This window comes from Myotis yumanensis, unplaced genomic scaffold (genome assembly GCF_028538775.1).
Source record: "Myotis yumanensis isolate MYYU_CA2020_CCGP unplaced genomic scaffold, mMyoYum1.0.hap1 SCAF_7, whole genome shotgun sequence".
NCBI lineage: Eukaryota > Metazoa > Chordata > Mammalia > Chiroptera > Vespertilionidae > Myotis > Myotis yumanensis.
In genome coordinates, this window is record NW_027223758.1 from 31,994,771 (window position 1) to 32,065,834 (window position 71,064).

Consider the following 71,064-nt stretch of genomic DNA (forward strand, 5'->3'; position numbering starts at 1 on the left):
CAGTAGGACCTCCCCTGAGGGCTCCCAGATTAGAGAGGGTACAGGTCAAACTGAAGCCCACCCCCCCACCCCCATGCACAAATTTCATGCACCAGGCCTCTAGTGGAACAAATTAAATATATGGCATATTACATGAGACACAGAAATGTAAAAAGCATAGAACTGCTGTGAGAGAATCTGAGAAGTGTCATCAGATCAGGGAGAAAAATCAATGTAATGTAATGTAATAAAAGATGCTTCACATAATAAATCTATAAGGTTTGTTAGTAAATCAGCAAATGTTTCTAAATAACCAATTTTAATCCATTATTTCCCTTTTCTTCTGAAGATATGAATACATACATTCACAAACTTCCTCATTACTCCTAAATACATTTTTGTTACTATATTTACATACTGCATTTAGTGCAAAACAAAATGTGTACAGCTGTTATAAAAACTCAGAAAAAGGCCATGCTATTCATATATGTATAAACATATACATGTATATGTATACATTATATATATAAAATGTTGTGATGATGCAGAAATCCAAAAATCAGGCTTCTCAACATATTCTTTTCGATATTTGTTAAATTAGCATTTGTTAAGGAAACCCCCCTGGTACTGGATGGTGTCCAGCAGTTTCCCAAAAGACCACAGATAAACTGGAAATAAAAGTTTATAACTTACGGAGGAAGTACACAGCACGCCTGCAGGGACTAACACAGGGCAAGACAGGATGCAGGAAGAGAGTGGCAGTACACACAGTGTTGGTCTGTATTAGGATCACTATGTGGAGTGCCTTGGGGTTCTCGAGCTAGGTCCAGATTGTTCAACTCAAAGCATAATCAGCAAGGTTTGGCTAGCTCTTCAGAAACCTTACATAAGGAGCATACAAATCGAAGGCCCTGAGGTGCACAAAAGACTATTGTTCACAAGGACTGCTCGAGAAGTCATATCAAAAACTTACATTCACTTATGACACTGTAAGCTGGTGTCTGTGTGCATTAGGGATTCAAGGGAGTTCAGTTCAAAATGTTTTAGCTACACAAAATAAATGACAACGCTGAAACACCACACACTTTTATTTTTAAAATATATTTTATTGATCTCTTACAGAGAGGAAAGGAGAGAGATAAGAGAGCTAGAAACATCAATGAGAGAGAAACATCGAGCAGCTGCCTCCTGCACATCTCCCACTGGGGATGTGTCCGCAACCCAGGCACATGCCCCCAACCGGAATCGAACCTGGGACCCCTCAGTCCGCAGGCTGACACTCTATCCACTGTGCCAAACCGGCCTCGGCCACCTCACACTTTTATATAAACCCTTAAAAACAATCCCATTAGATATTTTTTGTAAGAGGAACAAATGTAATCTGAACAATAAAAATTTAATTAAAAAAAAAAAAGATATTTTTTGTAACCATCATAAGGTCCCAGCAGGTACAATGAATAAAAAGATAAATTATGGCTAAACTCTTTACACATTAAGGTTTAAGGCCTGTGAGTAAATGATGTCACTCCACTGCATTACAAATTGTTACCCACAATGGTGAATAAGGTGAGAAACATTAACACTGATGGCATGTCAACACCTCATTCATTACACATCACTGTTAACATATTTCAATTACTTCATCTTTATGAATGAACATATTAAGTCCACACATAATCTAAACAAAGCATTGCAAACACACTGTATTGCCTTGGGTTGAAATACACATTACAACCACTCAAAGAATCATGAAATGAATTAATCATATTAATACTTTTTTTAAAAAAAAAATCACAAATTCTGTTATACTAAAAAAGGATACAATGGAGGTAAATTACGGTTGTCCTAACATTCATCCCCTTGATATTGTGATTTATACTAAAAAATCATGTAACTATCCTTAGTAGATTGTCTAAAATAAGTATTCTGATTTAAAGTCATATTTGAAAAGTGTTATTGACTTACTAGTTTCTAACGTGAATTCTCCGATATTTTACATTAATTTGCATTATCTACTTTCACACATTTTCTACTTCTTTAAGTCATATTCACGTACAAATTTTGCAGACTTTTCTATAATGTGTATTTGGGGGAAAGATTTTCATCACTTATTTCAAAGGCAATCTCTGATATTCAGGAAGACTCTGGGTCGAGGTAAAGGGTTTGCCACATTCTTTAAAGTTTCTCTCCAGTATGAATTCTCACGCATCAATTAAGATGTAAATCCTGAATATAGACTATGCAGAACTTTTTTATTTGTATGGCTTCTTTTTAGTATGAATTCATTAAAGTTCAGTGAGCCTTGATAAATGGTTAAAGGTTTTGACATTCTTTATGTTTCTATTGTTTCAGTCCAGCAAAAATTATATGATATTGACTAAAGTTTCAACACAGGATAAAGGCATTACCACATTCTATGCACTTGTGAGGATTCTCTCTGGTATGAATTGTCTGATATTTAATGAGGTTTGGGCAATGGTTGATATTTTTTCCATATTGTTTAGATTGCTTCTATTTATCATGTATTCTCCAATATTGAACAGAGCTAGAGCAAGGTTAAAGGCTTTGTCACACTTCTCACATCTCTAAAGCTTCTCATGTATTTGGTAAGAATTGTGCAGTGTAAAGGCTTTGCCATATTCTCAACCTTCATAAGGCTTCTCTCTGATGAATCCTTCGATGTCTAGAAAGGTGTGAAGACCACGTAAAGGCTTTGCCACATTCTACACATATATAAGGCTTCTGTCCTGAATGAATTCTCTGATGATGGGTAAGGGTTGAAGACCGGCTAAATGCTTTGCCACATTGCATACATTTATAAGGCTTCTCTCCAGTATGAATTGTCTGGTGTTTCTTAAGGCTTCCACACTCATTAAAGGCTCTGCCACATTCTGTACATTTATAAGGCTTCTCTCCAGAATGAATTCTCTGATGTCGAATCAGATGTGAGCCCGACATAAATACTTTGCCACATTCACTACATTTATAAGGTTGCTCTCTAGAATGAATTACCCGATGTCGACGAAGATTTTCCCTCCAGTTAAAGGTTTTGCCACATTCTCTACATTCATAACGCTTTTCTCCAGAATGAACTCTCTGTTTCTTATGGCTTGCTCCCTCCTTAAAAGCATTGACACCTTCTGTACATTTATAAGGCTTCTTTCCAGAATGAGTTTTCTCATGTAGAGAAAGACTTAAGCTCCAGGTGAAGGCTTTGCCACATTGTTTACATATATAAGGCATCTCTCCAGTATGGATTCTCTGATGTCGAACCAGTTCTAAGCTCAAGAAAAAGGCTTTGCCACATTCTTTACATTCATAAGGCTTTACTCCAGAATGAATTATCTCATGTTCTTTAAGGGTTCCACACATGTTAAAGGTGTTGCCGACGTCTGTACGTTTATAATAGTTCTCTCCAGTATGAATTACCTGATGTTGAATGAGACTTGACCTGTGGATAAAGGCTTTGCCACATTCTTTACATTTATAAGGCTTCTCTCCAGTATGAATTCTCAGATGTTGAGTAATGCTTTTATAACCGTTGAAATCTTTGCCACATTCTCCACATATATAAGGCTTTTCCCCAGAATGAACTATCAGATGTTGCTTAAGTCTTCCACATTTGTTAAAGTAATCACTGCATTGATTACTTCTCTCTTCATTATGTGAACTCTGGTAAACATTGAAGAGATAAAATCTTTTAATGAGGGCTCTAATATCATTGCACATATAAAGTTGTTTCCAATTACCTATTCTGATACCTATGTACATCCTCCCACATTTACAAAAAGTGTACACTCTGAAACACAGGTGAATATTTCTCCATGAAAGAATAATGGAAACTTCTTTGAGGGATTTGCAAAACTAATAATTTTTACCTTAATTTTAGAAAGACCTACATTTTAGCAATATTTGACAATTTAACCAAATCCTACATTACATCATTTACAAAATTATTTGCACAATGGATTAGCTGACTTCTCTGATATTCCAAATTTTACACTAGGGAATAAGTATGTATGTATATATTTATTGATTTATCTATATATCTATTTATTCACTTCTTTATTCATTTTAATCGTAACCTGAAGACATGATTATTGATATTTATAGAGTGAAGTAGAGAGAGGAAAAGAGAAAGTGAAGAACATCGATCAATGGCCTCCTGCATGCAACCAGACCAGGAATCGAACCCACAACATTCATTATATAGGGCAAAACTCCAACCAACCGTGCCACACTAACCATGGCAGCAAATGTTTTTTAAATTTTATTGGTCTTTACGTTCAGAGACCATTGCTCTGCCAACATTGAAGAAAAGTAGATATTTTCAAGATTATTTTTCCCAAGATGTTTTATATACTTAATCTCCTTAGGCAACAAGGATTTTATTAAGGGTAATTGCCCCACTTTGATTATATCCATCAGAACATCCTTTTTTTTCTCTTCATATTCCTTCACCCATTACAAAACTTTCATTAAGTGTAAATTCTCAGTGCCACACGTGCTAGATCTTACCTGTTGCATTTTCTGGAATGAATCTTCTACGTCTGACTTTAAAAACAAACCCTGGGTGACTTGAGAAGACAGAGCTGAAATATAGCAAATTAAGTATGAAACACTACACTCAAGTAAATATTCTTTAAATTCTAACGTGAGATGGCAGAATAGGAAGCACAACTTTTGTCCTCCATGGAGATGTTAATTGACCCAATTACCTTCTAAATTGCTTCAGAAGCCAGTTCAAAGACCACAATACTCACCAGGAAGCACAAAATAAAAAATTCATTATCAAAGAGAAAAACAAGTTACCTACATTTGCCTACAATACCTACTCACCCATTGTGACATACTACAAAATAACTGTGGGATAACTCCCAAGTCTCAGTTTCTTCTCAGAATAGAAATCAATGAGTGTACTGTGTCTCCAGTAGTCTGGATTTTTTACAACTGCCTGAGGAACTTGTTTCTCTTTTGAATGACACAGATTTAAAGGAAATGTTAATATACTGTGAATGCATTATGGTGGCTAAGAAGGTAAGAGAGTAATTGTTCAAACACCAGAGAGACTGCAATGCTGAAGAAAGACATCAGAAATGGAAAGATGTGAAATCAAAATATGTTTTAAACTGGGAAGTTACAAAACACACACACACACACACACACATGCTTCTGGTTAAGATGCAGCAAACAAAAGCCCTGGTCCAGACGGATTCACAGGGAAGTTTACCAAATATTCAAAGAAGAACTGACACCTGTACTCAAACTATTCCAAAAATTTCAAGAGGTAGGATCACTTCCAAACTCTTTCTATGAGGCCACCATCACCCTAATTCCAAACCCAAATAACGACATGACAAAGAAAGAGAACTACAGGCCAATATCCCTGATGGACATAGATGCTAAAATCCTCAACAAAATTTTAGCAACCTGGATCCAGCAATACATTAAAAAGATCATTCATCATGACCAAGTGGGATTTATTCCAGGGATGCCAGGCTGGTACAATATTTGGAAATCAATAAATGTGATATAGCACATAAACTAATTGCAAGACAAAAATCACATGATCATATCAATCGATGCAGAAAAAGCATTGGACAAAATCCACCACCCTTTTCTGATAAAAACTCAGCAAAGTGGGAATAGAGGGAACATATCTCCAAATAATAAAGGCCATATATGACAAACCGACAGCGAATATCTTACTCAATAGGCAAAAAATAAAAGCACTTCCCTTAAGAAGACAGGGATGCCCTCTTTTACTACTCTTGTTCAACATAGTTCTGGAAGTCCTGGCCATAGTGATCAGACAAGAAGAAATAAAAGGCACCTAAACTGGAGAGGAGGAAGTAAAACTCTCATTATTCACAGTTGACATGATACTGTACATAGAAAACCCTAACGATTCCATCAAAAAACTACTAAATTTAATAACTTAATTCACAAACATAGCAGGATACAAATTCAACATGTAAAAATCTATTTCATTTTAATAATAGTGAACTCTCAGAAATAGAAACTAAAATAACAATCCCATTTACAATTGCAACAAAAAAATTAAGATACTTGGGAATAAACTTAACCAAGGAGGTAAAAGACCTGTACTTGAAAAACTACAGGACATTGAAAAAAGAGGTAGAGGAAGATATAAAAAAGTGGAAGAATAGATACCATGTTCATCGATTGGTAGAATCAACATCATTAAAATATCCATACTACCCAAACCATCTACAGATTCAATGCAATTCCTATTAGAATACCAAGGGCATATTCCACAGATCTAAAACCAACACTCCAAAAATTAAATGGAACCAAAAAGACCCTGAAGTGCTGCAGCAATCTTGAGAAAGAAGAAAAAAGTCGGAGGAATCACAATACCATATATCAAGTTATACTACAAAGCCATTGTACTCAAAACAGCCTGATACTGGCACAAGAGGACATACAGAAAGCCAAGAGACATGAAAAAATGCTCAAAGTCACTAATCATCCGAGAAATGCATGTCAAAACAACAATGGCATATCACCTCATACCAGTCAGAATGGCTATCATCAACAAATCAATCAATGACAAGTGTTGGTGAGGTTGTGGAGAAAAAGGAACCCTAGTACACTGCTGGTAGGAATGCAGACTGGTGCAGCCATTGTGGAAAACAGTATGCAGTTAGTTTCCTCAAAAAATTAAAAATGGAACTCCCATTTGACCCAGTCATTCCACTTCTAGGAATGTATCATATCCTAAGAAACCTGAAACACTCATCAGAAAGAACATATGCACTCTTATACTCATAGCAGTGCAATTTACAATAGCTAAGACTTAGAAACAGCCTAAGTGCCCATCAACAGATGAGTGGATAAAAAACTATGGTACATTTATACAATGGAATACCACGAGGTAATAAAAAAGAACTCTTACCATTTGCAACAGCATGGTTGAACCTGGAGACTATTATGCTGAGTGAAATAATCCAGTCACAGAAAGTTAAGTACCACATGATTTCACTCATATGTGGAATCTAATGAACCAAATAAACTGATGATCAAAAATAGACCCAGAGTCACAGAAGCATAAACAGACTTTTGAACCCCAGAGGGAAGGCAGGGGAGGGTGGGTAGGAAGAGATCAACCAATGAACTTGTATGCATATATGCATAACCTGTGGGCACAGACAATGGGGTGGTGAGGGCTTGTGGGGGAGGATGGGAGTGGGCTGGAAGAGGTTAATGGGGGAAAAAGGAGAACCTATGTAATACTTTCAAAAACAAAGATAAAAAGAAAAAAAAGATGGCAATGTAGGTAATTTCGGCACTGTCATCCTCCCACAACCACATAGAATATACAACTAAACCATAATTCAGAAATGCCAGAGACCTGACTGAATTAAGTTTTAAAACTAAGGATATAAAGAAGAACCTTCATTGAGACTGGGACCGGGGCAAAGTCACAGAATGGGTTGGTCCCATGTTGATAAAAATCATGAGATATATTTCTGCTGCAGAGGTCACGTTTGAGGAGTGAACGGTCCCAGGCCACCAGCCCAGGGTTCCAAAGCAGAGCAGAGATGTGACCATTACTATGGCTGTAAAAACTAGCAGTGATTGTGGCTGAGTGAGTCAGAGAGTGGATGGAAACCCAGGTGGTTCCTCTTAAAGGGCTCGTGCTCAGGCTTACTCAGACTCATACCTTCTGAGTGCTCTGGATGCAGCTCGGCATGAGAGACATACAGGAAGGAACTGAAATGTCTTGCATAAGGGAGAGAGCAGGAGGAGGAGCTTTCTCCCAGACATAAGCTCTGATAGAAGCCATTGTTCCTTTTCTGAAACTTTCCCCGCAAATGGCTATCAGATAGGGGCCATACCTGAGTCTCCATCGACCTGTCTCAGACTTTTCACCCTACCCTGAAGATTTCCTGACTACCCGCCCCATCAGCTTGTGGGGTGACCCAAGCTGTTTCCACTGGCTATTCCATACGAAAGGTCTGATTGGCTTGAGCTTCAGTCTTTACTACAATATGTCAAATAAGCATCAGCTGGCCCTAGTGTGCCCCTTACCACTTGCTAAGTAGCCCCAGGCCAAAAACTATATAATGTCTATTCATTGCAGTGTACACCTGAAACTAATATAATATTGTATTTGCAATTATAACTGAAAAATAGAAAATGAATGAAACACAAACACACACACACACACACACACACACACACTCCAATTACACTTTCTAGAATAGGTTTGACAGGCAATTAAAAATGTAGCACAGTGGGGGGGCAGAAAGGAGACATATGTAGTACTTTAAACAATAAAGAATTTAAATTAAAAAAGTAAAATATGGGATATACAGGCAAAAAAATCTATCACAGCTGACAGGCGGGCATGGCTCAGTGGTTGAGCTTTGACCTATGAACCAGGAGATCAGGTTTGATTCCCTGGGGCAGCATGTAGAAGGCAGCTCATCATGATTCTCTCTCATCATGATGTTTCTATCTCTCTCCCTCTCCCTTCCTCTCTGAAATAAATAAAAATGTATTTAAAATAGTAAACACAACCGAACAAAAACAATCTACCACAGCTAATTATTTGTGTTGTCTTGTACAAAGCAATTTCATAAAGAATGTGCTGCTTCTAATGACCTTAAATAGCAGCAAAAGATTACAAGACTTACGAAGAAAGAGAAAAAGTCCAGCCAGAGGAACAAAATAAATCTCCATATACTGGCCCTAAGTTAACTAACATCTGTTAATTACCTGACAAAGATCTCAAATATTCCGAAACCGGTTTGGCTCAGTGGATAGAGAGTCGGCCTGCGGACTGAAGGGTCCCAGGTTCGATTCCGGTCAAGGGCATGTACCTGGGTTGCGGGCACATCCTCAGTAGGAGATGTGCAGGAGGCAGCTGATAGATGTTTCTCTCTCATCAATGTTTCTAGCTCTCTATCTCTCTCCCTTCCTCTCTGCAAAAAATCAATAAAATATATTAAAAAAAAAAAAAGATCTCAAATAAACCAACATAAAGGGGAAATATTGCAAAATATAGAAAACATAAAAATCATTTCCATTGAAGCCAAGCTTCCCAAACCATAGTTTAAGATCTGGCTTCCTCTGTCAACCTTGGCCTCTCATCTGGGTCATCTGCTTCCTTCATTCCCACCTACCTGGGGGGATGGATCCTGTTCTTTTTCTCTTCAACTTCCAGGGCTCCTTCATGTGCTCCAAAAAGGTGACCAGGTCTGGCTTAGACACAGCAAGACCTGTTTATGAGAAAAAGAAACAGGAATTTTAAAGGAGATTCTCCAATTACAAATATATCCTGAGCTCAAGTGAGAAGACAGGACATTGTAGAATATCAGAATAGTCTAGAAAAAGTTTCCCCAAAATATTATTTTCTGATATCACCTTTACCATACTAGAGACTACATTTAAAGTTTTCAGATTCTGATTTCCACTTGCAAGTACACCAGCAAAACCCCAGTTGCTTTCCTTAATAACATGGATCTGAAACTCTATCATAAAAAGCAGAAGCTACAAGCAGACACTGTACTAATGAAGAAAACAACACCCTGCAGGTGGAGGAGAAATTCTGGAAGGAAGTGGTCCTCACCCAGGAATACCAGGTTCCTGTAGTTCTGCAACATCACGTCCCTGTACAGTTTCCGCTGAGCTGGGTCCAGGCACGCCCACTCCTCCTGAGAGAATTCTATGGCCACATCACTGAAGGTCAACTGACCCTGAAATTAAAAGAAAAAACAAACAAACATTACTCAAATGACCATGGGCAGAGGTCATAATGTCACCCAAAAAGAAAAAAGTTCGAGCCCTGACCTGTTTGGCTCAGTGCATGGAGCGTCGGCCTGCGGACTCAAGGGTCCCGGGTTCGATCCTGGTCAAGGGCATGTACCTTAGTTGCGTGCACCCCCAGTGGGGCGTGTTCAGGAGGCAGCTGATCGATGTTTCTCTCTCATCGATGTTTCTAACTCTCTATCCCTCTCTCTTCCTCTCTGTAAAAAATCAATAAAATATATTTTTTTAAAAAAGAAAACAGTTCGATTGAACTTTGTTTTTGGTTTTTGTTAATCCTCAACGGAGGATATTTTTCCATTGATTTTTAGAGAGAGTGGAAGGGAGAGGGAGAGACAAAGAGAGTGAAACACATGGATTGATTGTCTCCAGCATGTGGCTGGCCAAGGGCCTGGGATCAAGCCTACAACCAAGGTATATGCCCTTGACTGGAATCAAACCAGAAAGAAGACAGTCTACAGTCGAGAGCTCTATCCCCTGAGCCAAACCGGCCAGTGCTGAACTGATTTTGAGCCAGGGAAGTATCCTGAGTTATCCAATAACACCACTTTGACACTAATATTCTCTAATGTATTTTGAGAAAGAAGGATGGCATATGACCCACAAAACCACAGTTGAAGCTTTACTTTTCTAGAAGACAAATTTTAAAAATAGCCTGGCCATCATGGCTTAGTGGTGAGCATCAATCTATGAACCACAAGGTCATGGTTCCATTCCCGGTCAGGGCACATGCCCAGGTAGCAGGCTTGATTCCCAGGGTGGGGCATGCAGGAGGCAGCCAATCAATGATTCTTACTCATCATTGATGTCTCTATCTCTGTCTCCCTTTCCCTTCCTCTCTAAAATCCACAAAAATATGTTTTAAAAAATAACAATAATAAATAAAGGCATCAACACAGGCATATTCATTTTTGAGTGCTTTGTTTGAATCATAGAGGATCAAGTGTACCAGTATATACTTTACCTAACAGCCACAGTCCTTTAATACATTGTTCTAACAGTTTTATACATACTAATCAATCTCAAAAGTAGTCAAAGAAAAATAATATTATTCTTCCTTTTTCAAAAAATAAGTTTTTGTTGATTAGAGAGAGAGTGAAAGGTGGAGAGATAAAAACATCGATGAGAGAAACATTGATGAGCTGACTCATGCATGCATGCCCCCTACCAAGGATTGAACCGGCAACCCGGACATGTGCCCTGATTGGGAACTGAAGCAGTGACCTCTCAACCAACTGAGCCATGGCGAGTGTTTCTTTTTTATGAGAAAATTTTGTAAAACATCCAGCAATTGGTAGAGCCTTGGTGTTATTCCAAGCTTTACCTGGAATTTGTCAAAAAGAACAAAGACGAACACACAGACACAACCCTCATGAATGTACATAGCTGTTGTAATTGTAAAGAATAGAAACAAGAAGGTAAGAAAGAAGAGCTCAACATTAGCATTTTCTGCAAAAACCAAGACATACAAATGGAAATAATGTACACACTGAATGCAATACAAAATAAAATTTTCATGTCAACAAATTACCCTGAAGTTTATTAGCTGGTTAGGTTCAGTGGATAGAGCGTCGGCCTATGGACTGAAAGGTCCCAGGTTCAATGCCTGGGTTGCAGGCTCGATCCCCAGTAGAGGGGGTGCAAGAGGCAGCAGATCCATGATTCTCTCTCATCATTGATGTTTCTCTCTCTCCTTCTCCCTTCCTCTCTGAAATCAATAAACATATATTTTTTAAAAAATTTAACTCTGTAGTTCAGGAATTTGGCAGAGAACACCTGCACCAAGTGAAAATCAGATGCAAAGGAAATCACATCAGGGGACTGAAGCACAGGAAAGGACACAACATCACTAACATCAGCTTATACCAGAGGTTCTCAACCTTCCTAATGCCGCGACCTTTAATACAGTTTCTCATGTTGTGGTGACCCCCAATTTCATTGTTTCAAATTGAACATAATTAAAGCTTACTGATTAATCACAAAAAGAATATGTAATTATATATGTGTTTTCCAATGGTCTTAGGCGACCCCTGTGAAAGGGTCGTTCCACCCCAAAAGGGGTTGTGACCCACAGGTTGAGAACCGCTGGCTTAAACATATTTCAATCCACATATACCTCCCAGACTCTGTAAATTGAACGGTGCATTTAAAGCAGTGGTTCCAATGTGGGGCAATTTGACTTTGAGAGGGGAAATTCAAGAATGAGTTAACAATGAGATAGGTAAACACCGGAGTTTGCAGCCTCAAACAACCACTTAAAAATACAACTAAAAGACGGAAAGGACATCATCCAGAACCACAGGAAGGCTGGCTGAGTGGGAAATTCTACAACTAGAAAGAAAGAGAAAAGCATACCAAGACTCAGAGGAGGCGCAGTGAAGAAGTAAAATACTAAGGTGCGGAGTGCATGCGGAGCGGGCTGGCGGCTGAGGGCGTGGTTGTTGTTTTCAATCAGGAGGGAGTCTCAGGCTCTGAGCTCCAGTTCCAGGCGAGTCTCTGGGGACCCAGACTCATACGGGAGAAGCGGGACTGTCTGGCATCGGTCAGAACCTGAGGGCAGCTTTCTCTCCGAGGGGCTTGCAGCGATTACCGGGACACTGAGAAGCAGAGCCTCTGAGGGCAAGACAGAGCAGCCATAACTGCTAGCCCCGCCCTGTTGATCCCGTGGGACCTGCCCTGCCCAAGCCCTGCAGGGAGGCTTTTGCTGGATAGCCGCAGGCAAAGGCTAGATTAGCACATCCCTAGAGATCCAGGAGCCAGGAAGCCCAGAGGTCAGAGTGGGACCATCCAGTTTGCAGCTCCGTGGAACCATAAAAGACACACTCAGGGGGCAGACTCAGTGAGCACCAAAGCCCCATTGAAGCAAGTCTTGCCCCAGAGGGGTGTCTCCAGCACAGAAGTTCTCCCACTGCAGACACAGCTGATTCTCACAGCCAATTGGCCTGGAGGTCTATTCCTCCCAGTGATAACTACAACAATCAAGGCTTAATTACAACAAGACTGTGCACAAAGCCCACAAGGGGGTGCACCAAGAGTGTCTACCTCAGGTAATTGGGACAGTTAGCAGAGAAAGGCACTCTATTGACACAGCGAAGCATAAAAAATGTGGAGAAAAAGGACACAAATGACAGAAATGGAGGAAAGCAAACTGCTGGATATAGAGTTCAAAACCACACTTTTAAGGTCTTTAAAGAACTGTCTAGAAGCTGCCGATAAATTGAGTAAGGCCCTCGAAAAGACTGGTGAGACCGCCGATAAATGTAGTGAGATCTTCAAGAAATCTAGTGAGACCCTCGATGTTGTGATAAAGGACCAACAAGCATACACTGACTGAAATAAAGAATATTATACAGACTCCCAACAGCAGACCAGAGGAGCGCAAGAATCAAGTCAAAGATTTGAAATGCGAAGAAGCAAGAAACACCCAACCGGAAAAGCAAAATGAAAAAAGAATCCAAAAATACGAAGATAGTGTAAGGAGCCTCTGGGACAGCTTCAAGCGTACCAACATCCGAATTATAGGGGTGCCAGAAGAAGAGAGAGAGAGCAAGATATTGAAAACCTATTTGAAGAAATAATGACAGAAAACTTCCCCAACTTGGTGAAAGAAAGGAACTTATAACTCCAGGAAGCGCAGAGAACCCCAAACAAAAGGAATCCAAAGAGGACCACACCAAGACACATCATAATTAAAATGCCAAGAGCAAAAGACAAAGAGAGAATCCTAAAAGCAGCAAGAGAAAGAAAATCAGTTACCTACAAGGGAGTACTCATACGAATGTCACCTGATTTCTCAACAGAAACTTTGCAGGCCAGAAGGGAGTGGCAAGAAATACTCAAAGTGATGAATACGAAGAACCTACAACCAAGACTACTTTATCCAGCAAAGCTATCATTCAGAAGTGAAGGTCAGATAAAGAGCTTCCCAGATAAGAAAAAGCTAAAGGAGTTCATCACCACCAAACCAGTATTATATGAAATGCTGAAAGGTATCCTTTAAGAAGAGGAAGAAGAAAAAGTAAAGATACAAATTATGAACAACAAATACACATCTATCAAGTGAATCTAAAAATCAAGTGAATAAATAATCTGATGAACAATATGAACTGGTGATTGTAATATAATCAGGGACATAGAAAGGGAATGGAATGACTATTCTTGGGTGGTGGGGGGAGGGATGTGGGTGGTGCAGGAAGAGATTGGACAATAATTGTGCACCTATGGATGAGGACAGTGGATGGGGAGTGAGGGGGGAGGGTAGGGTGGGAACTGGGTGGAGGGGAGTTATGGTGGGAAAAAAGAGGAACCAATGTAATAATATGAACTGCCGGAAGCCAGTCCATCCTTGCTGCTTGACACAGTCGCTGCAGGAAAGAAACATCTGCACAGCATATGTTTCAAGGGACCTGGCATATATAGCATATTGTTCTTAATATGTTTGCTCTCCTTAGCGCCATGTGTTTTAACCAAGGTCACCTCTCCGAGAAAGGTTGTTTCCCCAGGTGGGGATTTTTCCCTGAGGTTAGGGAGGAGATATAACCCCTTAATTAAGTGCCAGGCGGGTAGTTAAGCTACATAATCTTTACTCCCTGGAATGGAGATAAAGAAACGCCCTAACCTTTGTAATAGAAATTGACAGGATTAAAATGGGCTGGTATAAATACGGATGTAACAAGACAATAAACATCAGATCCTCATCAGTTCCTAACCAGAACTCCGACCAGAACTTTGGCTGGAGATCCTGGCTATAGTTCCTGACTAGGCTGCTGATCAACTGAAGGCTGTCTTCGTGTCATTCCTTCTTCGCCGACTCCGTCCACACCTTTGGGGATCCCTGGACCCGCTGGGATTGGACCCCAGCAATGAACAATAAAGATTTAATTTAAAAAAATTTAAAAAAATATAAAGAATGAGTTAACAATGAATTTTTTGCATTTCTTATGGTTCTAGGGACTTCATATAGAGTATATAAATATATATTGTGACATATTTATACATTTCAGTTATCTATTATGTTTTGAAACTTTATTTGCTATTTTTTTCATATCACTTCATAGTATTAGTATTTTTAACAATTCCTTAGTGATTTCTTCCTCAGTATTTCGATTGTCCTTTCATTCTTTTACTTTTCTCTTTCATGGATGCCATGGTCTTTGGAAGCTTGTTTAGACCAAGTTAATGGACTTTTAGGCTTCCTCCACAATAGAAGTTCACTTTTTGAATAATAAGAATTATATGTCACAGGAGGGGTATCAGGATTTTAGATATGTTTAGGTGGGGCACGGCCAAAAAAATTTGGAAACCACTGATTTAAAGAGTATTTCTTTCTGTCCGGCCGGTGTGGCTTGGTGGTTGAGTGTTGACCTATGAACTATTAGGTCACAGTTCGATTCCTGGTTAGGAATCCCCAGTGTGGGGGGTGTGCAGGAGACAGCCTATCAATGATTCTCTCTCACCATTGTTTCTCTCTCTCTCCCTCTCCCTTCCTCTCTCAAATCAATAAAAATATATATATTTTAAAAAGTAATTCCTTCTTATCAATGTAGTGAGCAAGTCTCTTGCAACGATTTTTCTTTCAGAACCATCTGATCTAATCGGGGCCTGGTTAAATGTGCATTGTCTCAATCCTGCTCTACAGAGCAGATGTTGCAGCCATACGAAATCTAAAACCTACATCTTCCATCTACACTTCACATCTCATCTCTATAGGGATCTTGGATATCAATGCCTTCCCATGTTGGTCTGTCACACACACAAAAATGTTTCCAAAAGTTGAAGGTAGGGGTTCAAAACAAGGCACCCTAAGATGTGCTTCAACAGTAGGTAGATTATGTTGAGCTGAAGGCACCAAGACCCTATGGGCTCAAGAGAAGCTTCTGCTCTCCCCCTGAACTACCTAGAAGAATTTAAATTAGAAGCCTGGCCCATTATAAGTGTCAAAACCAATAATGACTTTTTACCTATCTAGGTGGTAGGCAAACTAATACCTCCTGAACATGTGATCTCCAGTCAAAGATCTTCTGAAGTTTCAAAGTGCATTACCTCATCCCAGGCTCAGACTGTCTCATATGCTAAATTTCCCATTCAGTCTCTGAGCCTCTCTTGCATGTGGGGTCTCTGACTTTGTCATGTGTGTGCAGCTCCCATACATATCCCCTCTTTCTGATTAGGCCAGCTGAGAGAACCTTGAAGGTAGAAGGAAGTATCTTCTTCCCACACAATGGTCATTAACTTTTGGTGAGATTCCTATGGGGGCCCTGGATGGACACAGCAGACAGAAAGCTGTGGACAAAAACGCAGAGGTAGCCGAAACCGGTTTGGCTCAGTGGATAGAGCGTCGGCCTGCGGACTGAAAGGTCCCAGGTTCGATTCCGGTCAGGGGCATGTACCTGGGTTGCGGGCACATCCCCGGTGGGGGGTGTGCAGGAGGCGGCTGATCGATGTTTCTCTCTCATTGATGTTTCTAACCCTCTCTCTCCCTTCCTCTCTGTAGAGGATCGATGGAATGTATTTAAAAAAAAAAAAAACAAAACAAAAAAAAAAAAAAACGCAGAGGTAGCTGACTTTATCTCCCTCCTAAAGGCCTGCTTCCTTGCAGATGTTGAAACTGCTAATGTACTTGAGCAGTTGATGAAGGCTTGACTGCTACCTGAACTTCCTGGGGTGGCTCTAGTGACTACACTGCCATCTTTCCCTCACAGCGCAGGCGCTACCAGGTAACCCTGTTGGAAAAGCAAGTAACCACCAGCAGGCCTTTTCCAACCACCCTCCTATGTGTCCTAAGCTTGTTATGGCCGCCAAGCAGAGCCAGCCCCTGAGTCAGCTCAGAGGACCTTCCTTTCTTCTGTGTCATCTCCCTTATCCTTTAGCAAAAGCCTAAGAAAATATGCCCAGAAATTTCTCTGGTAGCTCCTCTTGAATTCTATCTTGGAGAACCCAAAACGCCAAATGACAGTAACATTTTAAAGAGGGAACTTGGGCCCTGCCATTCTCCATGATTAGAGCATCTGCCCCAGACAGAAAGGATGCGGGTTAGAGTCCAGGTTGAGGGCACTTACCTCGGTGGCAGGTTTCCTGACACCAGTAGGGGTGCATGTGGGAGGCAACCAGTCCACATGTTTCTTTCAAGAAGATGTGCCCCTCTCTCTCTCTCTCTCTCTCTCTCTCTCTCTCTCTCTCTCTCTCCCTTCCTCCGTCCCTCCTTATTCCCTTCCACTCTCTAGAAATCAGTGTGTGTGTATGTGGGGGGGCGGGGGTGGTGGTGGTGGTGGAGAATATATCCTACGGTGACGATTTTTAAAAAAGAGGAAACTTGGACAGCTATAAGAAAAAAAAAGTTAGTAGTTGAAAACAAACTCCCTCTGGCAGGATCATCAGAAATAGAGAAGCAAAGGTCTGCACGTCTGCACCAGTTCACATCCGTGAACTTTAGAAGGAAAAGCAGACACAGAACTGAGCCAAGACAGAACGTTTACCTGAGAAGCAGCCATATTGTCCTCTTCCTCCTCCTACTCTGGGTTGTTTTCTCAGGCGACTTTATGTTGACCAATCACACCTGCATCTTGAGGATATGCTGTGCTTCCACCACACTCACAGGCAGAAGGACTTGAATGATGAAAAATTTCACACTCCCCTGCCCTTTGTCACAGAAGAGATTAAGAAACAATGAGCCCCAGCAGGTTTGGATCAGTGCATAGAGCGTTGGTCTGTGGACTGAAGGGTCCCAGATTCGTTTCTGGCCAAAGGCACATGCCTGGGTTGCAGGCTTGATCCCCAGTAGGGAGCGTGCAGGAGGCAGCGATCAATAATTCTCTCTCATCATTGATGTTTCTATCTCTCCCGCTCCCTTCCTCTCTGAAATCAATAAAAATATAAAGAAAAAGAAAAAAGAAACAATGAGATGTTACATGAAGACCAAACTGTTTTTCTCTCCTGTCTTCCCTTGCTCTCCGAGCCTACAGATGTGCACAATTTCCAACCTAGCAATGAGAATGTGGGCTGCACTTCTGTTCCTCCCAAACCCAAAAGAGAACCCTGTTACCTCCCCTGGGCCAAAGCCTGCTCTCAACTCTCATAAATGCACCGGGGCAGATAGCTCTTCTGATAAATACTAGCCTCGTTTTGAATCCAAATGACCCAACCCATCTGAAATCTGAGTAGTGTGAGGGGTTGGGACAGGAACGTCTAGAGCGCAGACTCCCAGGGTGGATTCCTAGAGGTAGGGTTGTCCTGGAGTGGGCATGGCCAGATCCTTGGATACTGTGCAGATGCACCAGGAGAGAAGAAACCCATGTGGTGGCAACAGAGTTGCCCTCAGTATCCTTCCCCAACTACCCTGTCCCCAGTTCTTCACCCAGTCCTCTCCCATGGGACACATGCATAACAGGACAACATACTCTGTGATGCCCTGTCCACAGGTGCATAGAGCCTCAAACCCTAAGGGACCAGGAGCAGAAAAGTGTTTCCATCACAGCTTTGTTTGAAAATGAACTGAAGGAGCATAGTCTAGAAGACTGTCACTATATGAGATTGCTCATACGCCATTCGTGTTCACTTTCTCCAACTGACCCCCAAATACAAAGCAGCTGGGCTTAGGTTCCCTCTTTTATCCTAAGGTCTTATTTCATTTTACTGTCCCCAGCTTTAATAAACATACTCTCAAAGCCACCTGGACTCAGGTTGTGAAAAGAACCCACACACTACTAGACCCTGACGGGTAACACTGGGACGCCCAGTGCTGTTCTAGCCCAAATCCCGTCTCACAGAAATGTGTGCCCTTCCTTGGCATCTGGCCTTTTAGATACTAAATGGAGAGTTGGGGGGAAGTCTCCGGAAAGGAGGGGGCTGTAGAATCCCAGGCCAGGGAGGAATCCAGGCCTTAACTGGCCTAGAGAGTCCGAGGCTGAAGGAGGGCGCAGAGGGTTTGAGTCTATCTCCCAGGACTTTAAATGGCCTGGGGTGGGAAGGCTCTCCAGTGGGGGGTTTTAAGTAAGAAAACCATCCGAGGCAGGCGCTGTGCAGTGGCCCCAAGAAGGAAAGAGCTGTTATGCCCAGATTTCAGGATCCCCAAGAGACCACCAGGGAGCCAGCCGAGTCCCATGCAAAAGCATAAGGCTCTTTATTCGAGCTAACTCAGGCTCCCCGCCAACACACAGGGGCAGGGGGCAGAGAGAGAGAGCTTTGTGGGTAGAGGGGTTTTATAGGGGGGTTGGAGTAAGGGGAGGAGAGAGGACTGTGGGCCCATGCAAGTCGGTGTCTTGTTACACAGGATGTGGTTGTGTCTATGGCACGCACTTCCCTTGATTATCATTGGTTAGTTTAAAGAAATCCTAGGTGTGGCTAGCAGAGGCTTGGGCTTCCGGGAAGAAGCTCCTTGCTGAGCACATGGCTATGGCTGCTGCCCAAAAATGGAGGATTCGGGGCAAGATGGAGGGCATAGCCCTCGTCCTTTCAGTGCACAGGCAGGGCGGATGCAGAAAGAATTTAACCAGAAACTAACGGGAAACCTCAACGCACAAGTAAAACAGGAATTTTGGAGGTGAAAAAAACAGGTTTTAGGAAATTTTAGAAATTAAGGGGACCATGGAGGAAGCACAGGGCTGCAGAGCAGCAGAAGGTATATTTCCATAGAATAGGGAAGCTGAAAAGCTGCAACAGGCATATTTCCATAGAATGAGGGAGCTGGGAACAGCAACACGTCTATATTTACAAAATGAGAGAAGGAAGCCCTTCATCCAGAAGGAGAAGAAGAAAGCCCAAAGGGAACAGAAAAACAATAAGGAAGGGGGCTGGGGGGGGGGGGGGGAGAACTTCACATGTCCCACATGAGGTTGGACCTTTGAGCCCAGTAGTTACTGTAGTAAGCTGTCTAAGGAAATAGTGACCAATCAGAGGGGATATCAAGGCACCAGGACCTGCAGCCTTTATAAGCCATACGGAAAAGAACTCAGTGGGACCCTTTCCCCCTCCCCATGTGGGAGTGTGTACTTGTTCTTCAATAAATCTCCATCTTTGCTCTACCACTTCCTGTCCGTGGATTCACTCTTCAATTCCCGCGGACAAAGATCGGGGTTCCAGTCCCGGGGAACACCACGTGTTCCAATCCAAAAATTCCGTTTCAAAAGCAAAGGGTTCCAACCTCTCACGGGGACGCGAGACTCACCGCCCTTGGAGACGCGGGTTTGGGGATTTCAAAGTCCGTGGCGGCCCCCAGGATTCACCTGTACAGAACCTTGGGTAGAGAGGCTCGGGTGTAAAGGAGAAAGACCAAAAAATCCGCAGTTACCTTCCCTCGGCCTTAGCCGCTCCCGGGTGTGCAAGACACTGGACGTGCGCGCCAGGCGGCACCGGGGCAGGGGAATGACCGGATCGCTGCAGGCTACCGACGGGGCTCCACGCGGCCAGGGCGGTGGAGACCGGAGAGGGTGGGGCGGGCCCGGATGGGACGTAAGCAGGGGCGGGTGGGGCGGAGCCGTCCTACCCGGAAAGGCGCACCCAGGAGAGGAGATGGCCCGGCTGCGCCTGGGGCGGGGCGTTGGGATGGGGGTCGATGAACTGGCTTGGCCTCAGCAAAAGCGGTTCCGCGGGTGGAAGAGTGTGACAGGGTCCGGAAAAGAATGTGGTGGAACTGGGCCCGGAGCCGCCTGATGGCCAGGGTCAGCTCCGCGCGGGGGGAGCGGGGCGGCGCATGGCTGGGCCCGGGCTCCAGTCTTGGGTCTGAGTTTGTATTTTCTGATTTCTCAACTTGCTCGATTTCTTTTGTGCCCTGTGAAGCAGGACTATTTCCTGCCCATTTTAAGTACATGTTTCAAACAGTGTAATGTAAAATTGAGAGTCCTGTGGGCCGCTTATGTTGAAAGTTAAATTGTCAAAAAAGAAAGAAAGAAAGTTAAATTGTCTTTGTTTTAACAGGCTGACAATGGATTTCCTCAAAACTGCTAGTGTGAAGTGGTGGACATGCCTGCGCATCTTGGCAGAGATGCGGCTGAACTCCAGCTCTGGGTTCTGGGAACTTGGACTTCCATAGCGAGTTGTGGTGAAACAATAATTGGATGGAGGAACCATCCAAATAAGCAATTTCATGAAGCAGGGAGTCTGTGCAGGAGATGCAAATTTAAATGTAAAACTCAAAATTCTACCTTTGTGAAACAAGCCTTCACAGACCGACATCTATCAGAACACCATTCCCACTCCTATTCCCCACTCACCCTTGAATTTTATAAGGACAAGACCTGGAGGGATGAAGCATGTGATAATTTAGGTCACCATCCATGGTGTTGTTGTTTTTTAAATACAGCAATAACTTTTACAAAATAGATATAAATTGTATTGTCCTTTACATATTCGGCACTTGAGGGGAATGATAAACTCAAATACCTTTGTTGAGGTAGACTTTTGTGATATCATAATTCATTTGTCATTGACTTTTCTGTATATAGTACTGAGAAGGAAAATAGGGGGGCAACTTTGGGGGCTTACAGCCTAATTCAGTATCTATTAAACAGTAATTTTACAAGCCCCATTCTAACTGACTTGGGCGGAGCTGCAAAGCCCACCCCAAGGGCCCCGCCACAAGAAGATATATATATATATACTGAGTGTCCAGATTATTATTTCCACCTGACGTTTGTAGGCAAATTAGTTATAATTTTGCGCTGAAGTCGCTAGAGGGCCAGACCATTATAAATAGGGAAGCCGGTTGTTTACCATGACAGTAGAAGTGATTTTTTTCTGAAGATATGGGTAAACAATGCGATTTAACAGCCTTTGAACGTGGGATATATATATATACACATATATATATATACACACACATATATACATACACATATATATACTGAGTGGCCAGATTATTATGACCACCCCATCAGTACTTTGTTGGGCCACCTTTTGCCTTCAATACTGCGGCAATTCTTCTTGGCACTGACTCCACAAGATGTTGAAAGGTGATTCGAGGAATCTGACACCATGACTGATGAATAACACTGTCCAGTTCTGTGAGATTTGATGGTTGTGGAACCAGCTGCCTGATGGCCCTTTTAACTTCGTCCCACAAATGCTCAATTGGATTGAGATCTGGTGATTGTGGGGGCCACCTAAGCAAGGTAAAGTCTCCCTCATGTTCTTGAAACCACTCCTGCACAATACGAGCACCGTGGCATGGCCCATTGTCTTATTGGAAGAAGCCATCTCCACGGGGATACGCCATCAACATGATAGGATGAACTTGATCAGCAACGATACTTAGGTATGTTGTGCTATTCAGACGTTGTTCCACACGAATTAAAAGGCCCAAATCATGCTAGGAAAACATGCCCCAAACCATAACACTGCCCCCACCAGCTTGAAGGGTTGTACTCATGCATGTGGGGTACATGCTTTCATGATGTTTCCACCAAATTCTCACTCTGCCATCTGCATGATGCAACTGGAAACGTGATTCATCGGACCACATGGCTTTTTTCCAACTGTCCAATCCTTGTGTTCCTGTGTGAACTGGAGACATTTTATTTTATCTTGGTAACTGCAGACAGCAAAGGTGTTGGAACAGGCCTTCGGCTTCCATATCCCATATGATGCAGTGTACACCTAATTTGCCTACAAACGTCAAGTGGGCATAATAATCTGGCCACTCAGTGTATATATCAAAACCTCCCCACATTGTCAGTTCAGGCTTTGGATCAAGGTCCCCTGAACTAGCAGCGCTGCGAAATAAAGGTTTTGCTTTCCTAATTCCTCTGGATAATAAAAATTTTATTTCCCAGATTCCTCTGGGTGCCGGCTATCGTTCTCTTGGGCCATTTGCAACAACATTCTTGCTTCCCTGACCCACGAAGCGTCAGCTGCGCTGGGTTTTAGGGCCAACGCTGATGCGAGCGGACTCCCGGGCACTGGGGCACTCGTTCAGGCTCTGAGACCCTGGGAAGGCGCCACTGGCACATTCGCCGGTTCCTGGAGAGACCGCTGCGACTCTGTGCTCTGGAGGACTCACTGAGGCAGGAAACAGCTTTCCGGACCCGCGGTTACATCTCTTCCCCGACCCCCCTCGTCCCCCGCCCCACTTGGCCGAGTTCAGGCCTGTCTTTCCGGACAGAAGAGGTTGGCTGACCACCCGCTAGGCAGTTATCTGCCTCTGTTTGCTGGACGGACTGACTGTGGAGCTCTTAGGTAGTTGATCTGCCTCTGTTTTGGGGCTTCCTGGGGAGGAAGTCAAACTCGGACTGACTGTGTGTGAATGAGAGCGTGAATGGTGATTCCCATATGGCTAAGAGAGGCGTCCTCACCTGGGGGACTGAGGCAACCCAGCCCCGCCCTGCGGTGGTGATCCGGTTCCAGGATTTATACGGATTCTCCAAAGCTAAGAGTTTGTCTCCACCGAGAGAGTGGCCAGGCAGACGGAGTATTTCTGTTGAAATTGTATGTCTTTTTGTTGTTTGTTTAATTTGTTTGAAGATGGGGCAAGTCCCACTTTGGGAAACCCAGTTAAGCTAGTGAGATTTCTGTCTGTATATCTGTAATGTAATCTTTTAGGGACTTTAGTTTACTCTTCCCTGGTTTATAAATCTAGGCCTATACGTAATTTTCCAAAGTCTTTGATAACTTAAAGGCTTTGGAGCATTGCTGGGTTAAATGATACTGAAACATTAATTGATCTGAGTTTACCTTCTCTGGAGAATCGAGGATGACGTTGAATCGTTAATAAGTAAGTCTTGTATTTTATTTGAAATCTCTCTTAAAATATAAATGTATTGCTAATCTAAGGAACGTTAATTACTTACATGTCACCTAAAAATTAAGGTTAAGGAAAACATGGCTTTGGTGCAATAGAGAAAGCATAGGCATAGAAATGCATTTTGAAGGAGAAAGAAGGTAGTTTCTAAAGCTGGTAATTTCTGAAAGTTATAAGAATGTTTGTGTCTAACACACATTGATACGTAATCTTTTGGTAAAATCAAGTTTGACAATCCTTCACGGGTTTAAATTTTAAGAAACTTTCTCTTGACCTGGAATTGGCTTTAGATCATCCCAATAGGCTCTGAAATGCCTCAAATGTTTGTTTTCTCTTTCATGAAAGAAAATTTTATACTGAAGGTACATAGGAGCCTTTGTCAAATACAGTTATAACTAATATTTATTAGTTATAATATTATAGAACATTGGGTTTTACAGAAAGAATTTGCCAGGGATTATAGTGTGAAACTAATTCCCTGGAAGTTAAGAACATCCTGTGAATCAGAATGGCCAGCCTATGGTGTGGGTTGGCCCTCAGAGGGAACCCTAGATGTCCCAACTGTCAGGGCCCTCTTTGAGGTCATCACGGGTGACCCTGGTCATCCTGATCAGTTTTCTTGCATAGATCAATGGCTAGAAATAGCTCGACACAGGTCTCCTTGGATCCGGCTCTGCGTGTGTTAGAAGGTTCAGTGCAAGGTTTTAGTGGCAGGAGAACAGAAGCAGGTCCCTCAGAAGGAAGCTCAGCCCCCTGTTCTACAGGAACCCCCCGAGGAAGTGCCGCCAGTTTTACCACCTCCATAGGTGCCTCAAGTGGCACCCAGTGCTCCTTTGCCTGGTCAGGGAAGCTTAGATACACCACCTCCTTCCGTCTCGCCCCACCCGGACCCTCCAGAGCCAGTTGGACAATGTTTGCGCTCAGCTGATCAGGAACCCAAGTCCCCTCTTGTCTTATTCAGGACACCAATCCACGAGGGGCACTTGCCATGATGCCTGTAGCTGCTACCCCAGCTTCTCCTGCCTCATCAGCCTTCTGAGACATGTTCAGTGCTGGCTGTCCCTTCCTGTTGCCGGCAGCCCCCAGAGGAGGTAAAAACCTGGGTGGGAAGGGCAGCAGTGAAAGGTGGGCTCTCATGCCCTCCCTGGGAAAGAAGCTTCTGTGGCCATTCTGACCCAGAACAGGAAATCCAGCAGAGACAGGTCAGGCTCCCTCCCAGATGAAACACGTACCTGCAATTCTGAAAGGACCCTTCCTGGCTCCTAAGAAACTCCATTGTGGATACCCAAGCTCTGCCACAAAACCTTTACAGCCCCATCATTAAAATGGGATTAAAGAAAAACAATTATGGCCAAAAAAGAAGTGAAGAGACATCCAATCTCATTAGTAATTAGCAAAAGCCAAATAAAATCACACTGAGATGCTATTTTGTCCCTATTCAAATAGCAAAAATAAGGAAACAATGGCTCTTTCCTACACTACTGGTGGGCATATAAATTGGCACAATTACTTTGGAAAATTTTACATTGAACATTCATATACCCAATAACCTGGCATTTCCACTCTTGGCTCAGAAACAAAGCCTCAGAGATGGCAAGTGAGTTTGAAAGCTCACACAGCCAGGAAGAGGCAAACCCAGTACTTGGTCCAAAGTCTGGCTGACTTGAGCACACCATTTTTTATTTTTTATTTTTTTTAAGAACAATCTATTTTATTGAGGGCCTTCAGGGAAGGGTTGAATCGCTGGGAGGACAATGAGATCCCATGTCTTCTGCAGGCCGGATCTCGCAAGCTTTACAACCTCCAAAAACAGCACACACTTTGACAGCCATGCTCATCTCCCTCCCAAGGTGCTGAGGACAGAGTGTGTGGCAAGGGATCATTAAAGTTTTGACAGGCTAATTATAGGAACCACTGCCCAGCCACAAAAGCCGGAACCGGTCCACCAGGCTCTTCCCTCTTGCATCAGCAGCCTTATTTTGCTGTGTTCAAAACACTTCCCCAAATAGCCTTCACCACGAGAAGCAGACACAGCCTTGCCCAAAGCCCCACTTCAGACTCCAACACGCATCTGAGAGCAAAGACACGGCCGGTCTCAGGGACTACAAGAGGCACCGTGTGCCCCTCGTCATGCCCACCCCTCCCCACTTGGCCCACTCACCTCCCTCCTGGCAACTGGTGCTGCTCCTTGTCCTCTCAGGTGAGTGGGATCTGGAACAGAACAGAATTTACCCCTGGCTGGTCCCAGACAGGGGCATCAGCTGCCCTGGCATGCCTGGTGGGGCAAGAACCCACCAAGACAGAGTAGGTTGAGGACTTTCCTGACCCCAGCAGAGCACAGACCCAGTGTCCAAAGAAGCAGAACTTCTTGGGCAGCACAGGGAAGTTAAGCTCCCAGGCTCTGGGCTCATGCCAGGTGGGTTCTGGTTCGGACACTTGTGTGCCCATGTCACCTCTTCCACCAAGCAAGACCGCTAGTGGGACCTTTCTCTAGAAATGCTGGGAGTATTAAACATAAAAATGGTGAGGTGCAGCCCAGGGCCATTGGTGTTATTGGCAGGGCCCTCGCCCTTCAGTGTAAAATGAAAATGCAAGTCCTTTGTTCAAGAAGTATTAAGAGTTTCAAAGCTCCTAGCTGGTTTGGCTCAGTGGATAGAGGGTTGGCCTGCAGACCAAAGGGTCCCGGGTTTGATTCCGGTCAAGGGCACGTACCTTGGTTACAGGCTCATCCCCAGCCCTGGCCCTGGTTGGGGTGCATGCAGGAGGCAACCAATCGATGTGTTTCTCTCACATAGATATTTCTCTTTGTCTTTCCCTCTCTCTTCTACTCTCTCTAAAAAAAATAAAAATCAATGGAAAAATATCCTCAGGGTCCCCCAGTATTGGGAGACCTGGGTCAATTGCAATTGTTGTTAACAACAACAACAAAAATGTTCCATTCTTTGATTGATTTCAGAGAGGAAGGGAGAGGGAGAGAGAGATAGAAACATCAATAATGAGAGAGTCATTAATCGGCTCCCTCCTGCACACCCCACACTGGGGATGTGACCTTGACCGGAATCAAACCCGGGACCCTTCAGTCCACAAGCTCTATCCATTGAGCCATACCGGCTAGGGCAAATATTCCATTCTTTAAAAATAATAATAATAATTTAAGGCAGCAACAACAGAGCATTAACTCAAGCATAGGCCTATGTGACTATTCACATGGAACAGCCATGAGCCAGCACTGGCCCAGCCCGAGACAAAGCTAGGCTCAAATCTCGCCACCGATTGCTTTCACTAACTTCTCTCTGAGCCTCAGGTTTCCCTCTCTGTGAAGTGGGGCTAATCATAAGACCCACCTCATGACTGTGTTAGGAGGTTTCAATGAGGTTATACCTATAAGTACAGTTGACCCTTGAACAATGCAGGGGTTTGGGGGTTCTGACTCCCCAGGCAATTAAAATCCATGTATAACTTTTGATTCTCCAAAAATTCAACTAATAGTAGTCTACTGTTGACCAGAAACCTTCCTTATAAACAGTCCATGAACACATATTTTGTGTTATATGTACTATACTCTGTATACTTAGAATAAAGTAAGCTAAATTTTTAAAATGTTATTAAGAAAATCATAAAGATCCTGGCTGGTGTGGCTTAGGGGTTGAGCATCGACCTATGAACCAGGAAGTCAATCGAACTAGGTTCGAGTCCCTCTCAGGGCACATGCCTGGGTTGTAGGCTCGATCCCCAGTGTGGGCCATGCAGGAGGCAGCCGATCAATGATGTTCTCTCATCAATGATGTTTCTATCTCTCTCTCCCTCTCCCTTCCTCTCTGAAATCAATAAAAATGTATTTTAAAATACTTTTTAAAGAAAATCATAAAGAAAACACACTTATAGTGCTGTATGTATTCACTGAAAAAAAATCTATGTTTAAGTGGATCCACATAGTTCAAACCCATGTTGTTCAAGGGTCAACTGTACCTGGCACAATGTAAAGATTGGATAACTGTTGGCAATTATTATCAGACTCATATCTCCTCTAGGATCATCTAGTTGCAGGGCCTTGAGGCTCCTGGGTATTGTTCAGCCTCTCAGCCCAGAACACTGTGACCCACCAGACAAAATGCTTGGTTCTCAACAGGCTCATTCCATCTCTTGCCCATCTGGCCCCTTGTCCCCAGCCCCTATTGAGATCTAGATTCTGTTCATCACACCTTCGGTCCCCCAGATGGTAACCCCCAGGAGGGTCCTGGTGGGACTCAGGTGTGGGGCTTTGAATAATGATAGCTAATATTGAGAGAAGTTAGCATGAAACACGGGCAGACAGGGCAGGGGTCCAGTGGAAAACAAAGGCAAGTGGAACATAGGCCGGGCAGACAAGGCAGTTTGAGCAGCCTAATCACAGAAACCAACCAAGCAGGATAACAAAATGTTTTTGGACTCAGAGCGGGGCAGGTGAAACTAAGGAGGGTCTGCAACAATAAGGTGAACTGACACATAGGAACTGGGGAAGTTCAGATCCGTTGCTGGGCAAGATCAATTAAGGGAATCAATCAGGTGGCTACATGGGTAGATATAGAGCAGGCGTGTAGCAAATATATACCTCTAGACTACAAGGCTTCAAGGGGGCAGCCCATTATTGCCCCCCCCCCACTCCCCATGCGGGGAGTCTGAATCTGCTTGTAATAAATTTTCCACACTTTTGCTTAGTTAAATCTTCTTCTGGTCCGCGGAGCTCATTCTTAGGCGTCAGAGACGCGACCCTGGGAAAAAAACCTCAGCTCACCCTTCAGGTTATCAATATGTTTAGCATTTGCATTGTGCTGAGCCCTCCATCAACTATTGAAAGAATGGATGTTGAAATCTCACACTTTGTGCATTTGTCAGTTTCTCTCTGCTATTCTATTATTGGGTTTTGCTTTATATACATACTTTGAAGTTCTGTTATTAGGTACATAAATGTTTGGGATTTATATGGCTTCTTGATTAATTTACTCCTTTATCATTATGAAATAATACCCTTTATTTCTGGAGATAGTGTTTGCTCTGAAGTCTACTTTATCTGATATTAAAATAACCACTCCAGCTTTCTTTTGATTGGTGCTAGTATGCTGTATATTTTTCTATCATTTTCCTTTTAATCTATTTACACCTTTAATATTTATAGTGCATTTCCTATAAGCAACAGATAGTTGGGTCTTATTTTTTATCTAATACAGTGGTTCTCAACCTTCTGGCCCTTTAAATACAGTTCCTCATGTTGTGAACTAACCATAAAATTATTTTCGTTGCTACTTCATAACTGTAATGTTGCTACTGTTATGAATCGTAATGTAAATATCTGAATATGCAGGATGATCTTAGGCGACCCCTGTGAAAGGGTAGTTCGACTGCCAAAGGGGTCGTGACCCACAGGTTGAGAACCACTGATCTAATATGATAAGCTCTAACCTGTACTTAACATATTTAGAGCATTTACATTGACCAATTTAAATCTATTACCCTCCTCTCTGTTCTTTGTTCCCTTTTCCTTCTACCTATTACTGGTAATTAAATATTTTTATAATGTTATTTTATCTCCTTTATTGGCTGTTAGCTATAACTCTTTATTTTGTAGTTTAGTGGTTGCTTTAGAGTTTAATTATACACCTTTAATTTATCACCATCTACCTTTTATCATACCATTTCACATATATAGTCATGCATTATTTAGGACAGGGACTGAGAAAGGCATCATTAGGTGAATTTGTCATTGTGTCTACATTTAGGGGTCATGATGAACAAAGCAACATGAGATTAAATCATGCCCAAGAGAAACTGATGCAATCAAGAGATGCAATAGACATGAGATGTGTGAGGCTGCTGCCAGAATAACATGGCATTCTGTTTTCGAGTGTACAAAATACTTCTATTTTAAAAATAGAAAAACTACACTACAAAATGATTAAAAGTATAGCATAGTAAATATGTAAAGCAGTAACATAGTCATTTATTATCATCATCAAGTATTATGTACTGTGTGTGTGTGTGTGTGTGTGTGTGTGTATAACAGAGGCCCGGTGCACAAAATTCGTGCACAGGGGGAGTGGGGGACCCTCAGCCTGGCCTGCACCCTCTCCACTCCAAAACCTCTCAGGGGATGTCCGACTGCTGGTTTAGACCCAATCCCTGTGGGATCCCTGTGGGATCGAGCCTAAACCGCCAGTCAGACATCCCCCTTGCAATCCAGGACTGCTGGCTCCTAAACACTCGCCTGCCTGCCCTCCCCTGCAGGCTTGATTATCCCTAACTGCCCTCCCCTGCTGGCCTGATCGCCCCAACCGCCTCTGCCTTAGTCCCCACTACTGTGGCTTTGTCCGGAAGGACATCAGGTCTAATTAGCATATTACCCTTTTATTAGTATAGATATTATAGTTTTATAAAACTGGCAGCACAGTAGGTTTGTTTACAACATCATCACCACAAACACATGAGGAATATGGTGCTCTATGACCTTACCATGGCTACAATGTCACTAGGAAGATTGTAGAGGAGCTGATGGGTCCACCGTAGTACATGTGGTCCATTGTTGATGAAACCGTCATTATGTGATGCATGACTATAGTATAGGAACCTTACAATAGTATACTGACATTTCTTCCATCTCTCCTTTTATTCTATTCTTTTCTTTACTTAAATAAGCACTATAAACCTCACATTAGAATGTTACTAGTTTTTACAAATTTGGGGCCTTGTTTTCAGATTTGTTAAGTGGGACAGGAGCACGTCTCTCTGAGTAAAGTACTCTGTCCTGTGTAGTCCACCCATTGCCCTGTGGGTCATGAGGTCTTCCAGTCTGGCTGGTGGGAACAGGCACAATTCTCAGTCCTGTGCTGAGGGATGGTCACTGTTCTGTGTATACATGTGAGGAAACTACTTGAGGCCAGGGAAAGGCCCACCAGAAAAGACTGGAGAGAACAGATCTGACTAGTTCAGATAATGGTGTTTGGGGTGGGTGTTGCTGAACTTCTTGAAACTAAGGACACCAAGGACAAAAAGCATCCCTAGGGTTAAACAGGGGGTGTCACTTGGTCACAACTGTGACTAATAGCACACATCTAGCAGAAGGCAGACAGAAAAAAAATTTAGAATTCTACAACCCTTCCCCACATCCTCTTAGAAGGAGACGTTTGCTTCACTGCCCTACCTCACCTCATTTGCAACTGAGAAACACCGTGATATACTGCAAGCTTATGTCTTGGAGTGAGACTGAGTTATTCCCAGGGCCTGATGGGAACAAACCAAGGGCACAAAGCTGATGACCTTGTGTGGAGCTGAACACTAAGTCACCTGATCTGCACTCCAATCCTGGCCATGATACCTACTGAATGCATGGTTCACCTCAGGTTTCTTCAACTCTCTGACATTAGTTTTCTCGTCTCAAAAATAGACATAATAGCCCATCCAGTGTGGTTCAGTGGTTGAGCATCAACCCATGAACCAGGAGGTCATAGAGTTTAATTCCTGGGAAGGGCACATGCCTAGGTTTCAGGCTCGATCCTCAGTGAGGGGCATGCAGGAGGGGCATCCATATTTCTGTATATATCTCTCTTCCCTTCCTCTCTCTCTAAAACCAATAAACGTATTTTTTAAGTTAAGAAAAAACCACAGAGGTAGTAAAATAGCACCCTTCTCATAGAGTGCTGGTACCTATGATGTTCATAACCTGGGTGTAGAACTTCCATCGGTGGCCTCCACCCTCTTTCTCTGAACTTAGTCTGAGGCCAACCTCAAAGTTCAACCTACCCCCCAGATAGACTCACTTCACAGTGCATCAACAAGCATTGAAGGAGTCCCAGGAGGCAGGGGGGTACTTACAATGAGCACCACAGCACTTAAGCTCTGTGTGCCCCATTTGAGGGTTAAGAGCAGGGGCTCTAGAAACAGGCTTTAAGTGTTTGGATTGAGGCTCTGTCACATTTTGGCGGGTGGTGAATTAGTTTGCTAGGGATGTCTTAACAAAGTACCACAGGCTGCTGGCTTAAATAACAGGAATTTTTTGTTTATATAATTCTACAGGCTAGAAGTCTAAGATGAAGATGTCTACAGGGTTGATTTACCCTGAGGCCTGTTTTCTTGGTTGTAGATGGCTGTCTTCTCCCCGTGTCTTCATGTGGTTTTCCGTGTGTGTGTGTGTGTGTGTGTGTGTGTCCTAATCTACTGTTCTTATAAGGACACCAGTCATGTTGGATTAAGACCCACCCATGTGACCTCATTTTAACTTAATTATCTATTTATAGACTTTATGACCAAATGCAGTCATGTTCTGAGGTACATGGGTTAGGACTTCAACATATGAATTGTGGGGTAGGAGCACCATTCAGCCCATAAGTGGTGAACCTGGGGAAGTTACCTAACCTTTCTGGGTACTCACTGTTTTTGTTCTAAAATGGGGATGATGCTGCCCACCTCAAGGGAGTGCTGGGAGGAATAAATGCAATAATACATGCAGGGCCTGGCCATGGTGAGTACTCAAGTGCCATCTATTATTTGTAAATTCTCCATTCACTATCTCTGTTCTCTCCAGCCAGTTGCCTCATCTCCTCTTTCACTTCCCCCTCCAGCAACCCCTGGAGTGTCCTGAGCAATTGTTCTTGGTCAGCTAATGACTAGTTTCTGTTAAGCTTGCCTCTCAGATCTCCAAATCTTTCCTGCAGCAGCTCAAGGCCTTTCTTCATCTATTGTAGGAGTCTCTGAGAGGAGCAAAGGGAATGAGTGGCAGGTGCTGCAACCTGAGGGTCCCATGCTGGTGGCAGAAGGTGAGACACTGCTACTGAGGTGTACAGTGATCGGCTCCTGCATTGATGCCATGATTAAATGGATCAAGGTGAGCAAGCAGGACCAGCAGGAAATTTATAATTTCAAACATGGCTTCTTCCCTGGGGTGACACCTGTGACCCAGCAGACGTTGGAGCCACTTAGTTGCGACTATTCCATCTACATTCATAATGTCACCAAGGAGCAGGAAGGAACCTACCACTGTGTGAGGTTTGATGGCTTGAGTGAGCCCTCAGAAATGCAGCTGGATGAAGGCACCTCAGTGCTTGTGAAGGGTGAGTATCAGGCCCTGCAGGTTAAAGCATTCTTCTCTGATCTGTTTTTCTACATCAGTCACTTGTATCCACAATCGTGCTGTATACACAAAATCTCAGCGGCACGTAACAATTAGTATATCTCACTCACACATTTACTAGTATAGGCAGCTGGGGTGGTTCTATTCCATATGTCTCATTCCAGATGAGCCAGAGTGCATTTTCTCATGGAGATGGCAGGAGAACAGGAAGTCAAGTCCTAACACTCCCAGTACATGTCAAACTTCCACTGGCATAGTGTCTGCTAACAGCCCATTGGTTAAAGCAAGTCACATGACTCAGCTCAAATTCAATAGACAAGAAAGTGTACCCTATCATCATGAGGCTATGGCAGGAGTGTGGATGTTCCAGAGGGGAGTTAAGAACTGGGGCTGATCATTTCATTTACTCACTCCCCAAGGAATCAGTCATTTTATCTGTAAGTTTACCAGTGATAACCTGGATACCCAAATCCTGGGTGTGTCATTCAATAGAAGTGTGTTTTTAAGTCAGTCACTTCAGCTCTATGTACTTGAAAAATAGACAACACAATTCCTGCTTCAAGAGTCATTCAGATAAGGAACAGATGTTTGTGAAACCACTCTAAACTGCTGACATGGAGAGTATCTGTGAGTGTGGTCATGGGGGCGGGGGATAGTGGGGAGGAGGCTGGTCCATTTTCACTTGATGCAAGCATTTCAGGAAGACTTCTCTGACTCCTTCCAAGCTGTGGCTGGTGACTTCTCTTGGTCCTGCAGTCGCTGGGTTTCCAAACTCAGGGGGATTTCCTGGACCATCTCCACAGCCAGACTGAGACCTTCTTCAGGACAGGACATTTGTGTGTCTTTCTGAGCTCCATTTTCCCCTGTTCTAGCAACAAAACAAAGTGGGTACTGAGAACTTCTTTATTGCCCTGGCTGGTGTGGCTCAGTGGGTTGGAGCATCGTCCCTTACACTGAAAGGTTGCTGGATGGATTCCTAGTCAGGGCATATGCCCAGGTTTGGAGTTCCATCCTTTTTCAGAGCATGTGCAGAAGGAAACCGATCAATGTTTCACTCTTACATCGTTGTTTCTCTCTCTTTCCCTCTCTCTTCCTCTCTTCAACTACTGAGTAATGAGGAAACATAGGAGGGAGTGGCTGAGTGAAGAAATCAGGGAAGCGGAAGGGAGGAAAGATATAAAGGTGGAAATGAGTGGACAATGGAAGAAGAGAGAGAATAAAACAAGGGTCTGTCTTTGGCTTCAGGAGCTGGGAACCTAGAGCCAAACCTCCGGATCATCCAGCCCCGGGAGCTGGTGTTGGCAACCCCTGGAGACACTGTCTTCCTGAACTGCACAGTGCTTGGAGATGGTCCTTCCGGGCCCATCAGGTGGTTCCGGGGGTCTGGTCTGAGCCGTGAAGCCATTTACAACTTTGAAGGCATCTCCCAACCCAATGTGACTGCGGTCCAGGCCTCCAGCAGCGATTTCAGCATTCTTTTGCAAGGTGTCTCTACGGAGTATGCAGGCACCTACTACTGTGTAAAGTTTCAGAGGAAACTTAACAGGCAATACCTGTCTGGACAGGGCACCAGGCTGAGGGTGAAAGGTAAGACAGGTGGTCGAGGCGGTGGTAGGGAAAGGGGGGAGGTTATCCACAAGGAACTTTTCACCATGTCCCAAACACGCCAGCTTTTCTCAGCCTCCATGCCTTTACATAAACTGCTCCCTCTGCCTGGAATGTTTTCTCATTTTCTATGTCAAACTCCTAATCGTCCTTCAAAGCTCAGCATCAATAGCCTCTCCTCTGTGAAACCTTCTCCTTTTACCAGGCAGAGTTCACTTTTCCTCATTCTGGATCCCATAGAATTTTGTATAGTTAATGGTTCAACAAACATCTAGTGCGTGCCTGTTGACTGCTCTGCAGTGTACTCGGTGCTGTGGACACTGCAGTAAATCAGACATTGTTTCAACCCCAGAGATGCTCACACGGGTCTAACTAGTCCTTATAGGGACGAGGTCTGACATATAGCCCCCATCCCAGGTAGAAACTGGCAGGCTTATTTTGGTGACCCCAGCTCCAAGCACAGGGCTCAGAAAGTTGTGGGGCAGAAAGAAAAGTGGAACTTGAGACCACCTCTCTCCCTTGCAGCAAAGCCCACTTCTTCCCAAGAGGCAGAAGTCATCAATCAACATGTAGCCAGGAGATCTCTGTCAGGTGAGTGAGTGTTCCTACCTGCAATGGAGTTAACCAGGACCCCACAGGCGAAGGTGGGGCACAGATGGCTTAGCCATGGGAAGGGAGTCGTCCGGTCTAGGGCCCATCTGTCACCAAGAGAGTTCCGGGAAGCCAGAGCACCTTGCTAAAGCTCCATCAGAGACACAGTCAGTGCTAGCTGTTCAGCAGGCGGTCTTCCCTGAGAGGCAGTGGTCTCCCCGTGATTCCCTGTAAGATTACACTGTAAAACTGTGGGTAACTGTGCTGAAGCACATGGCTCTGGATTGAGCCCCTTTCTCTCTGCGAGACTGTGGGCAGGTTACCTCACTCCTTGAATCTCTGATGTCCTGCTCTGTGACCTGGGGTGTCGGGATGGGGATCAGAGAGCCTACCTCACAGGGTTGTGTGTGGACCCAATGAGTCACATGTGCTGAATGCCCGGAACTGTGTCTTTCACGTCACCTGTTAGTACTCAGGGATGCTCGATGACTGGGGAAACTAGGCACAGAGGTTGCCAGGGTGCCCTCCCTGACGCTCAGCCCTGTTCCTGCCATTCTTGGGAGCCCACCACTTCTTTGACAAATGTGGTCCTGAGCAAATCACTTCCCTACTCTGCATCTGTCTCCTCATCTATAAGAATGGCGTTGCTATCCTACCTTGCAAGATTAGTTTGAGGATTCTACTAGGCAATTAGGAAGTGCTTAGCTCAGAACCTGGGGCAGAGGAGTCGATCAGCCAATAAATGAAAGCAGTTTTCTATTATAGCAGGGTTGACGTAGTTTCCATCATTTCGCTATAACGTGAATAAGATGCCATAGGAACTTCACTCTTGTTTATATCAATTAGCCTGTGGTAAAGTTGGTTTCATTACAAATATTATATGTTTTGCTTAAAGTCACAGAACCTATGGATGATGTTAAGGGAGGACTTACTGTATTGTCAGAAGTCAGGGATGCTATCAGGATGATTAAAGGTACAGGTAGGATATTGTCCCTTTCCGGGCCTGGGACAAGGGGAAGGGAGGTCTTGGATCTCCCCTTCCAGTAAGAGAAAGAATGTGGCCCCCAAAATTAGAGAGCAGCTGAGCCCAAACCTCGCCCACAGGGAGCACTGATGTATGGGCTGCCGAGGACTCACCTAGGGTCCTTCTTGAACTCTCCTTTGTGTCCCCAGGCCTCCTGTCTGTGCTCACAGCTGTGGTCCTGGGAATGAAGGCAGTGACCTTGGCTGCACTCCTGCTGGCCCTGGCTGCCTGCTGGAGACACGGTGGGCAAGAAAATGTCAAAACCCCAGGCCGAGCAAAGCTGTGCTCATCTTAGCCTGGGGCATGGGGCCTGGGGCATGGATGAGGGGTCAGTTCCAGAGTGGTGCTCTGAGTCGGACTGGAGCCAGGACTCCCCCACCATTTCTCTGCCTCCAATCCCAGCCTCCAGATGTCCCCCAGGACTCACGAGAAACTCCAGCATCCCTACACCTGGTTTCAGTTCACCTGGTGAAATAGCCCACTTGCCACTGGGCTTCCCTCGGATGTGCTTTCCTCGCTCTTCTCAGCCTGTCCAGGCCCTCCTTGTCCTTCAAGCCTTGCCCAGGTCTCCCTTCAAGGCTCTTGCTCCTGCTGCAGTCCCTGTGAAGTGCTCTCCCCCTTCCTTCCCCGCTCCACATTTTCACGATCTTCAACTCTAACTCAGAGACTTCCCAGAAGATACCCCTGAGCATTTCTCACCCAGCCACACTGCCTCTATTTGTATCCTTCTCTCCACTTTCCTGCCTTTTTTCTTCCTCATTGTGGCTAGCTTGGGTGGCTGCAATAGTTGGAATATAGGGTTGGTAAGTTTGACGAAACTCATAAATAACAGTGGTTTAAACCAAAACAAAGTTGGTTTCTCTAGTAATATCTGAGCATAAGCAGACCAGGCAAAACAGCTGCTTCCTGGGATTGAGACCAGGGATTCCTTGATCATGTTGCTACCAGGTCCACCTCCCAGGCTGCAAGATCAGGGAAAAGGCAATGAAGGGGAGCATGGCACTCCCCTTCAAGGGCACAGCTAGGAATTTGCCCACATCATCTCTAATTGGCTGGAATGTGTCACATGGTCACACCTAGCTATAAGGAAGGCTGAGAAATACAGTCTTCATTCTGGCAGCAATATTCGCAGCTGAAAAATTTCACTAGAGAAATAGAGGGTAAATATCAGTAGATACTGTAACCCAAGCATGTCAAAATCAGAGGCTAACATGGGCCAAATAAACAAGGTTTAAGTTGATGTGGGCCGCAAATAAAACAAAAGCTTCCATTTTCATAGAAACATAAGTTTATTTCGATAGAGACATGTTGAATACGCAGGGCTGAAATAAATGAGTCATCGTTAACATAAAATAATAGAACATTTTAATAGAAATTAATATTTTTTCTTGAACATTAACTTACCAGACACTAAATAACTGCACAAATTAATAAGCATAACGCAAATAAACCTATTTTTCTTATTCTTCGAAAGCAAAATATTTTCTGTTGCATACACCAAACAAGTCACTACAGGACTAATGATGTGGCAATGGGCTGCTCAAATATTCACTGCTAGTATTAGTGGAGAGAAATGGTGTGCCTGTGTGTAAGGCGCTTAAGGAGAATGAATGCAACACGGTTACAGTAATCAGTCATTAGCGAACGTTGTAGTTTGTATTAATAATTATGTATAACAGGATGTTGTAAAAATTAAGTTATGAAATTTTTATTAAAATGTCTCTTACAGAGACTGGACAAAAATCATGCACTATGGATGAGGACAGTGGGTGGGGAGTGAGGGCGGAGGGTGGGGCGGGAACTGGAGGAGGGGAGTTATGGGGGGGGGGGGAAGAGGAACAAATGTAATCTGAACAATAAAAATTTAATTTAAAAAAAAAAAGAAAACAGGAAAAAAAAAATAAGTAAAATGTCTCTTACATACCGTTATATTGGCTGGGCTGCAAAAATATTTGTTGTGGGCTGCATGTGGCCCGCGGGCCGTGAGTTTGACTTGCTTGCTGTAACTAGTAGTTTCCACCTCAATATCTCAATGACAGACACAGCCTCTTCCTTGCTCTGAGCGACAACTAGTTCAGTCCCCAAGGAAACAGCACCTGCAGTAGGATGGCATAATGGAGGGCAGTTTTTCTCAAGAAGAAGAGATTTTGCCCTGGCCAGTTTGGTTCAGTGGATAGAGCATCAGCCTACAGACTGAAGGGTCCCAGGTTCTATTCCAATCAAGGGCACATGCCCAGGTTGCTGGCTCCATCCTGAGTGGGGGGCATGCAGGAGGCCCACATTCCAAAATTGACTCCCAGGTCCAAGGTTGACTCCCAGGTCCCAGGGCATACAACTACCAGCCAAGTTAGAATGCCCTTTCTTTAACCAGAACAAGGCAATCATGGTTAACAGAGCATAATTAATATTTCCCATAACCACAGCTAGTCCCCAATATTCTATTTTTGCCCCTAACAAAGGTTTCACTCATTTACTTCTTCATTAATTCAGCAAAGAGTCATTAGGGCTATTTAATGCCAGCGATTGCAGGTCAGGGAGATAAAATGACAGCTAACGTTTGCTGAGGGCTTAATAAGTATCAAACATTGCTCTAAGCACATCCCACTGAATCCTTGAGCGTCCCTCTGAGAGAGGTACTGTTGGGAGCTCCACTTTACACATAGGAAACTGAAGCTTAGAGAGAGATCTGCCCAAGGTCATATAAGCAGTAATAACTGAATTTCAACCCCAGGCTGTGTGAATCCAGGGCAGGTGCTCTTAAACCATATTATGCTGGAGGCAGCCCTGGTCCCTGCTGCCACCGGGATTGTGGCCCTTGGGGAAGGCAGGCACTTAATGGGAATGCACAGCAGATTGTCTGAGGGAGCCTGGGGATGTAGACATGTAACTGAAAACACAGGTTTGGCTGCCTGCTCCCTACAAAAGTCAAAATCATGAGACGTGCTGGTGCAAAAGGGAAGAGGTTTAGTCAGGTGACCTGGGAGAATGGTGTTCTCCTGTCTCAAAGCCCATTTCCCCTTTCTGTTTAAGCCCATGAGGTTTTGTGTGTTTTTTCTCTCTATCCATTCATCTTTTTGGCTTTGGGCCTCTTAGTGTAAGAATCTCCCCCTGCGCCATCTTGGCCAATGGGAGAGACTCCCTGGCCCCCATCTGACTGTCTATGTGGAAACAGGCCTCCTTGACGCCTAAAGGATACCTAACTGAGACCAGAAGGATGAGCGGGATCTGGCAAAGGTACGACGAGAAAGTGAAGCGCATCCAGGCAGGTGGCAAGAGACAAGAGGGCAAAGAAGCTCAAGACCTGAAAGACAGGATTGTGTCTGAGAAGGTGCCCTTGGGCCAGAGGCCTGAAGAAAGTGAGGGAGCACCTTGCCCAGCAAGGAGGGAAAGGTGTACCTGGCCAGAGCAGCGAATGCAAAGACTCATGCAAATGCATGTCTGGCACATTGAGGAGCATCAAGAAGGGTAACGTGCCTGGAGCAGAGGAAGCTAGAGAGAAGCCTAAGAGATGCGGTGGAGGGGCAGGCTCATGTCACGTGGGCCTGGCAGGCCCCTAGAGACTCACGCGGGGAAGATGAGGAGGCACTGAAGGGTTGGAAGAGAGGAGGGACCTGCTGTTCAAGGTCTGCTTTTGTTCCCTAGAGTGTGAGTGAGCAACAGGAGGGCAGGGACTTTGCTTTGCTCGCTGCGGATCGCCAGCCCTGGAAGAGCATCGGGCCCTGGATAACACTCCGTAAATATCTGAACAAGTGAATGAACAAATGAATACATTAATGCAAAGACCGGATGAGTGCATGAGTAATTGACTCCTTCATTCTACCTACCCCAATGTTTCAAACCCGCCCGGCCTCTCCTCAGTGCTGCTCCCACCCCCGCCGTCGGGCTGCCGCTCTGCGCCACGGCCGCCAGAGGGCGCGGAGCGGTGGCGTTTCCAGCACGGAAGGCTTTCCCTGAGGCACCGCGTGAGGCGGGGCCTGGGAGCGGGCGCCGCTCAGCTGGGCCGGACCCACCAGCGGCCGGAACGCGAGGGAGCGGCTGAGGCTGTGCAGCGACGACCGGAGCGGTTTGGGGAGCACACCGGGCGAAAATGGCGGAGAGGCAGGAGGCTCTGAGGGAGTTCGTGGCGGTGACGGGTACCGAGGACGACCGGGCTCGCTTCTTCCTGGAGTCGGCCGGCTGGGATCTGCAGGTAGCGCCGCGAGGCAGGCTGCGTCGGGCAGGCCAGGGGCTGCGAGGCGCGGGCGCCTGGCACGTCCAGCCCGCGGTGGCCGAAGCGCACAGTCATCCCTCCGGGCCGCGGCCCGACACAGGCCTCAGGGGCCTGCGGCCGCTTGCCAGGCGGTTCCAGCGCGGCTCGGTCGTGGGGAACCGCGGGGCAGCCCCGGCCCGGCCCGGCCCTGCCTGGCCTCAGTTCCCCTCCTGCCTCGCCGGGTCGCTGGGCCAGCGAGACCCGGGCACTGCAGCCGCCCGCGTGGATGGGGGACCCTGGGGGCGTGGCGGCCGCGCCGACTCTCGGCCGGAGTCCGGGCCGAGGGACCCCACCGCGGGGCCGAGGGGTCGTTGATGGCCATTCCCGACCGCAGGAGGAGGGAGAAGCCGGCCAAGAATTTGGCCCACACCCCCTCCCACCCAGTTGCTGGGAGAACCTACACCCGGGGCGGTGGCGCAGGTTTGGCATGTATTCATCTTTCTTAGTTACCTTCCCTGTCAAATGGAGGTCTCCTAGAGGTGATTGTCTAGTTCCCCGGCACGTATTCGATATTCATAAAAACTTATTAAGACATGAAGATGAGCCACACGCAGGGTTGTTGGTGTGTGTTTTTTGTTTGTTTTTTGTAAACTGTTTAAATCACTTGTATCTGGAACGATGCCCGGCACATAAAAATCGCAGAAAGAATTGCATAAATGTTCCTGGCCGGCGTACATCTTGGGAAGAGGGTGATTAATGTTTATTGAGCACCGACCACGAACCGGATGGTGTTCTAACTGCTTTTACGTGTCTTGAGTCATGTCAGCTTTGCATTTTGCAGCTAAGGTTTAGGGCGCTTCAGTTACGTGCTCAGGGCCTCACTACCTCGCAGGTGGGAGAGAGAACATTAGAACTCAGTGCTGTCTGATCCCAAAACCCAGCTTCTTCACCACCGTGTGCCAGGCACTTTACATATGATGATTCGTTTAATCCTGGCAGGACTGAGGTCCAGAAGACGAGCCTCGTTGTATAGGCGAGGAGTCGGAAGCTCGGAGGGTAATGAATATGCCAGGGCTGCACCGCCAATAAGTAGCGAGTTTGGGATTTGTACTGGGCCTGTTGACTCCACCGTTTAAATTGCTTCCCCAAAGAGAGAAAGCGTCACACCTCTGCAGACCATATGAGCAGAGCTCCTGTGCAGGGCAGAAATACAAAGCGCAGACTCTGCCTGAAAGACCTGGGAGCTCACGGTGTTACAGTTAGCACGCCACCAGCCCCAGTCTCCTCACTGTAGGTGGGGAAACAGTGTCACGCCTGTGGCATGATTTGCATGGCCAGGCCATCACTTGAATGAAGGCACCTCTCAATGCCCGTCACTCATATCCCATGACTGCACACTTGCTCCTTGCAAGCCTGTTACGTCCTGCAGTGGCACACTGCCTGCAGCCGGCAAGTTGCATTATATCCCGTGAAGGCACACAGTTCCTAGTGGGATGATTATGTCCCACGACAGCTCACTGCCTCCTTTAAGGCCGGTGACCTTGGGGACGGAAGCCATGTCTTTTTCATCTCTGTAGACCTCCCTGCTCTTTATTTCTTTGTGCAGAGTAAGTGATCAGTAAATGCCTGCCCATTGAGTCGATGAGAGAAACAATCACAAATGGCCAAAAGACTTCCATTTTCCTTGCCTGTAGAGCTAAGACATGGCTCTAGAAATATGAAAGGATTCTCTCATCCCTTGTGCAGGTTTGGTGGGATGAGTAGGAAACCGAGCCTCAGAGAGAGAATAGAAGCAGCATCTGGACTGGCCTCACAGTTCCTGGCTCCTGGCTGTCACACAGGAGCAGAGAACCAAGAGCCTGCACACTCTGCCTGGGATGGAACCTGGCTCTGCTCCTTACCAATTGTGTGACCTTGGCCGTTTTCTTAATTTCTGAGGGCTTCTGTATTAACGGTAAAGTGAGAGGATAGTAGTTAAAATTACATAGGGTTCTTTGAGGATGAAGTGAGTTAGCACATGTGCAGTTACACTCAATGTGGCATATAAGTGCTCAGTAATTGTACACGGCTTTTACTAGATCATGTTTTTAAATAAGATGAGAATGAGGAGTGTCTCCATCCCAGCCTTCCTTCTTGCCTTTTCCCCCCCTCAGAGTAGGTGGAATTTGTTTCAGGTAACAGTTGGTCTAATTTTCTGTGACCCTCCGGTACAGACCTACTTGTAAGTGTGGGCCGTATCTTTGTGTCTGTGCTCCTTTGTACTCAGAGGAGTTATGTGTTAGATGAAGGCCTGTTTACGGATCCCAAGTAACTACCTCTCTGTTTCAGATCGCCCTGGCGAGCTTTTATGAGGATGGAGGGGACGACGACATTGTGACCATTTCGCAGGCAACCCCCAGTTCAGTATCCAGAGGCACAGTCTCCAGGTAAGGGCTATATGGGTGTGCTTCCAGCAGTGATGAGGAGCTGTTTCCTAGCTGACAGAGGGTTCAGGCCTGGGCGTATGGAACAGTGAGTTTCAGTGATGAAGCTAGACTGACTGGTGGGTCCTAGTTCTTTGTCCAGAAGGAAAACTCTGGTGGCATTCTCAGAAGCCAAGCTTGTGCTAGCTCCTTAGAGGAACTCTATGTCGAGCCTGCCTTCCCCCAATCCAACCCTGTTTGACCTCACTGCTCCTTTCCTGTAGAGATATGCATGACACTCTCAGGTGGGGACTCTTAGTGAGTGTGGTTTATGATCATCCTGGGGGAAACCTCAGAACCTCCTTTTAAGATGTTTGAGGGTCTTTTATTTATGAAAGTCAGGAGTGGCCTCTTCATCTCTGAGGTTTCAGTAGAAACTGAAGGACTTCCTTCCAGGGGTGCTGTAGATGTACAAGATTAGACTTTAAAAGGGGTTTTGTTGTTGTTTTGGATTGTTTGTTTGTTGACATTTTAGGATGCCCATTACCCTATTAAGAAGTCTTAGAGTCCAGCTGGCGTGGCTCAGTGGTTGAGTGTCGACCTGTGACCCAGGAGGTCATGGTTCGATTCCTGGTCTGGGCACATGCCTGGATTACAGGCTCAATCCCAGGGGTGGGGTGTGCAGGAGGCAGCCGATCAATGATTCTCTCTCATCATTGATGTTTCTATCTCTCTCTCCCTCTCCTTTCTCCTCTGAAATCAATAAAAATATATTTAAGAAAAAAAAGTCTTAGAGAAAGTAAATGTATTTGGGTTTGACTTCAATCCTGGAATATAGATATAAGTGTTTCTTTGCCAGTGAGTTGCTAGTTGTGTTTCTGAGCCTTAAATTACATGTCCCTTTATTTTTATTTATTTATTTACTTTTTGGTTAATCCTCATTTGAGGATATTTTTTCTTTTTTTTTTTTTAAATATTTTTATTGCTTAAAGTATTACAAAGGGTATTACATATGTGTCCATTTTTTCCCCCCGCCCTTGACAATCCCCTGGCCTCCCCTACCTCCCAGTGTCTTATGTCCATTGGTTATGCTTATATGCATGCATACAAGTCCTTCGGTTGATCTCTTACCCCCCTCCCTCCTGCCCCCCAACCCTCCCCGGCCTTCCCGCTGCAGTTTGACAGTCTGTTTGAGGCAGTTCTGCCTCTGTATCTATTATTGTTTATAGGTTTATAATGGTCTCTATTATCCATGAATGAGTGAGATCATGTGGTATTTTTCCTTCATTGACTGGCTTATTTCACTTAGCATAATGCTCTCCAGTTCCATCCATGCCGTTGCAAATCGTAAGAGTTCCTTCTTTTTTACAGCAGCATAGTATTCCATCGTGTAGATGTACCAAAGTTTTCTAATCCATTCATCTACTGATGGGCACTTAGGCTGTTTCCAGATCTTAGCTATGGTGAATTGTGCTATCAACATAGGGGTGCATATATCCTTTCTGAGTGGTGTTTCTGGTTTCTTGGGATATATTCCTAGAAGTGGGATCACAGGGTCAAATGGGAGTTCCATTTTTTGTTTTTTGAGGAAACTCCATACTGTCTTCCATAATGGCTGCACCAGTCTGCATTCCCACCAGCAGTGCACAAGTGTACCTTTTTCTCCACATCCTCTCCAGCACTTGTCGTTTGTTGATTTGTTGGTGATAGCCAGTCTGACAGGTGTAAGATGGTACCTCATTGTTGTTTTGATTTGCATCTCTCGGATGATTAGTGACTTTGAGCATGTTTTCATATGTCTCTTGGCTTTCTGAGAGGATATTTTTTCAATTAATTTTCAGAGAGAGAGGGAGAGAGAAACATCAATGTGAGAGAGACACATCAATTGGTTGCCTCCTGCATGCACCCTGACTGCAGCAGGGAATGAACCTGCAACCAACCCAGGTATGAGCCCTTGAAAGGGAATTGAACCCCCAACCCTTTGGTGCTTGGGCTGGTGCTTTAACCATTGAGCCACACCAGCTAAGGCACATTTCCTCCCTTCAACAGAACACTAACCCCAGATCTCATTGCTTCCTTAACTACTTTCCCTTCCTCCCATTTCCAGAAGAAAGAGGTTGTAGACAGCTGATCTTTTCATTATTCCTAGGTGCTAACCTGTGAGATGTCCTTAATGGCATATCAGGTTGTTACTGCTTAGGACATAGTTATAGAATAAGGGCTCTTGCAGCTGCTGGTATAAATAGCTGATTTCATAGCCACCCCAGGTTACTGTTGGGGTGTTGGCATGTCAGAGAGATAGAGCGAGAGAAGTTGAAACTTAGCCTATGATGTCAGTCACGTATTCACACCTCTGTTTCCTAGTAATCCCAACGTCCTATTAAGGGAGTGGTTAAGAGATCTGTGACCTTGGGCAGGTTACTTAACATCTCAGTCCCTCAGTTTTTCTCACTTGTCAAATGGGAATGATAATAGTCCCTACCAAATAGGAGATTAAATGAGTTAATATTTACAAAGCACTTTGAACACAAAGAGCTATTATTGTCATTTTATTACTACTGGCATCCATTCTCACCTTCCCCATTTTTTCTTTATGTTTCTTGTCATTTCACAGCAAGTATACATATTTAGAAATAGACATAAAGTAAAAGAATCAAGGAAATAGGAGAGTTTAATGTTAAGACTGAGGGCAGTAAAAGGCTGAACACATGCAGACCCAAAGGCCTTACTTTATTGCTTTGGTTAAACCTCAGACTTGGCATTGAGGGAAAGGAAGGGCAGTTTGTTGCAATGTTGTCCTTGTCCAGAAGGAAAACACTGACTACATTCTCAGAAGCCGAGCTTGTGCTGGCACCTCAAAGGAGTTCTGTGTGGGGCCTGCTTCTTCCCACCCCCAGCCCGGTTTGACTTGACTGTTGCAGGACACTTAGTCTCCTCTGGGCTCTCCCCATGCTCCACTCTCTTTCATCTCAGATATCTTTCATGTTGTCGCTGCTGCTATGAATGACAATTAGTAAGGTACTCCTTTGACTCTAGAGCAAGGGTTCTTAGTGGGGTGGCTCTGAACTCTTTGGAGAAACCCATGGAATGGTGAGAAGGTTCATAAATTACCTGAGATTGTAGGCAAAAATTGGTTTGTAGTATTTTTTCTGGCAAGGAAATCCATAGCATTTGTCAGATTCTCAAAGGTCTTCAGGACATAAAAAGGTTAATCATTGCTACAGGAGAAAATCTAAATTCCTTCATAGTAACAGTCATTTATTGAGCACTTACCAAGTACCAGACACTGGATTAAGTCTGTACATATATCTCTTTAGTCCTCACTACTACTCTGTGAGGTGGATACTGCTGTTATTTCCATTTTACAGGTGAAGACACTGAAGCTGGGCATTTTCCCAAGATCACACCGCTAGTAAAACAAGGCTCTAAATGCAGCAATCTGGTTCCAGCATTCAGCTGAATTATGTCCTGCCTCTCCTTGTGGACTTTAGGGTCCTCCAGAGTGCAGTGAACTTGCCATCCTAATCGTAACCCCCTTTTCTCATTCACCTCACTGATTTCTTGGTGTCTCAATTTTGCCTTGTTTTTGGTTCTTTCACTTTTGTTTGAGCCTCTTATCGGACGGGGCATGCCCACTCTTGCTTTCTGCCTGTCCAGATCTCCTGCTTCTCTCCGGGTTTAGCTTCACTCCCACCTTCCCTATTGAGCATGTTATCCCCAACCCACAGGCAGGACACCACAACCCTGTTCCTCAGAACTCCAGTCACAACTGTAATTCACTTATTTGACGCATATCCTTTTTCTGCTCGGTAACATCTCTACTGTGTTTTTGTGAACTCTTCTTCTGACATTTAACTTCGTTTTTTATCACTAAGTAAATCATAAGTCCCAAGAAGTGGTAGGGGCTGGTATTTCAGGAGCACCCACATCTGTCAAGCTCTGCCAGGTATCCTCACGTTCTCTTATATCTCAGTAGCTGTGGAAGTAGGTAGGGTGCTCACCATTTCACAGGTCAAGATGCTGAGCCTTAGAAAGGTTGAGTAACTCACAGTTGCTCTTATGCCAGATTCAAGCCCAAGTCTGTCTAATTCCTGAGTTACTTCTACTTCCGCGTTCAGCATCTCCCACCCCTGCACCTAGCACAGGGTCAACCAAGAGGTGGCAGTTAGTTCCTATTTTGTCTTTTTCTTCCATCTAACAAAACTATACTTTTTGAGAATTTCAGGGACTACCATTGTCTGATCTAAAACTATACTGTCCATTATAGCCACTAACCTCACGTGGTTGTTTAATTAAAATTAAATATTTGTACTTAACCACATTTCAAATGCTCAGTAGCCACATGTGACTAGTGGTTTCTGTATTGGATAATCCGCACTGCAGAAAATGTGGTCTGGCAGAGGACATTTGTGCCACTTCAGGGCTCCAGGGTAGCCTGGGGGAGAGAGTTTTGATGTTGAAAAATTGAGATTTCTGAGACATTTTGCCAACTTGTGGAGGACATAAACAAAATATTCTGAAATTGGCAGTGTCCTCGAGACATCCATACCATTAAGGTAACTCTCAGAGCAGTGTTTCTCAAACTGGAACATGCATCAGAATTACTTGGAGGGCTCCTTAAAAGCAGATTGCCAGACACTCCTCCATAGTTTCTGTTTGAAGAGGTCTAAAGTGGGGTCCGAGGATTTGCATTTCTCACAGTTTCATAAGTAATACCGATGCTCCAGTCCAAGGACCAACACTTTGAGAGCCGTTGCTCAAGAGTAGCACTTGAAATGTGCTACATTATGCATCAGTACCCCGGTTGTTCACAGAAAGCCTGTGAGGTTGGTGTTATGATTATCTCCATTTCCACATGAAAAAACAAAGGCTTAGAAACTTTATTAGTATGCCCAGAATCCTAGGGTAGGACGCTCAGTTGGGATCAGACCCAGATATGTGGACATCAGAATCTGTATTAGGTAATGTCAGAGTCTAGATATAGGAACTTCTGGGGAAAGAAACCCATATCCAGAACAAGTGCTTTACTCAAGCAAGTGCACACATGTGTATTTGAAGGTGTTTAACAACAGAAAGCCAGGATTTTTTTTTTTTTTTACCCATGTCATATAGAGCATCAAAGAATGCCCAGGAAGTTGCTCACAACTAACTTGATCAGGGAATGTATTCGCCTCATCAGTTGGTCTTTGTCTTCCCATTTCTAGTTGATGGAACCTCAAAGCCTGTTCTGTCCCCTACTTGTTTCCTTCTAGACTGAACTGGAACTTTCTTCCTAAACAATTCTTCCTTCCCTGTCTAGCCTCACTAAACCTGTATTGCCCTCTTGCCCCCATATCATAGGAATGCTATTTTTTTCTCCTTAGAAATACAGAAAATGTTTTTATAAAATTTGTGTCTTGTGATCCTTGAAAAACTAAGATTGTTCTTCGTGGACAAATCAAAACTAGAAAAAAAGTGACAGTAAGACAACATCAGAAGAGGGAGTTAATCCTTCACACACCCATTTTTTGTGTGCCTCTCTACCACACCTCAGACAACTCTGCTTTTTTCTAAACACTAAAAATACTTATTTAAAAAAAATTTTTTTTATTGATTTCAGAAAGAAAGGGAGAGAGTGAGAGAGAGAGAAACATCAATGATGAAAGAATCATTGATTGGCTGCCTCCTGCACACCCCCAACCGGGGATCGAGCCCACAACCTGGGCATGTGCTCTCAACCGGAATTGAACCTAGGACCCTTCAGTCCACTGAGCCAAACCGGATAGGGCCATTAGTAAGTTTTTTAAATAGTGCATACCCCCATTTTGTTCCTCTCCCCCTTTCTAAACTTATTCTCAATCCTATGTCACCTTGAAGAAATAAATGCCACATTATTTTACATATAAACTTGGAGAGAGATAAACTTGAAGACATATAAACTGTCTTCTACAAAGATCCTCTTCCTGTGCACCAAAAAATCTAACCCAGGTGTCCTCAACTCCTTAACAGCTGGTGATGGGGTTACCTTTCATGAACTTCCCTGAGATAATTTTGTTCTTTTCTGCATCTCCAGCGATAACAGGGTAACATCCTTCAAAGACCTCATTCATGACCAAGATGAAGATGAGGAAGAGGAAGAGGGCCAGAGGTGAGTCTTTCATGAGGGAGCACAGTCCACAGAAAAATCCTTGATAATGTGTAAGTCATGGTAATGTGTAAGTCATCTAGAAGGATAAATGTGTTTGGTTATCATTAGCTATTACTACTGTGGACTAGTCACACGCATAGTAGAAACAGTCTCCCCCACCTCCCAGAGATAGCTTAGAAGTAATCCCTGTCCCCTGTTACTACTGCTTTTATTTTGGTATATTCTGGGTTTATTTTTGTTTTTAATTGTTAAAATATTTGTTGAAGAAAATTATGGGAAGGGAAACAAATCAATAAGAAAGAAAAAAATAACTTATAATACCACAACCCAGAGGTAACCAGGTATCAATATTTTTGGTGTATTTTTTTCCAGCATTTTCTTTTTAATTAAAAAAAGCAATGCATTACAGCCCTGACCAGTGTGGCTCAATTGAGCATCTTCCTGGGCACCAGAAGGTTGCTGGTCCGATTCCTGGTCAGGAGACATGCCTAAGTTGCTGGCTCAATCCCCAGTAGGGGGTATGCAGGAGGCAGATTGATGTTCTGCTCTCACATTGTTGTTTCTCTTCCTTTCTCTCCCTCTAAAAAATCAGTAAAAACAAAACAAAACAAAACTTTTTTTTTTTAAAAAAGCAATACATCATTCCCTGCTGGCATGTCTCAGTGGTTGAGCTGCGACCTATGAACCAGGAGGTCACAGTTCAATTTTCCATCAGAACACATGCTCGGGTTGTGGGCTCCATCCCCAGTGTTGGGCATGCAGGAGGCAGCCGGTCAATGATTCTCTCTCATCATTGATGTTTGTATCTCTTCCTCTCCCTTCCTCTCTGAAATCAATAAAATAATATTTTAAAATAAAATAGCCCTGACCAGTTTGGCTCAGTGGATAGAGCGTCAGCTTGCGGACTCAAGGGTCCCAGGTTCGATTCCAGTGAAGGGCATGTACCTTGGCTGTGGGCACGTCCCCAGTAGGGAGTGTGCAGGAGGCAGCTGATCGATGTTTCTCTCTCATCGATGTTTCTAACTCTCTATCCCTCTCCCTTCCTCTCTGCAAAAAATCAATAAAATATATCAATAAAAATATAAAATAAAATAAAATAAAATAAAAAGCAGTACATCACATAATAAACAATAAAAGGCTTATAAATGTTTCTTTCCCCCACTATACATGCACCCATACTGTTTGTTTTTAACTTTTAGGAATGTTATGAAATTAGTGTTCATTGTAGAAAATACAGAATAGTGTAATAAAAAAAATACAAACACTCATCTACTATTTGGTAACTACATTAATATTTTGGCCTGTTTTCACTTGGTCTTGGTTATGTGTATGAATATACTTTGTTTTAAATACTGTATTTTACATGGTGACAGTCAGATAATTTTGTTTTTTATTCTGTTGGGTTACTACTACATCTTAAATACTTCATGTCGTTAAAATTATAAGTGCTTTCAATGACTATAATAATACATCATATGGATGTCCAACATTTAGATTGTTTCATTTTTTAACACTATAAATATTAGTGCTGTGAACATATCTGTCTATTAATCTTTGACTACATTTCAGATTATTTTCTTAGAATAGTTTCTAGAAATGAAAATACCAGGTCATGACCATGAATGACTAATGTTTTTTGAATGAATTTACTTTCGTGTTTGTTTTTTTTTAATTTTTATTGCTGAAAGTATTACAGCTGTCCCATTTTTTCCCCCCATTGACCCCTTCTGGGCAAACCCCTGCCCCCCACCTCCCACCTCTGGTCTTTATCACACTATTGTGTGTGTCCATGGACTGTGGGCATGAATGATTTTAAGGCAATTGATGAACAGGCCCCTAGTTCATAAGCAAGGCTTGGAGATCCCTTACAGTCCATTGAGCAGAATTTCATCTACCCGGAATGAGCAAGAATGAACTGGCTGCAGCCTCATTTCACGGGTTTTGCTTCTCCCTGGACTCTGCCTCGGTCTGTCAGACATTCCTAAGGAACATTGTGTAATAACCATTATGGAAATGCAGTTAGGTTATCATGGTCATTTGGGAAGTGGGCTGAGAAATTGCATGTGTTTTATTCTCTGATTTCATCTCAATACACTTTACACTACCTTCAGCCTTCTTGGGTACACTCAAGGTTCAGAAATAAATGTTAATTTTGGGGTTTTACACTCCTTGAGTGACAGGAAATGTCATCAAGTATGTGACTGCCCCGCTCCTAAATGACCTCTTCTTCCAGGCATTGACTCTTCATTTCACATCCTAATTACTTCCTTGGCTCCTCAGCATTTTAGACCTCATGACTCTGGTGGTAGTGTTCTTGCCAAAGCCTATAGCTTTGCCTTGCATTTCTTTTCTCTTTTTATATATATTTTATTGATTTTTTTTACAGAGAGGAAGGGAGAGGGATAGAGAGTTAGAAATATCAATGAGAGAGAAACATCGATCAGCTGCACACCCCCTACTGGGCATGTGCCCGCAACCAAGGTACATGCCCTTGACCGGAATTGAACCTGGGACCCTTCAGTCCTCAGGCCGACGCTCTATCCACTGAGCCAAACCGGTTAGGGCTGCCTTGCATTTCTTAGGGAATGTCAGGAAATGAAAGGTTGAGACTGATTTTTATAGGTTCTTAATTCCCCCTACCCAAGTACATGCTATTGACTCAGCTGTGAATAGGAGTGATAAGGAGGTAGCTAGCCAGGCTATGTGACTTCTGGTTTTCAGACCCAGGTAAAAAAGTGCTAACTTAATCTCAAGCCATGCTTGGCCCATTGCAAAACCCAATGTGGGTACCTTCAGGCTTGTTTTTGAGCATCCCTGACCTTTTCAAATACCCTCACCACAGTGCCCCCAGTATATGTCACAAGAATAGCAAGGTGAGGTAAGGCTTGGGTGAGCTCTTGGTGCTGTGTCACACCACCTTACATGTGTGCATTATTTTGTGCTTGTTCTTTTGCATACATCTGCTGATTTGAACCTCGGCCCTGACTTAAGGAGCAGGTAGGTAGGGCATGTGATTTTTTTCCTCCCATTTCAGAGACAAGGAAAATAAGATACAGGGCAATGCACTGGCTTGCCCAGGGTCACTCAGCAGCAGAGCCAGTACTGGAGCCTCGCTGCCTGTACTAAGTATGCCACTGTCACCATTAGCACAGAACTGCTAGTGGTAGCTGCTTGTGACTGTGGCCATAGTTGCTATGTTCTGGAGAGGTGTTGGCCACTGGATGGCTAATTGTCAGTTGGGACTCTCCGAAGCTGACTTGCTGTCATGCATGCCTGGAATGCCCTTCCCTGATTTCTTCACTTGATAATCTCATCCTCTTACTCAAGACTCAGCTCTGAAGACACCTTTCTTAGGAAGCCTTGACTGTCCTCCCCAGCTCAGTGTTTCCAGAGCACCCCTTATTCTGGCCTCTGTTGCTGCTCACACTGCATTATGCCTGCCTGCCTCCTTACATGTGTCCCCAACTAGATAGTAAGTTCCTTAAAGATGGGCATAGTGCCCTTCTCCTCAATGTGCCCAGCACCTAGCCCAGAACCTGGTACATACTGTATTTGTGTTTTCAAGTACGTTTGGTGTTAGATGTGTCTTTTCCGCACAGGTTTTATGCCGGAGGCTCGGAGAGAAGTGGACAACAGATTGTTGGTCCTCCCAGGAAGAGAAGTCCCAATGAGCTGGTGGATGATCTATTTAAAGGTGCCAAGGAACATGGAGCTGTAGCTGTGGAGCAAATGACCAGGAGCCCTGGAGAGACCAGTAAACCAAAAGTGAGCATAGAAGTTCGTCTCTGTCCACAGGACTCAGGTTCCAGCAAGAGAAGGAGGCCTTCCTCACCCCAGTAGTGACTGAATTTTTGTTTTGTTTTTCATTTGTCGCTTACTCATACACAGAAGAGCAGCACGGTTTCTCCCACCCTTTAATATGAAATCAAGATTTGGAGCAATGTTTTCAAACTTGTGACCTGTGGTCTGGGTTGGGTTCTGCACACATTTTATATGGCCTATCCAATTTGACTTAGTGTTTTGCTTTATTTTGTTTTAATTGAATTAATAGGCACCTGTTTTATTTAAAATTTGGATTTCTGTCTCTTTGGGGAAATCAAAAATTCTGCCGTTATCCTATACACCAATTTCTGCCTGGTGATGATTAACTAGAGCTAGGAGCAACTGTTCCCTTGAGCCAAGCAGCATTCCCCTCTTCCAGTTCTCACCCTAATCCTGGCCACTTAATGACCAGGCATGTAAATGGCTCTGCAGTTCCACCTGGGCCTGTAGCTCTACATTTGTGGAAAGTGGATCTAGTAGTTAATGAGCTTTTAATACATCATTGTATGTGAGTAACCCCACCTCTATTGACCCATTCCTCAAGTCTTTATATGAATTTTTCTTTTATAGCCATTTGCTGGGGGTGGCTACCGCCTTGGGGCAGCACCAGAGGAAGAGTCTGCTTACGTAGCAGGAGAAAGGAGGCGGCATTCCAGTCAAGATGTGAGTGTGCATCTACCTTCCTTAGGGGGAAGTTTGTGAACTGTTCTACCATTTTTCAGAAGGGATTGGTCATGTTACATATGAACCAGCAGCCTGTGAAAGGGAAGAGACAGTGCCCTTGCTGTGGCACATGAACAGAGAAGCTTACCTGAGAATCCAAGGTAGCTTTCATCTGGCTGGGCAGAGGGATCTGAGAAGGGGTAAGCAGAGGGGATGGACAAACAAAGAAGTCTACTGGCACTCCATGGATCTCAGGCAGAGGGGCAGTATATTCAGGGTTGTCTGGTGGGATAGGCAAAGCTAAAGAATGATCTCCAGACAACCAGAAGAGGTGTGAAATGCAACTTTAAAAAGAAAATTTCCTTACTATTACCCAGTTCTCTTGTCCTTGTGCATAAGGGTCCCCCCTTCAGTAAGACTAATCATACTATACTAGAGGCCTGGTGCATGAAATTCGTGCATTGAGGGGGAGGATCTCTCAGCCCCGCCTGCACCCTCTCACACTCTGGGACCCCTCACTCCTTATCCCCCGCCTGCTCACTGCTCCTTAGCGCTGTCACAGAGGCAGAGAGGTTCCTGCCACCGCCCCTGCGCTCAACAGCCGTGAGCCCGGCTTCTGGCTGAGTGGCGCTCCCCCTTTCGGAGCGCTCTGACCACCAGGGGACAGCTCCTGCGTTGAGCATCTGCCCCCCGGTGGTCAGTGTGCATCATAACAACCAGACATTCCACCGGTCATTCCACAGTTTGGTCGATTTGCATATTAGGATTTTATTATATAGGATAAACAGTTTTGAAGTTGTTTTAATTTAATATTAATGCCATAATCTTTTTTTAAAAGTTCTCTCTCTCTTTTTTAAAAAATATATTTTATTGATTTTAGAGAGGAAGGGTGAGGGAGAAAGAGATAGAAATATCAATGAAGAGAGAGAATCATTGATCAGCTGCATCTGCACACCTCCTACTGGGGATCGAGCCCACAACCCGGGCATGTGCCCTTGACACAGAATTGATCTCAGGACCTTCAGTCTTCAGGGTGACGCTCTATCTACTGAGACAAACCAGTTAGGGCCATAAACTTTTTCATATAGCCTTGTCACCATTAGTTTCCATAATGTATTCATTTTTTAATCATTTGGGCTTTTATTCCAAAATAAAAGGCCAGGAAGAAGAAAATAGAAATTCTATTCACCTGAGGCAGCTGCTAATATGTTGGTTTTTAGCCTTCTAGACCCTTTTCTATGAATACATATAGGGAGTTCTAGATATTTTTAATGACTGCTAAATAGTCTGTAAGTAGTTTAGTTGAGCACAAGCTACATGCCAAGCACATTGGCAACCCTTCTGATGAGGAAGCCACAGTTTCAATTAAGTCATCTGCTCAGAGCAGCCACTGAGCTAGCGATTGGCAAAATGAAAGCACAGACCCAGGTCTGCTTAAATTAAAGCCCATTCTTTTAATCTGTGCTATATTATCTTCTTATTTTAGGTTAATACTTATTTGATTGGTTATTTCCTGAGCGTACATTAGTATTTGTGCTGTATTTATTTATTTATTTATTTGAGAGAGAGAGAGAGAGAGAGAGAGAGAGAGGTTAAGAGAGAGATAGAAACATTGATGAGAGAGAAACATCAACATCAATTGGCTGCCTCATGCACACCCCCTGCTGGGGATTGAGCCGGAAACCTGAACACACGCTCTGACCGGGAATCGCACCTATGACCTCTTGGTGCATGGGTTGATGCTCAACCATTTAGTCACACCAGCCAGGCTGTCTGTCTGTCTGTGTTTTAATAATGGCACAGTAAAATAGTAAAAACATGCTAACTTGCAGGTTCACAATGGTGTGCTTGCGAGGTTCCTGACAATGTATGGACTGCGTACCTCCTCTTGTCCCAGGTTCATATAGTGTTGAAGCTCTGGAAGAGTGGATTCAGCCTGGACAATGGTGAACTCAGAAGCTACCAAGACCCATCTAATGCCCAGTTTCTGGAGTCAATCCGCAGAGGGTGAGCAGAAAAATCCTCTTCTAGATTCCATGTCATTGAGTGAGATGGGTGATCTGAGTATTTACTATTTAAGAAGTAAACATTTGTAAGCAGATTTAGCACAGTTGAGGTATAGATTCACAGATCTGCTTCTGTGTCTTGTTTTGTTTGGTCCTTGAGCATAACCAACTGACCAAATAAATACAGGTCTCTACCATGCCTTTGAGTAGACAAGAGAGAAGGGGAGGCAAACAGATAGCCATGAGAGTAGCCCGCTTTCTGTGGAGGCCCAACGATTTTCACTGAAAAGTTTATACTATCACTGTCATTCCCATCCTTCTCTGTGTGGGTCCCAGCATTGCATTTTCTCCTGCAGGGAGGTGCCAGCAGAGCTGCGGAGGTTAGCTCATGGTGGGCAGGTGAATTTGGACATGGAGGACCATCGAGATGAGGACTTTGTGAAGCCCAAAGGAGCCTTCAAAGCCTTCACAGGCGAGGGTCAGAAACTGGGCAGGTAAGGAGCAGCACAGGTAGGAGTGGAACTGCCTGTTAGGCTCAGCATATCCTGTGTATTGCTCACTTTGTATAAGTCTTTACTCTTTACAGAGTACTTCACATTTTATTTTTATGGGAGGAAAATTATGGAGAATGTGGACTTTGATGTTAATAGACCTGAGTTTAAATCTTCATTTTCTTGCCCCATGCATGACCTTGGATTGTATAGCCTCAGTTTTCCCAGTTATAAAATGGGACTGATGAGAGTCCTTACCTCTTTGATTATTGTTTTGAGGAGCACACAGAGCACTGCCCCACAATGAGCAGTAAGGGTAACACATTGCTGCTTTGACTCAGTAATTTAGAGTGTGAAGCCTTGATGGCTTCAGGCTGAAACAGACACACATACTCAGGTCATCTGAAATGGGGATTCAGGGGGAATAAGGGATCTTGGACTTTTTCCTCCCAGCAAGCCCTGCAGCAGCATTGTTCAGGATCCAGAAAAGCTCAAGGATACTGTTGCCCAGTGCAGGCTACTGGTCAACCATTATGTTAGCTCTTATCTCTTACTTCTGTGGTCCTTCCTGATACTCACTCTGTCACTTCCTGTGACTTTTCTGCCTGTGTCCTCTGCCACGGCCTCCATCTTGCATTCAGACCTCTAATGGGATCTGGTTAATTGATAGGCACTGTTACCTCTGATAGGCAGAGTTCTCCCACCAGACCCTTGACCAGCCTATATACAGGCTGCCTTCTCTTAGGGTCCCATTCACTTTGGCCATGGTCATGGGGTCACTTGACCATTATTCTTCAGAGGGAACTGAGTACACATGAGAGGCACTCAGAGCATAGTCCTTATTTTACAAAGAGAAAGCTGAGGCTCTTGGACTTTAAGGGTTACCCTTGGGTACATGACTGGTATGTGTTGGAGCCAGAACACGGGCTTCTAATGGCATTCCTTCCCACACTCCTGCATCACAAGATATCCTCTCTGACCTAGATCTGGTAGCTCTTCCATTGCCCTTGCTCTTCTCACTCTCATCTGCAGGGATCAAAATGTGGTCTATCAACAGCTGTGCTCTTTGAGCTGCTGGCTGGCCCTCTCCTAGGATTCCCTACCTCCCTGTCGGCCATCATGCCTCATCAGAGGCAAGGGCCATAGCTCAGGGCATTAGAGACCAACAGAGTATAATTTACCAGAACCAACTTAGTTAAGTCCACCCTGCTTGTGTATAGTACTTATCATAGCAGTTTGGCAGTGCACTTTAAAATTTGCCACTTTGAAATGTATCTGTACTGTCTTTCTAATTTTTAAATTGGTTGTACTCATCTTGTGAAAAAGGAAAAGTATACATAAATTTGTAATTCAAACAAAAAAAAAGTCCACCCTGCTCATCATTTCACCTACCACATTGGGATCCTGGTTAGTTCAGGACAACTATTCTCAAGGTAGTCCATTTGTAGCTTCCCTGTCAGCTATGGTAAGCTTTGTAGAGCACCGGATAATTTTTTTCTTTTAATATTATTGAAATGGATTGTGTTTATCTTTTTTAAAAAAATAGAAAATGCAGATAAAGAATAAAAACTATTCCTAAACCTAACTCCCAGTATACTCAGTCAGTATCCTGGAAGTATCCTAGTTTTACTGGTATATGTACAGTTTGTGTGTAAACATGCTGTTTTAGCACCTGCTATTTTGCCTAATCCATATAGTATTGCTGTCATTCCATATCAGCAGATGTATTTCTATAACTTTATTTCTAATGCTAATATAATTTTCTGTCCTACGTATGTGCTATAATTGAACCAGTCTCTGCTGTTAAACATTTAGGCAGCTGCCAGTATTATGAACAACATTGCAGTGAATATCTCAAATTAAATCTTTGTATGCCTCTTAATCATGAACTAGGAGTAAAATTGCTGGCTCCAAAGGTCTTCACATTTTTATGTTGTCAAATTGATCTCCAAAAAAGGTTTTATCAGTTTTTTACCCACCAGCAATTACAGGGAAAGGCTCAGAACACCATGTATTTTGGGGATTGTTCAGTTTCATAATACTAACAGGAAATGCTTTTACTGTTAGAAGATACAACAATATTAGGTGTATAAGGCTCCACATCTCAAAAAATGAAAATATTTGTAAGACAGTCTGTTTTAGCAGGATGGGAATACATACTTTATTAGTGAGGAGGATGAACCCACAGATGGAGACAGTTTGATAATCAGGTGTGGTGTTTGTCAGCTAAATAAATGTTCATTGCCAGTTCCACTTTCATTTTATTTTAGTTCTGGTGTTTTTTTATTTTTAATGTGTTCTTATTGACTTTTTTTTGTTTGTTTTTTAAGAGAGGGAGAGAGAGAGAAAAAAAACATTGATGTGAGAGCAAAATATCAATCAGTTGGCTGCCTCTGGCACGCCCCCTATCGGGAATAGAGCCCACAAGCATATGCCCTGCTGGGGACTCAAACTGGCAACCTTTTGCCCTAGCCGGTTTGGCTCAGTGCATAAAGCGTTGGCCTGTGGACTGAAGAGTCCTGGGTTCAATTCCGGTCAAGGGCACATGCCTGGGTTGTGGGATCGATCCCCAGTGTGGGGCATGCAGAAGGCAGCCAATCAATGATTCTCTCTCATTGATGTTTCTATCTTTCTCTCCCTCTCCCTTCCTCTCTGAAATCAATAAAAATATGTCAAAAATTACTTTAAAAAACAAACAAACAGGCAACCTTTTGGTGCACAAAACAATGCTCAATCAACTGAGCCACACTGGCCAGGGCTTTAAAAAAAAGGTTTTATAGCTGAAACCGGTTTGGCTCAGTGGATAGAGCGTCGGCCTGCGGACTGAAAGGTCCCAGGTTCAATTCCGGTCAAGGGCATGTACCTGGGTTGCGGGCACATCCCCAGTAGGAGATGTGCAGGATGCAGCTGATCGATGTTTCTAACTCTCTATCTCTCTCCCTTCCTCTCTGTAAAAAATCAATAAAATATATTTTTAATAAAAAGTTTTATATAGTTAAGTGAGATGGGATTTAGCTTTTTAGTCTAAACCGGATGGATAACCTTTTGGGTTTGTTTTTTGTTGTTCCATTTTGTGGGGGGTTTTTTGTTTGTTTGTTTTTGTGTGTTTTTTAATTTTACCCATAAATTTTACTGTTTTCCATTGTCATCTTGTCAACTAAAATGATCAGGAACCAAAAGTTTAAAAAAATTTCCTCAGATTTGCCTCAAAAGTAAATCCTGGGGTTTTTTCTCTGATGATCTGGAAAAATACTTTGAAGTGAATGAATAGATTGTTCTCAGTTGAAAAAATTCTTTCAGTTACATTACACTTACTTTATTGTTTTAGCTGTTGCAGTTTGCATGGGAACTAATTTGAAGGTTTGGATAAGACTGCATTTATTTGAGTTTGAGTAACAAACACCAGGAGTTGCACTTGGGTGGAGCTGGGTCATTACAGTGTGGGGATGAGCTTTGGCTGCTCGCCTTGCTTTGTAGTAGTCAATTTTGATGGCAGGGTCTCAGAACTTATAATTGTGGAAACAAAGCATCTTAGTGTCTACTTTATTTTCACTACAAAGGAAATGAGCAGTCAGATGATTCAAGCTCTTGATCTGAATAAGACTCAGTTTCCCTGTGACTCATGATATTTTCAGGGAGACAGTAAAGAAACTCCTTTTTTGATAGATGTCTGATCTGATCTGACCATTCCTGCCCCTGGATGAAGTGCCCTCACTGCTACAGATGGCCCAGCCACTGCTGGAGAGGAATGACTCAGGTGATAGCAGTTCTCAAGCACCAGACACAGACTGGGCATCCCTTGAACATGGCTGTCCTACACAATGATTAGAACAATATAGATCTAATGTTCTTTGAATGTCTTGCTTCAAATTAGAATCACAAGGCCAGTATTGAGGTTTCTCCTCCACTCCCTACCTCTCAGCTTAGGCTGGAGTGCCTCTCAAGTGACCTTCCATTTACAGCCCATGGGTAGACAGTAGCATCTCTGAGTATTTGGGTCCAGAATTTAGGCAAACATAAGTGGAAGAGGACCTTGAAGAATGATAGCAATCAGCTATTTGAGTGTTTTTCTATAGTTAACTAAGCACTATACTAAGCATTTCATATGTATTATGGCCTTTAATCCTGTTTTGATCCACATTCTACAAATAAGGATTCTGAGGCTTATTTTTTTTTCTTGTTATTAAGTTTACTAGAGGCCTGTTGCACGAAGAGATTCGTGCATAGGCCTTCCTTTCTCCTGGGTGCTGGCACCGGTTTACCTCCGGCGCCCGGGGCCCAGGCCTTCGCTCTGGCCGAGTTCTGGCTGGAGCCAGCCCCAGGGCCATGAGTCCTCGCTGCTCTGCCAGCCCCAGAGACATCAGACCTCGCTGCTCCGCTGCCCCGGGCCGTCAGGCTTCGCTCCACCTGCTCCGTATGCAAATTAACCACCATCTTTGTTGGTGGTTAATTTGCATATCATGCTGATTAGCTAATGGGAGATGTAGCGAAGGTATGGTCAATTACCGTGTTTGTCTATTATTAGATAGGATTGGAGTGACACTGGTTAACAAAATTATACAGGTTTTAGGTGCACAATTCTACAACATGTTAACGTAAAAATATTTAAACCTGTAAAGAATTTTTGTGAGTTTATTTGAGCCAAACTGTCGACAATTGCCAGGAAGCAGTATCTCAATGGTTTGGGATAATGCTCCAGAGAATGGCGGGTCTTTTATCTATTTTTATACATTGCAATCAAAGGAGGAGATGTAGGTGTGTTACATGAAATCCACTGGTGATAGACAAGAGAGGTAGGAGAAAGCAAAGTGGGGAAACCTCTGGGATTGGATAAAAAGCAAAATGATAGACACATAAGTGGGTGCAGGATAGTTAACAGTCAACAATTAACATGACAACAATGACAACAAAGGAATTTGTGGTATCTGTCCTGGCGCCCAGGCACATTAGGTTGTGACCCAAGGGGCCCAGAAAAAGGGAAGTTACAAGTTATCCAGATGTTTCAAGGATGTGTTATCATAGATGCAAAAAGACAGATAGGCTCAGTTAAGGTAAAGGATGACCTTATCAGTGAAGATACCGGCCTAGGAGGTGACTACCCACCAACTGCTTTTAGTTAAATTTTAATTTCAGACCATCCTTTGTGGTTACTTAGGTCTTTGAGTTTGCAAGACTGCCATGTCCCTCCATACTACATTTTACCCTGGAATATATCAGACAGGAAGGGAGAGGGAGAGAGAGATAGAAACATCAGTGATGATAGAGAATCATTGATTGGCTGTATCCTGCACGCTCCCCCCATTGGGGATCGAGCCCATAACCCAGGCATGTGCCCTTGACCTGAATCGAACCTGGGACCTTTCAGTCCACAGGCCAACGCTCTATCCACTGAGCCAAACCAGCTAGGGCTACCCTGGATGTTCTTACATAGCCACATAGACTTTTATTTGTGTTTCTTCTTTTTTTTTTTTTTTTTTTAAATATATTTTTATTGATTTTTTACAGAGAGGAAGGGAGAGAGATAGATAGTTAGAAACATCGATGGGAGAGAAACATCGACCAGCTGCCTCCTGCACATCTCCCACGGGGGATGTGCCCGCAACCCAGGTACATGCCCTTGACCGGAATCGAACCCGGGACCTTTCAGTCCGCAGGCTGACGCTCTATCCACTGAGCCAAACCGGTTTTGGCTGTGTTTCTTCTATATTCTGGGTATGGTGTATTATTTTTAGCTATTAGTAATTATGGGGGATTTTATTTAATTCCCATTTTATTGATGAGGAAATTTCATCTCGGGGGTAATGTTTCTGAAATCAAGTCTAGGTCTGCCTGACTCCCAGACATAGCAGGAGAGTGTGGTAGGTGTTAGGAGCACAGGACCTAGAGTTAGACAGCTTGGATTATATCCTTGCTTCACCTAGAACCAACACTGGAATTTTGGGTGAGTTGCTTAATCCCACTGTGCCTCGGTTTCCTCATCTGTAAAGTGGAGATGCTGAATCCCTTCCTTGCAGGCTGTTGTGAGGATTAAGTGAACTAATACTTGTAAAGTACTCAGCACAGGGTCCAGCTTGGTAATGGTTGCTTCGTAAACATACACTATATTCATCATGCTTCCCTAACCCACCTTATTTTCAGAGTATGCAAGAGAAACAGTCAGACGCATGGCAAGTCCATGTGTCAGGCTTTCTTTGACCTTCAGATGATGAGCACCAGCTCTATGCAAGAGGCTGTACTAGGAAGAAAGCCAAAAATACCAGTTGCTTTCTTGTTTGGAGTGTCCTGTCTTGGGCATTCTGCATACATTATCTTATCTAATCCTCATAGCAGAACAGTTCCTTGTGCTACACCTGGAGAAACTGAAACCCTGGGAAGTCAAATGACTTGTTCAAGGCCAGTCCTCTTGTTTAATTTAGTGGTAGAGCTGGGACCAGATGGCCGGTCTTATGCTCTTTCTCCAGCATCACACTGACTCCTGAATAATAATGGCTGCCATTTAGTAGACTGAAATTCTCTGCAAGTGATCAACAAGTGTAACATGAAAAGAACATGGTGCTAGAATAAGTTTGCCTTAACCGCACAATCTCTCAATACCTTTAATACACTAGTGCCCCATGATGCTGCTGGTGTAGTAATATGTGGCATTTCTGAAACTTTCCTGGAGATATCTCAAGGGACTAGGACCCCAGGAAGCACACTTGGGAAACGACTTCCAGTTGAGTGTGCTAAGAGTACCCTTTTTAGGTTTAAAGATCAGAGGGAAGGGAGAGGTATAGGGACTGATCTGATTAGAGGCTTTCAGGGGAAACAAGCAAGTTTTGGTCTAATAGCCTCTGATCTGCAAAGGCCTAGGCCAGGGCATCTGCTAAGACAATGGTCAGCAAACTCATTAGTCAGCAGAGCCAAATATCAACAGTACAACGATTGAAATTTCTTTTGAGAGCCAAATTTTTTAAACTTAAACTATATAGGTAGGTACATTGTTATTAACTTAATTAGGTTACTCCTAAGCTGGCCTTTGCTAAAAACGTCCTCAATCTGAGGGGTCGACCTCAGCGAACGTACCCCCATTTTTTCTAATGCCACTTCTTCAAAATAGACTCGCCCGGGCCGAAAACTGACTTCTGCGCATGGGTCACGAAGTTTCAATCGCACTGTATGTGCGCGCCTGCACGTGGTATTTTGTGGAAGAGCCACACTCAAGGGGCCAAAGAGCCACATGTGGCTCGCGAGCCGTGGTTTGCTGACCACTGTGCTAAGAGAAAGGCTGAGGGTGAGATGTATGGTGGTTTACAGGAGAGAGACAAAGGCTTTAAATGGTTGTGGAGAATTGGGAGTTCTATGTACATTTTGTTTGTCAGCTACTCTAATTGCTTTATTTGATTCACTCCTTAAATCCCTACAAAAACTGAGCAAGGCTGGTAGCCTTAACCCTTGTTAAAAATCCTTGTTACTACCCTTGTTGAAATTAAGGGAGCTTAAGTAATTTGCTCAACACACCATGGCTAGTGGGTGAATTCCAGCCCCGGTCCATCTGTGAGCTCTGAACACTGCAGCAGACACCGTGTCTTATTCATAAGACATAATCAACCCCTATGGTGCCGGGCACTTAGTTGGTCTTCAGGAAATCCCGCATCCATCCCCCTTTCTCATAGTTGGCACATGAGTATGAAATAGACACATGAGTGAGATTTCAGTAGGGAATGCAGGCCTGAAAAGTCCATCACAGAGAGTCTAGACTCATCCCTTATATCCATCAGCCACTGCCAGGCTGTGTCAAGCCTGCCTCCACTGCAGACTTGGAGTGCTCCTCTCCTCATTCTGCCCTCCACCTCTCTGAAGCTAAATGCATCCTGGTCTGTTGGACCCTCCAAGTTCCGGCCATGGTCTCTCCCACCCCAGGCTGCCGTGCATACAGCTTTCCTCTCTTTAAGCCCTTATTCATGTGAGGACATCAAGGAAGAGGGGATTGAATAACTTGCCCAATGTTATTAGGAGTGAGGGGGAGCTAGCAGTAACTCAGTCTGAGGAGAGTTCTGCTGGGCCTGTAAGTTCCATGAGGGCAGGCATTCTGTCTTAGTCATTCCTGTTTCAGCAACACCAAACACAATGCCAGGTGCAGCAATTGCTTAGTACAAATCTGAGACAGGATTTCCCTCGTGCCTTGTTTTTGTTAGTGTCCTGACAGGATCCTCTCTCCTCAGCACTGCACCCCAGGTATTGAATACCGTCTTTCCAGCCCAGCAAGCAGAAAATGAAGCCAAAGCCAGCTCTTCCATCTCCATCGACGAGTCACAGCCTACCACAAACATCCAAATACGGCTTGCTGATGGCGGGAGGCTGGTGCAGAAATTTAATCACAGCCACAGGTACCTCATATTGTCTGGCCTACCTTATTTTAGGAGGGTCCCAGAGATTCCCACCAAAGGGGGAGGCAGGGGGCTGTTTTTTCTTCTAACCCCAGCAGGCACTCCATGCTTTTTGAAAAGGAGGCAATGGAATGGAAAGCATGCAAGTTGGAAGCCTTTGGCCCCTAATTCCATTAAATGTGGCCAGTGATTGCTCTCTTACCTACTGTGGTTCTCATTCCTTACCTGTAAAATTAGGGGATTGGATTCCTTAGGGATTTTTTCAGCCATCAAACTCTTTGTTCAAAGGAAATCTCATGCTAAATCCCAAAGGTAGAACAGATAAAATTTGAACAGCTGTGCTTGCTAGAGAGGAGAGGAGACACAGTACCAGCATCCTACCCATGGCTTTCTCCACCTCCTTCCCACAAGGGGCCTCTGAAAATGACCAGGCTATTAAGGTTTCCAGATCTGGCATTTGAGAATTCCAGAACACCTGCTCTACTATCTCAAATCATCTGGCCTGGATCAAAGCAAACTGCCTCCCTCATTTTACAGACACAGAGTAATGAAGTGATTAGCAGGGGAGGATAGAGTAAAGATATTTGACAACTCCTTTTCTAGACTAGCAGTTTCTAAATGTCATCAATCATAGGCCAGGTGAACCAGAACCCACATGCGGGACTCAGTGAATGGCTTGACAATCCTTGAGTGTTGACAAGGTTCTCGTGTTGAGTAAGCTGTGAAACAAGCCCCAGGAGCACATGGAATCTTTGTTCAAACATTTCTTGTTCAGTAGGAACTGTTCACTGCACTGTTAGGCGCTTTGTATTTAAGGGAATTAATTCCTGTCACTTGTCTGAGTTCTTTGCCTCAGTTTCATTTCACTCAGTAACTCTAGCCTTTCAGCATGATTGCTAACTCCCCCGGGTGGACAGCCCATCCCAAGAGTTTACCAGCTGGTGGGTAAGAGGACTCTGCTGGAGGTCTCAGACTGTATCATGGATGTCTACGCCCTTAGATGTGCCAGATTGTGAATCGCATAAATTTTAAGTGTTGGAGGTAGAAAGAAGTTTCTGTTTAAGCACTCTAGGGGAGAAGGCTGGCTGTTTCAGATGACTCTTCTTGTGGTCACCAGGTTCAGGACACAAGCAGTATCTAGAGTAGGGATTCCTGGCACTCAAGGGTTGCTGACCTTCAGTAATTCTTCTCACTAGTTTTAGTGGTTTTTAAAAGAGACATAATATTTGCTGCCCTTGTGGAATTCATGGTCTACAGGGGGAGACAGACCTTAATCATATCCCAAAATTGTTTGATTACAAACTTGATCAGTACTGTGGGAGTATGATCAGGGGATGGAGCTTGGGGGGAAGGCTGCCCTAAGGAGGCAGCATTTGAGCTGAGGCCTAAGGTTTGATTAGGATTACAGGAAAAGAATCAGGCAGAGGAGCCTCTAGAAAGAGGGACCCAAATGTAGGCAGGGAGCATAGCATGAAGAAGAACTGAAAGGAGAAGGAGGGTGGTGTAAAATTGGTCAGGCCTTGGGACCACAGTAAGGAGATGGGTATTTCTCCCAAAGAAAATGGGAGTAACCCTGAAGGGTTTCAGGCAAGGGAGTGGCCTGCTCAGATGGGCTTCCAAAGGAGAGCTTTGGCCACTCTCTAGAAGACAGGGCCAGGGGAGGGGGCTTGGGGGATGTGGTGCATCCTGCTGCAGGGTGGGGTTTGTTGGCAGCAGAGAAGGGCACTGCTCACCCACTTCCCACTCACCCCTGCTCCACCAGGATCAGTGACATCCGACTCTTCATTGTGGACGCCCGGCCGGCCATGGCCGCCACCAGCTTTGTCCTCATGACTACTTTCCCGAACAAAGAGCTGGCTGATGAGAACCAGACCCTTAAGGAAGCCAACCTACTCAACGCCGTCATCGTGCAACGATTAACATAACCACCCGGCCCTGCCAGGTGGCCTCACCTTCCTGTGTTTCCCATGGCCAGCTGCCCCGTGGAGACTGCCCCTCCTGCCCCCTCTTGAACACCCAGCAGTCCAGTGCCGTCTCCTCCGTAGCTCTGGGTTCTTAGATCTCCGTTGGACATTTGTTTTCTCCTTAGTTGCATTTCCTGGTTTTTGTGACGATCAATGGACTTTAAAGAAAAAAAATAAAAACAACTAAAAAAATGGAAGGAATATCACCAGCATGTTCCAGGGAACCTCTCTCACTGAAGTAGGCTTTGTTTGCTTTAAAATAATTTCTCTCCAGGGCGTGTGAGAAGAACCTTCCTGCATAAAAATTGCTTGTGGCCCACAATACCCATCTACTTGTATGTCCACTTGCCTCTCCCACGATGACTAGTGGAGGATTTCCCCCTTTATAAGGAAGGAAGTGGGGGACTTGTAGAAAGAGGATTTGAAGCCACTTACTCCCATAAGGACAAATCTCTTGCCCAGATAAAACCAGGCAGCAGCAAAAGTCCCCCAGATATAGATGCACATGACTCCTTCAGATGAAAATAAATATTCCCTGTGCTCCTTTCGCTCAAACCCTGGGAAATTCAAACCAGTTGAGATTCTGATTTCACCTGTCTGCCCCGGGCCTTTCCTCCCTCATCATCTGGGCCATTGTCACCCTGGTGATTCTCAGCTGCTCTGCCATTGCTTTACTCCATGTGCAGAAGTGTGTACCTAGGGAATAGATGGGGTATCTTTTCACTGGGAAACAGCTCATGCCAACCTGTGTTCAGAGTCAGGGTATCTTAGTGAGAAATCATCAAAATATCACTGAGCACCCTAGCTGGTGTATCTCAGCGGTTAGAGTGTTGGCCTGCGCATCGAAGGATCTCAGGTTCAATTCCCGGTCAAGGGCGTGTACCTGGGTTGCAGATTTGGTCCCCTGCCCTGTCAGGGTATATGCGGGAGGCAGCCAATCAATGTTTCTGTCCCTCTTCCTCCCTCCTTCCATTCTCTGAAAAAAGAAATGGGAAAAATGTCCTCTGGTGAGGATTAGCAATATATATATATATCTCACCTAGCTATTCGATAATGATGTGTGCGGCAAATCAAATGTTGAAAGGGGAGGGGAGGCCTGTGCTGAGTAAAATTTTGAGAGTAAGAGTAATGTAAGTGCCTGGCTTTGGTGTGCAGGTTCCGCCTCACAGTTCTCTGCCCCACTGATTTCAGACTCACAGCAACTTAGGCAGTCGGATACAGACCTCCACCATAAATAAGTGTGGTTTTTTTCTGTGCAAGTTTGGGAAAGGAGGGTCACTGGGGTCTTGAAAGCCTTTCCACCTCCCAATTAAGTGAAGCACAGACTTAGAATCAACACTGACTCAGAATCTCCTGGTTTTGAATCAATGTCCCTCAATCCTCTTTTCCAAGCAGTCATCACCAATCCTGCTTCACACCCTGCAACAAGCCAAGAACCAACACTACTTATATCCAGAGCTGGGGAATGGCTTGGATTTCCCCAAGACCCATCCCGAGAAAGGGACACACACAGCTTGGTGCTTCTGATAGCAAATTGGCAGGGGCCTGCCAGGGCTGCAGCATCTGCCAGTGTCCTCCAGCAGGTGGTAGTAACTGTGGAAACAATGCCAGTCTGGAAAAACTTTGTAAATTATTGTCACCTTGACCATGCAACCCAGGTACATGCCCTTGACCGGGAATTGGACCAGAATGAGGACAACGGAGTTTGATGCTTTATAATGGGTTGCTTTGAAGAAGTGTAATAGCAACCATTGTAAGTACGTCTGTGCCACAAGCATCCCATTTTACAGTGCAAAACCTAAAGCCCAGCTGGTGAGTGGTAAGGTTTGCCTGCTTCCAAAGGTTATGCTCTAAACCTCGCTCCTCATACATACACGCTGTCCCCAACCCGGGCCCTGTACACATACACTCAACCCCCTCCTACCCTGCTTCAGAGTTTCTTTTTTTCCCCCAAAGATTTTGTTTGTTTGTTTTAGAGAAGAAAGGAAAGGAGAGGGAGAGAGAAACATCAATCGGCTCCCTCTGACATGTCCCCTACTGGGGATAAAGCCCGAAACCTGTGTCTGTACCCTGATGGAATCAAACCGGCAACCTTTCAGTGCACTGGACAATGCCCAACCAACTGAGCTACACTGCCAGGGCATGCTTTTTTAAATTTTTATTAAGATTTATCAGAGTTTCTGCTTAAGTTTCATTAGTACATATCAGAAGAGATCACAAAAACACCACTTACAACCTGCATCATCTAGAAAGGCACAAAGGCCTTTTGGGATTCCCACCCAGCCAGGGGAAGGGATCTAATGCAGCCATCACAGTTCAGACCATCCCAGGGTCAGAGAGCTTGTCAGCCACAGAGCGAGGATCACACTGGTCTGGATCCAGGCTGGTTTCAGTCCTGGTTCTCTCTAGGTGGTCCAGAGGGAAAGGTTCATCCACCCACAGATAGGCTTTCACAGTGTTTTTAAAAAAAATAAAGGATACTCAGCCACTGGTTATGGGGCTTCTGAATTCAGGGCTTTCTCAACTGAGGCATTTTGTTAATTGGTAGGGACATTTTGGATCATCCCAAAATTTGGTTGGCAAGTAAGGGAGTTCAATAGGCCAAGCCAAGAATATATTGCACTGCATGGGACATGTCCTGATGGAATGACATCCACAGTGAAAAAGGCAAATTAGTTATGATGATGCCCTTCCTAACAAGTTCAGCTTAAACTAGTCTCTACTGTGGGGCATACGTGGTGTTTCTGTTTGGTCTTGTAAACCACACCATGCCCAACAACCCTGTAGGTACAGTGTGGGGCACATCTGGTTGCTTCCTCAGAAGCAGGTATGTGTGGCAAGAGCTGAGCATGTCTTTGTGGCTTTGGATGGCATCTTCCAAAGCGGCAGTGCCCTTTTGTGTACCCACCAGCGCTACAAAACATGCTAGTCCCCACCAGGAACTCCTTCAAGCTGACTAAACTCATTCCATGGAAGCAACTGGTGCAGAAGTGTGGGTTCTCTGCTGCTCTCTAGCCCAACCACTAGGATTTCCAGAGGAACTGCTGTCAGGACTTCCCCCTGACAGAGCCAAATGAAAGAAAGTCGGTGTTTTTTTTTCATGGACCCCCTCCCCCCGCCCCCCCCACGCCCCGCCACACACACACACACACACACACACACACACACACACACTTCCTTCCAGGTCCACTTTTCTCAGGCCAGGACAGGGAAGCACATTGTTGACTTCTAGTGGCCAATCTGGCCCCAGCTGAGCAAGCTTCTGTGCTGTGTGACTACATCTCTGCTCACCTCACATCCAGTCCATGAACAGGCTCTTAAGGTTCTGCTGCAAATACATCCCAAATCCAGCCACTCATCATCCCTACCCTGCGATCTCCTGCGTCCAGCCTCCATCATCTCTCACATCGACAACTGCAGTGACCTGGTTGGTCCCTGAAGAACCCTGCAGGACCTGGCCCACCACTAGTATCCATTTGCTCTGCTGTATTTTCCTTCTTATTCTGTCTCCATGTGATGCATTATATACTCTCTGTGTGTTTGTTTCCTTTGTCCCTCCACTGGGTTATAAGCTCCATGACTCTGAGAACTTGGCACAGTGCCTGACACATCTTAGGTCTTCAACAAATGACTGGTTGGATGAACTTGTGAAATGGGGATAAGACCTCCCTATCTAATGGGTGAAGGTGATGATGCTTAAAGTGTCCCATGAAGTAGTGTTTGGGTAACTCAGTCCATCCCTCTCTCCCAAAGCAGACTCTCATTCAGCCACAAGGGGGCATCGTTCTAAAGGGCACCTGTAGCTGCCAGTAAAGGAATCTAGGTTCTTCCAGCAAAGACACTTAAGGAAAGGTGGAACTAAAACAGATATGGCCCTAGCCGGTTTGGCTCAGGGGACAGAGCGTCAGCCCGCACACCAAAGGGTCCCAGGTTTGATTCCGTCAAGGGCACATACCTTGATTGTGGGCTTCTCCCCGGCCCAAACCCAAGTGGGCTCGTGCAATCAATGTGTTTCTCTCACATCGATGTTTCTGTCTTTCCCCTCTCTCTCCCACTCTCCCTAAAAATCAGTGGAAAAATATACTCGGTTGAGGATTAACAACAACCACAACAAAAATATACCACCACAACAAAGCAGATATGTATGTGGGGTGGGAGAGCAAGGTGTGCAGGGGGTGCCTCGGCACCTTCCCCACCTTGACAGGACTGGACTCAGAAGTTTAAGGGCCAGTCAACCTCCATCTTGAGCATCTAACACCCTCAATGCCAGGACCAGATCTTCAGCCACTACTAATGATAACAGCAGCTGCCATTATTTGAGCACAATTTTGTGCTAGGCCCTGTATGTATCTTGCCTCGTGTAGTTTGACAACAACCCAAAGGTGCCATGGCTAGCTTATTTTATGGAGGAATACACAGGCTCAGCATGGTGAGGTCCACGCCATGTAAAAGGCCTGTACAGCCAAGATTTGAACCCCCAACTGCCTGAACCCTTGGCTTTAGGAGGAGTTAGGTCAAGAGTCAAGTTATAGTAACCTCTGTCAGGTGGTTTCAGTGAGGGCCATCGGGGTCTATACCACAATCAAAGGGGTGGACACAAGGAAATAAGTGATTCACAAAGAAGTTCAATATAGTCTCACTACAAAACCTCAAATATGCCCCTTTCTTAAAGAGGGTCAGAGGATCCCATAATAAGGTGTTTATTTCTGAATGGTCATAAGATGAAATGCACCTAACCGTGCAAAACTACCTGCACCACCTCCTCCTCCACCATCTCTGCCATCTTCCACCACTTCCTCCGTCACCATCACCTTTACCACCATCTGCACAATTGCCAGTACCTCCACTTCTATGTCCACCACCACCATCTTCACAGTCTCCACCATCATCTTCTGGGACATTCCAGTCTCGCCCGCCTGCCCTCTCCCAGCTTCCTGTACCAGGTCCTCACTTTTTGTTCGTCTGTTTGGTTGGGGTTTTTTGTTTGTTTCTTTGTTTTGAGCACTTTATTACTTTCCAGCACAACAAGATGCTCCAGGCTCATCTTGTATGTTTCCTATCCCAGTCCTAGAATCAGCCCTGGTTTCTTTACTTGGAGAATTGTATGGAAAACCAAGATCTGGGCACCAGGCAAGCTCATTGCTCTTTGGGTATCTTTTAGTGGTTCTCAACCTTCCTAATGCCGCGACCCTTTAATACAGTTCCTCA

The 71,064-nt window shown here is 44.4% G+C and overlaps 3 protein-coding genes across 5 annotated transcripts in view; 2 read left to right on the forward strand and 1 right to left on the reverse strand.

The window, feature by feature from the left end:
* Positions 1–1,078: 1,078 nt before the first annotated feature.
* LOC139013767 (KRAB domain-containing protein 5-like) lies at positions 1,079–20,183 on the reverse strand. Of its 3 annotated transcripts, XM_070420063.1 has the most exons (6): positions 20,060–20,183; positions 17,250–17,412; positions 9,578–9,704; positions 9,132–9,227; positions 4,498–4,571; positions 1,079–3,651 (listed from the first exon to the last, which is right to left on the reverse strand). In XM_070420063.1, exons 2-6 carry the CDS (start codon positions 17,262–17,264, stop codon positions 2,629–2,631), a joined length of 1,335 nt encoding a protein of 444 aa, XP_070276164.1. In that variant the 5' UTR covers positions 17,265–17,412; positions 20,060–20,183; the 3' UTR covers positions 1,079–2,628. The 3 variants fall into 3 exon arrangements, with proteins under 3 accessions (XP_070276164.1, XP_070276166.1, XP_070276165.1); XM_070420065.1 differs by lacking the exon at positions 4,498–4,571 and having other exon boundaries at positions 3,561–3,651; XM_070420064.1 differs by lacking the exons at positions 1,079–3,651; positions 4,498–4,571 and having other exon boundaries at positions 9,118–9,227.
* Positions 20,184–25,625: 5,442 nt separating this feature from the next.
* SIRPB2 (signal regulatory protein beta 2) lies at positions 25,626–37,580 on the forward strand. Its single transcript, XM_070421462.1, has 5 exons — positions 25,626–25,703; positions 32,218–32,583; positions 33,849–34,190; positions 34,734–34,799; positions 35,973–37,580. Exons 1-5 carry the CDS (start codon positions 25,634–25,636, stop codon positions 36,116–36,118), a joined length of 990 nt encoding a protein of 329 aa, XP_070277563.1. The 5' UTR covers positions 25,626–25,633; the 3' UTR covers positions 36,119–37,580.
* Positions 37,581–39,872: 2,292 nt separating this feature from the next.
* The window catches only part of NSFL1C (NSFL1 cofactor), a 31,442-nt gene continuing 250 nt past the window's right edge, over positions 39,873–71,064 (forward strand). The window contains exons 1-9 of the mRNA XM_070420069.1: positions 39,873–40,012; positions 42,341–42,438; positions 48,467–48,541; positions 52,141–52,306; positions 52,934–53,026; positions 54,924–55,033; positions 55,389–55,526; positions 63,728–63,892; positions 65,655–71,064. The exon at positions 65,655–71,064 is cut by the window's right edge and continues 250 nt beyond it. Coding sequence (XP_070276170.1) covers positions 39,911–40,012; positions 42,341–42,438; positions 48,467–48,541; positions 52,141–52,306; positions 52,934–53,026; positions 54,924–55,033; positions 55,389–55,526; positions 63,728–63,892; positions 65,655–65,817 — 1,110 coding nt within the window. The 5' untranslated portion in view covers positions 39,873–39,910 and the 3' untranslated portion in view covers positions 65,818–71,064. The remainder of the gene's footprint in view (positions 40,013–42,340; positions 42,439–48,466; positions 48,542–52,140; positions 52,307–52,933; positions 53,027–54,923; positions 55,034–55,388; positions 55,527–63,727; positions 63,893–65,654) is intronic.

Excerpts from the sequence above, each read along its gene's own strand:
- LOC139013767 (XM_070420063.1), bottom strand. Across the intron at positions 9,228-9,577 it reads CAGGAACCTGGTATTCCTGG|GTCTTGCTGTGTCTAAGCCA; the intron begins GTGAGGACCACT and ends TCTCATAAACAG. Across the intron at positions 3,652-4,497 it reads CATTCCAGAAAATGCAACAG|AGTTCACATAATGAAGAGAG; the intron begins GTAAGATCTAGC and ends AATGTTTACCAG.
- SIRPB2 (XM_070421462.1), top strand. The coding sequence starts at position 25,634 with ATGCCCACCCCTCCCCACTTGGCCCACTCACCTCCCTCCTGGCAACTG. Across the intron at positions 32,584-33,848 it reads CACCTCAGTGCTTGTGAAGG|GAGCTGGGAACCTAGAGCCA; the intron begins GTGAGTATCAGG and ends CTTTGGCTTCAG. Across the intron at positions 34,191-34,733 it reads CACCAGGCTGAGGGTGAAAG|CAAAGCCCACTTCTTCCCAA; the intron begins GTAAGACAGGTG and ends TCTCCCTTGCAG.